Source organism: Monodelphis domestica, chromosome 2 (genome assembly GCF_027887165.1).
Source record: "Monodelphis domestica isolate mMonDom1 chromosome 2, mMonDom1.pri, whole genome shotgun sequence".
Lineage (NCBI taxonomy): Eukaryota > Metazoa > Chordata > Mammalia > Didelphimorphia > Didelphidae > Monodelphis > Monodelphis domestica.
Genome location: NC_077228.1, coordinates 232,711,614 through 232,765,879, shown reverse-complemented (window position 1 = coordinate 232,765,879; position 54,266 = coordinate 232,711,614). Strand labels below are relative to the sequence as shown.

Sequence of the window (54,266 nt, the reverse complement as noted above, 5' to 3'; positions counted from 1 at the left end):
ATCAGGAGATAGCTAAATCCAATCTTCACATATATTAGCTAAAAACCACTAATAAATGGGATATGAATCACTCTCCACTTAGTCATTCATCTTTTGTTAATAAGAATAATCACTACTAACATTTATAGAGTGATTTAAGAGGAAGACTGTATTCTTTAACCTTAACAGCATGACCCTTCACATATACACATTCACACTATATGGGAATTTAAGTGCCATTAGAATGGTATTAGATATTGTAGTCATATTATTTGTATGATTGGTGTTAGTTAATTTTGCATGTCTTGTCTACCTAGCTTATCTTTCTTTATACACAGCCCCCACTCTCCACCCCACCATTTTCAGCACCTAGAATAGTTCATATACTCAATAAATGTGCCTTGACTAATAAATATAACCCTTCTTCTCAAGGAACTAACAGTTAAATGCAAAAAATCTCTCTGGTTTCCATGGCCATCCAAGGTCTGGTTCCACTCTTCCATAGAAAATAATGTAGTGAAGTGGAGGAAGCAATGGAGTAAAAATCAGGAAACTTGTTTTCTTTTAATTCAAATTTATTTCATTGTGTTAGTTGTAGATTCTCTCCTTTTCTCCACTCCCTCCCACTTATGATATCACAGAGAACCATCAATTCTAGAAGAGGCATGAAAATTCTTAATGTTAAATATTTCAAATATGAGGGTCAAGGTAGTTGGAGGGAGAGTAGCAGATAGAAGTTGGGGGTATGTCTAAAGTAGAGAAAAGGCTAAATCCCCAAAAACCATTAGGATTTTTTTTTAGCAGCTACTATTAAGGTTGCATTTATGGGGTATTGAACATTGTGTTCCCTTGCTTCTAGGTTTTGTTTATCAAGTCTGCTCCACTGATCTCTGCCCAAGATTCATTTTGAGAAAGATTGATTAAAAAGATTAAACACTGACTAAACTGCTGTTTAACTGAAAAGCAGCTCTACTGTAGGAAGGAAAGATCTACCTGTCCAAAAGGTTTCCTTTAAGAAAGGGTAAATTTAGTAGCCTAGTGGAAAGAATGTTGGATCTGAAGTCAGATGATCTGGGCTCAAATATGGAGGTTTATGATACTTGTGTAACCTAAGTTCAGTCACTCAAACCTCCCTGCACCTCTGTTTCAATATCTATAAAATGTTAACTAAGAAGTACTCGAGAATAAAATTTTAATGTTGTAAACCCAAATTATGATGACCAGGGTGAAAAGGGGAAGTTTCTTACAAGACACTGATATGGACATAAAGAGAATATATTGTTCAACTTAGATTTTTTAAAAAAGACAAATAGAGAAGATGGAAGCAAGGACAAATAGTGGAAGATGAATGCAAAAGTCCTCTCAGAATAATGTCAAGAGTACTGATGCGTAGAATGAGCTGTAGCCGGAAATGAGTGCTAAGCACAGCTTTTAAAAATGGCTCCTTTAGCTGTGTTGGAGGCAAGAGGAAATTCACAGAAAGGATAGGGCTGCTCAGGGCAGATAGGATAATTATAATAGAAGAAAGAGAGAAAACAGAACTGCTCTCATTGTCTTCTGTTTCCTCTACAAAGGATAATGAATTTTAGACCAAGAAAGATAGCAAAAGTAGCTAGAAGGGAGCTGAAATGTAATATCTCTGAGGCTCAGTTTCTTGACCTGTAAAATGAGAGAGTTGGATTAGATATCTTCTAACACCCCTTCCAACTCTAAATCTCTGATCTATGTAAATGCTAATTGATATTAGAATTTAATTGTAGGATCAAGAGAGTGATCCAAGACAATTCCAAAGAACCCATAGAGAGAGAACTGATGAACTCTGAGTGAAGACTGAAAGATGCTTTTAAAAACTTTATTTTTATTGTTTTATTTTGTTTATGTCACCCCTTGCAACATGGCTAATATGGAAAGATGTTTTGAATGGATTCGTATGTATAATCTAAATCAAATTACTTACCTTCTCAAGGAAAGGAGAGTGGTGGGAAGGAAGGAGAGAATCTGGAACACAAAAAAAATTTTTTTAATGGTTGTTTAAAACAATTTTATATATATTTAGTGATAAACATTTTTAAAAATCTAATTGTAAAAATATGCAGCAATATACCTCATTTTGCACAATCCTATCCAATTCATTTGAATAATTACCTTTTAAGCACTTATAATGACAGTGCTACCTTCAGGGAGCTTATATTCTAGTGGGAATATGGAATATGTACTCAGAGAAGAAAATACAAAATGTACATAAAATAAATACAAAATTGAGTGGCAGATAGATATTTATGAGGTAGAATGCAAGTATTTGATTTTCTGGACAATTTCTTTAATTCATTATACATACACATACATGCATCTGTATACACACATACTTATATACACACATATAGATAGATAGATAGATAGATAGATAGATAGATAGATAGATAGATAGAGAATTCATTTGCACAAAACTCCTCTCATTAATGGAGAAATAATTACTCAGGGCAAAGCTGATGAGAGGCTGGAAGAGGAGAGATCCTCCTGATTCTAGTTTCTAGCTTTGAGAGCTTGGTTTCAGGCTCTCTTCAGGGAGAAATCCCTGGAGGAGGAGAAAGGTCTGGGAAGCAGTCAGCATGTAAAAACCAGCACCCATACATATACAGAGATAGATTTCCATGTTTCCCAATAAAGGGATTTAGTTCTAATATGGGCATACTGACAATTCAGGTCACTCTTCCTCTACCTGATGCATCACATGGTGAGAGATGACTCCTAGGAATCTTAAGCCAAGCCTAGAGACAGGAGGTCCTAGGTTCAAATCAGGTCTCAGACACTTCCTCGCTGTGTGACCCTGGGCAAGTCACTTAACTCTCGTTGCCCGCCCTTATTGCTCTTCTGCCTTGGAACCAATGCACAGTATTGATTCTAAGACAGAAGGTTAAAAAAAAAAAAAGAATGGACCATAGAGACCTGGACAAGAACAGATAATTAAATATTTCAAAATAAAGAGTTCAAGTCTTGTGCCTTATTTTGCCATTTTTCACCACCATTGTCAGTTCTTTCTGATACTATTTGTAACTTATTTTGCTCCTCTAGATAATTATTTTAACCCCTTGTTATTCCTATAGTACTGGGGGCCATATTCATGATCCTTTTGCCCCAAGAAATTGACACTGCCTGGAGCACCCTTTCCCCTTTCTTTAGAAAGCTGGGTTCTAGAGTTCTTCTCCTTGGGTCTAGAGAAGGCAGCAAGTCTGATGCTGCTTAGAAGCTTTCCCTTTTCTCTAAAACGAATGGGGTTTTTCCAAACTCTTCAGAAATTCTATACACTTCTCCAGAAAGCTAATGTTTAGAAATTCTCACTTGGAATACATGCATGAGGCTACATGTAGTGAACCATGTACTTTTATCTCAAGACTGGGAGGAGAATGGAGTGGAGATGCCGTGCACTTGCCTTTCCCTCTCATCATTCCCTCTCCCATCTCCCACCTCCAGACTCTGCAGACCTCCAGTTCCAAAAAAGGGAAGCAAAGTGAAAAGGCAAAAAGGAGAGGGAAAGTGCACTGGAAGAGCACTTTCCCTCTCCTTTTCAGAGTGATCCAAAGGTTGTTCATCATGTGATAGGGGAGGGGAGGACATCTTTAATTAAACTCTGCATGTTTTTCTTTTGGTGCATAGTAAATCACTTAATAAATGCTTTACCCATTTATTTGTCTGGGGCAGCTAAATGACTCAGTGGATAGACCACTAACAGTCAGGATGTCCTGGAGACCGGAAGACATCTTCCTGGTTTCAAATTTCCCTTCAGACACTTACTAACTGTGTAACCTTGGGCAAGTCAATCAACCCTGCCTGTTTGCCTAACTTTTCTCATCTATGAAATGAACTGGAAAAGGAAATGGCAGACCACTCCAGTGTTTTTGTCAATAAAACTCAAAATGGGGTCATTAAGAATCAGATGCAACTTAAAATTACTGAACAATAACAAATATATATATATATATATATATGTATGTATATGAGTTCCAAAAAATAACAGGCATAAAGAATGTTATCAAGGAATTATTTGATAGGGCAGAAGGTAAGTTGGTTACATGATAAGAGCAAGATGACAGGTGAGCAGCCAGAATGTTTTACTGGTACCCTCAACAATGTCAAGAGAAAGCCAAGGAGTCTTCTTGCATGTTGGACCCTTTGTGGTAAACTTTTGGTTGGATATGGACAAGAATTGTACAAGATGATCAAAGAAATAATGAACTGAAGGAATTCCATGTGAACTGGAACAACCTCCAGGAACTGATGAATAGTGAAAGGAGTAGAATCAGGGGAACATTGCACATAGAGACTGATACACTGTGGTACAATTAAATGTAATGGACTTCTCTACTAGCAGCAATGCAACAATCCAGGACAATCCAGAGAAACATGAGAAAGAATGCTATCCACATTCAGAGGAAGAACTGTGGGAGTAGAAACACAGAAGAAAAACAACTGCTTGATCACATGGTTCATGATTGGGGATGTAGACTCTACACAATCACCCCAGTGTAATTATCAATAATAAAGAAATAGATCTTGATCAATGATACATGTAAAACCCAGTGGAATTGCGTGTCAGCTATGGGGAGGGTGGGAGGAGGGGAAGGAAAGAACATGAATCATGTAACCATGGATAAATATTCTAAATTAATTAATTAAATAAAAAATTTCAATTAAAAAAAAAAGAATTGCACAAGATGGCCAGGCATGAATAGGTTCCAATCTACACTGTTGGGGAGCATTTCCAAATTGATTGGATCACAGACCCATTAGATTATTTGATTGTCTAACACAGTGGTTCTCAACCTGTGGGTCGTGACCCAGGCGGGGGTCGAACAACCAAAACACAGGGGTTGCCTAAAGCCATCGGAAAATACATATTTCCGATGGCTTTGGTCGCTGAGAAATCGCGCTACTTTACAGCAAGATCTCAGAAAGAACAGGGACCCTGCTGCCCGAATATTGTACTAATATTAGTTACTTATCAGCAGCCCTCCCCTTATGAGGGGTGATGGATTTACCCTGTTGCCTGGAGACTGGACTCAAACAAAGACCCAGAGAGAGCACCTGGGCGCTGGCTCCGGAGGGGTTAATAAGGAGTCCTGGAGCAGATAACTCCTGGAGTGGATAACGGAGCCGAGTAACCCCAGCAAAGTGAAGCCTCAGCTCGAGCTGGAGGGAGACGACAGGAAGAAGAAGGCAGCGTCTGCAGACCCCCTCCCCAGGCTGGACTTACCTCCCACCCCAGCGCTCAGGCTGCCTCCTGCTGGATTAATATTTCTCAACATATAATTAAATATTGTTTTTGTGATTAATCACTATGTTTAAATTATGTTTGATTTGTAGCAATGAGAATACATAATGCATATCAGGTATTTACATTCCGAATCATAACTGTAGCAAAATTACAGTTTTGAAGTAGCCACCAAAACAGTTTTTTGGTTTGGGGTCACTGCAACATGAGGAACTGTATTGCAGGGTCACGGCATTAGAAAGGTTGAGAACCACTGGTCTAACAGCATCTGGAGTCCCCAGGGAGTGCTCAACTACCCAAATGCTCTTGTCAGACTTTGAACTCATTGTTAAGAACATTATCTCCTTCAATACAGATCACCACAAATCCATACATGCTTATCCTGTGCCATTCTTCCCCATGTCCTCCCAAAACATGGTTACAGGGGTTCTACTAAACATGCTAGTGGCTTTCCTCCAGACATCGCAAGATCCAGTGGAGTTCTTAGGCTTTCCAAATGTCAATTCCCCCCTTTGCCACATGTTGTTGTCATTCAGTTGTTTCAGTCACGTTTGATTCTTCATGACCCCACATGGGATTTTCTTGGCCAAGATGCCAGAGTGGTTTGTTATTTCCTTCCCTGGTTCATTTTTCAGTTGAAGAAACTGTGGCAAATGGGATTACGTGATTTGCTGGGAGTCACACAGCTATTAAGTGATTTATTCAACTTATAAAGAGGGGTCTTCTTGACTCCAGTCCTAGTGCTCTATCCTTCATGTGACTACTCTCTATACTCTCAACTCTTTTCTACCATACACTTCCCAAATGATATTCTTTATTCATGTTCTTGGAAGTTTCTCACTTGTCAATATGTTGTATGTAGGAAAACTTGGTTTCAGATTCCTTTTCTGGCTCATGCTGGCTGTATGACCCCAGGCAAAGCACTTGCTCCTTCTGTTCCAGGACCAAACGCTGTGGAGAAGATGCTGGCCTATAGCAATAGGGTAGCGAGTTTCCACATCAATTCCCTGCACCACTGAAGTCACTCCATCTCTAATCTTTTATGTTGAAACCTGCCCATACCCACAATGCACCCCTCCATCGCCCTCTGTGTAACATTCATTTCCATTTCTTCAAAGACTGTCAGGTTTCATGTCTCACAAGCTCCAGGTCACTGGAAATACTAGTTGATGATGACAGAGGTGACTTAGGGTTCTGACTCTGCCTTCCCCACTGACTGGGGGCTCCCTGGCTATAGGAAGAAGTGGTCTTACACAGTTTCTCATTAGATTGTAATATAACCCTGAATGGACCAGTCCAGGAGTCTAGCTCTTTATACTCTAATTGCAGGGACTCCTTCCCAGGGGGAGGCAATATCAAGCTGGATGGCTTCGACTTATTACTGCCAGCTTCTCAGAGATGCCCTGGAGAAGGGCAGACTCAGACAGGTGCACCTGTCTAGAAATAGCACAAGCTTGGAGCACAGAGAATATAAAAGCCTGGGACTCAGAACAGCTTCTTAGGTCTCCCCCTCTCCTTTCTCCCACCCCCAAGGACACAGCACAGACACAAGGAACTCGAGGCTACTCACTGGTAAGTACCAAATGGAGAGGAGCTGCTCCAAGTCCCCATTGTGCTGAACTGTAAAAATCAGGGATTGAGACAGAATGAGCTGGGCACTGGAGTTCTTTTTCATGGAAAGGAGATGGGCAGCTTCCGGCAGACCCCGTCTGCAATTAAGCTGAGAATTCCCACTTTGACTTGGTTTCTCCATCAGCCCTAGATGAGTGAGGAAGTCAAGACAAGTGGAAGCTGTCTAAAGAAACCCTCCCACTGGTGACCAGATTCTGGGCTGTCTGACTTCCAGGGTCTTGGTTTCTAAGGGTCGGTTTGACTGGGTCTATGTTTACAGGAAATAGACTAAACCTTGGAGTTGAACACTCACGCTCCTCTGCTCTGATGGGGGGAATCATTTGGATTTGGTTCTATTTGAGAAGAGGGAGGTGAGTGTGAATATGAAAGTGTGCCTCCAAGCATATGAATCCATTCTTTAGCTCATACAGATATGTCTGTGAAGGTATATAAAGATATTCTGAGTATATATGAAGGTGAGATTAAAAATATATACTATATTATGCTAATATCATATGTAATATAAATAATTTAACAGATTATTCAATTATATAATATAAACAATACATTATGTTAATAAATAAGTAAATGTTATTTATTTCCATAATTTATATTTTTGTGACTAATTTATATATAATATTTATATGAGTAATGTCCTATGTGTTTGTGATATTAAATAATAAATGAATATGATACAAACCTGTAGTATTAACGTATATGTGCTTGCAGGGAGGAGACAATGTTGAATTGAGAATTTTTTTTTAATCAAACTTTCCATCTCTTGGAAAGATGGGACAGGACATGGAGATAGAGAAAAGGAGAGAAAACTCCAATTAACTCTTTTATGTTCATCTTTCAGCTGAATTCAATTCAACAAATATTTGTGAAATGCTAATGTTCAAGGGACATAGGTGAAGGGCAGCATGAGGGTCGGGAATTTGGTGATTCAAGGTCTGCCTTTCCATAGTCTGGCCCTGTGATCCTGGGCAAGTCATTTCTCCTGTCTCTAAGGTACCAAATTGCTGATCTACATTAGGATTTTCCTCTCCAGGATATTTCCTCTTCTAAGGAGACCACAGGCCTGGAGTTTCAAAAAAGATTTGGAAAACACTCTCTGCCCTCCAGTAGTTCATATTCTGTTGTTCAGTTGTTCTTAGGTATGTCTGAGTCTTTATGAACCAATTTGGGGTTTTCTTGGTGAAGATACTGGAGTGGTTTGCCTTTTCCTTCTCCAGCTAGTTTTTTAGATGAGAAAACGGAGGCAAACAGGGTTAAGTAACTTGCACAGCTACCAAGTGTCTGAAGCCAGATTTGAACTTGGGAAGATGAGTCTTCCTGAGTCCAGGTCTGGCGATTTATTCACTGGGCCACCTAACTGCCCAGCTCATCTCTGGCTGGAATTTAGAACCCATCCACAGATAAATATAAAGAAATCTTAGTTGGAAAAAACAAAAACATTAACAATGGTTGGAGGGGGACCAGGAGAGGATGCTTTGAAGGAAGAGAAAGGGAGAAGGAAGTGCTTTCCAGATGTGGGAAACCACGTGTCCAAAGGCAGGAGAGATGGAAGGTGGTTTCTGAGGAACCGTCAGCAGGTCAGTTTTGGCTGACTTGAGTTCTCCTTGTTCTAGGAGGAGACACAGAATATCCCTGGAGAGAAAGAGGGAAGAGAGGAGAGGGAGGGAGGGAGACAGAGACAGAGACAGAGAAAGAAGAGCGAGATACCAAGGGAAAGAAAGAGACAAAGATGAGGGGAGGGAGAAGGGGAGAGGGAGAGATTTCACCTGTGGTGGATACTGAATTGCAGAATAGCTGCTGATCTACATGATTCCATGACAAGGAGTTTCCTCTTCTAAAGAGCTCACAGGCCTGGAGTTTACAAAGGAATCCTTGGAAACTGATCTCTGCCCTCCAGTAGCTCCTATTCCATTGGTCAGTCATGTCTGGCTCTCTTTATGATCCCATTTTGGGTTTTCTTGGCAGAGAGGCTGGAGTGGAGAGATAAGGAGGAGGGAGACAGAGAACATGCTTGTTAAGCTCTTAGTATGAGCCAGCACCAGCCAGCCTAAACAGCTGGACACTGGATATACCAAGAAAGTCCAAAATAGGCCCCACCTTCAAGCAGTTTCCGACATAATAGAGCTTCAGGACAACACTTTTAATAACTGTCACTAGTTATTAATTTCTATTAATTTTTTATTTTATATATATGTATATTCATATAAATATATGATATAATTTATATAATATTTTATATTTATTATAAATTATGTATAATTTATATATGCTTATATATAATTATTAATTATTATCAAGGGGCTCAAAATCTCTTAAGCTACATGGAATGATGAGTTTTCAAAATGTAGAGAGACCCAGGAGGGCAGCTAGGTAGTTCAGTGGATAGAGAGCCAGGCCTAGTGATGGGAGGTCCTGGGTTCAAATCTGATCTCAGACACTTCCTAGCTATGTGACCCTGGGTAAGTCCCTTAACCCCAACTCCCTGGCCCTTACCGCTCTTCAGCCTTGAAATGAATATTGTGTATTGATTCTAAGATAGAAGGGAAGGGTTTTGTTGTTTTTTAAATAGAGAAACACAGAAGAAGAAATCTGAATCAGGTGGGGAAGGGATGAGGTGGATGACATCCCTATTGTCCTGTCTGCTGTGGGAGCTGGACTGAGGAGGCTTTCATTGAGTCTCCAGAGGATGAATTCACATCTTAATGCCTTTATTCATCTTTGAAAAGTAGCTTTTTTATCCTACTGTGGAAAAGTCCAGAGAATACTAAGTGGAAAAGAATAATAAAGATTTGTCTTTGTTCCATTTCTGTCTGAACTCCTTAAAAATGTGAGGAAATGAAATTATATCATTTGGTAATAATAATGATAATGATAGTTGCTTGCAAAGTAAGCTGATTAACTAGTAGGACTGCAACAACCTCACAGCTGGACATAACACTGATCCATAAACATGTCTTAAACTCTTATTTTTTGTATTAGTATTAATTCTAAAACAAAAGAATGGCAAGGGCTAAGCAACTAGGGTTAAGTGACTTGCCCAGGGTCATACAGTTAGGCGGTATCTGAGGTCACATTTGAACCCAGATCTTCCCAACTCTAGACCTGGTACTCTTTCTACTGTGCTGATTTGTAGTTTATAATTGTCCTTGGGAAGGACAATTAACAATTAAAATAAGCAACTTTATTAAAACTAAAAAAAATTTAGAAACCATTGGCCCAATAAGCTATAAAGACATTCAATAAAAAAGAAGAAAAAGACGGGAGGTCCTAGGTTCAAATCTGGCCTCAGACACTTCCCAGTTGTGTGACCCTGGGCAAGTCACTTGACCCTCATTGCCTAGCCCTTACCACTCTTTCTGCCTTGGAGCCAATACACAGTATTGACTCCAAGACGGAAGGTAAGGGTTCAAAAAAAAAAGAAAAAAAATAGCAGTGATGTGTCATAGAACCATTTAGATCTATTTTAAAATTCCATAAAAAATTTTAATTTAAAAAATCCATTAAAAATAAGGATGAGATGAGTGATAATGATAATAATAAAACTAAAATTTAGACCTTCTGGATACTTTGCAAAATAACCTGGTGGACACAATTCATAATTGTGCCCATAATCTTTCATAACCTAACAAGCAACAAATCCCCATGTTACCAACACAGAGCTCAAGCTCACCTTCAGAATTCAGCAATTAAACTGTATTAGGACCAGACAGAGTATTATCAAAGAAAGAAGAATCAAAATTTCCCCACAAGGTTTCACAGATCCATAAAAATTTATGGATCATGTTTTTTTATTTGAAAATTTTCATTTAATTAATTGATTTAGAATATTCTCCCGTGGTTACATGATTTATGTTCTTTCCCTTCCACCCCCTCCTGCAGTCAACGAGCAGTTCCACTGGGTTTTACATGTGTCATTATGGATCATGTTTTTCATAGATGTAGCTGGTGGACAGAGTGGGACAGCTAGGTGGTATAATGGTTAGAGTGCTGGGCCTGGAGTCAGGAAGACACCTATCCCTGGGTTCAATTCCAGTCTCAGATACTTACTAGCTGTGTGACCCTGGAAAGGTCACTTAACCTTGGTCCACTCCAGTTTCCTTCTCTGTAAAATGGGAAAGATAACACCTACCTGGCAGGATTATTTTGAGGATCAAAAGAGATTGGCAAAATGCTTTTAAAATATAAATGTGGCTCTATAAATGCTTTGATGATGATGTCACCATACCAAATATTCCTAATCTCTAAAATATCTGGCATGAAAATCTTCTAAAAACATAGAGACTCGGTAGAAGAAATTAAGACCTTGTGGGAACAAGGAGGAAGTACATATTATCTCCATCCTCTGCTACTTGAGTTGTCCCGAGGAACTTTCAGGGAGGCTACATGTATCTCAGTACTTCTGTTTGATTTTGGAAACATTTATTTTGTCCACTTACACAATGGTTAGAAATCTAGGTGGTCTGCTGGGTCTGTACCCCAAAGAGATAATGGACACAAAGACTTGTACAAAAATATTCATAGCTGCGCTCTTTGTGGTGGCCCAAAACTGGAAAACGAGGGGATGCCCATCAATTGGGGAATGGCTGAGCAAACTGTGGTATATGTTGGTGATGGAATACTATTGTGCTCAAAGGAATAATAAAGTGGAGAAGTTCCATGGAGACTGGAACAACCTCCAGGAAGTGATGCAGAGCGAGAGGAGCAGAACCAGGAGAACATTGTACACAGAGACTAATACACTGTGGTATAATCGAACGTAATGGACTTCTCCATTAGGGGCGGTGTAATGTCCCTGAACAACTTTCAGGGATCCAGGAGAAAAAAAACACCATTCATAAGCAAAGGATAAACTATGGGAGTGGAAACACCGAGGAAAAGCAACTGCCTGAATACAGAGGTTGAGGGGACATGACAGAGGACAGACTTTAAATGAACACTCTAATGCAAATACTATCAACAAAGCAATGGGTTCAAATCAAGAAAACATCTAATGCCCAGTGGACTTACGCGTCGGCTATGGGGGGTAGGGGGGAGGAAAAGAAAATGATCTATGTCTTTAACGAATAATGCTTGGAAATGATCAAATAAAATATATTTAAAAAAAAAAAAAAAGAAATCTAGGTGGTGCAGAGGATAGAGCACCAGCTCTAAAATTAGGAAGACTCCTCAACTTGAGTTTAAATGAAGCCTCAGACACTTACCAGCTGTGTGTCTCTGGGCAAGTCACTTAACCTTGTTTGCCTCAGTTTCTTCATCTATAAAATGATCTAGAAAAGGAAATGGCAAACTGTTCCAATATCTTTGCCAAGAAAACACCAAGTGGAGTCACAAAGGGCTGGGCAGGATGAGAGGACTGAACAACAATAAAAACAGCAGTACCGACCCAATAGTTATCAGGCCAGAAAAGAATAGAAGAATAAAACCAGGATAGTTTCTTGTCCCAGGACTGGGTCTGTCTGAACTGCATCAAACTCAGAGGAAAAGAACAAGATAATGATATTGATAATAACTATAAAACAGCACATAACTCAGATTTGGGAAGGGTTTTAAGGCTTATAATGTACTTTCCTCCTAAAATTCTTGTGAGTTGGGTAGTGAAAGCCAAAGTCCCAAAACTAGTAACTGACAGAGCTGGGATTCAACGTTGGGCTGCTTGAGTCCAAATTCAATGTTCTTGCTAACATGCCACAGTGACCTTGAACCCTTTCTATGAAAAAGCAGTGAATGTCCCTTTAATATTTAGTCATTTCAGTAGTATCTGACTCTTTGTGATCCCGTTGGGATTTTCTTGGCAAAAAAGATTGAAGTAGTTTGCCATTTCCTTCTCCAGGTTATTTTACAGATGGGGAAATTGAGGCAAACAGGATTAATTGACTTACTTGGAGTCACACAAATAATAAGTGTCTGAAGCCAGATTTGAACTCAGTTCTTCCTGACTCCAGTCCTGGCACTCTATCCACCACCCTACCTAGCTGCCCTTTGTCAGTGCCTTTACAACCCACTAGCACAGAAGGTGAGCAAAAGGTGGATTCCAAAGAAATATGCAAGATTTTTTTCACATGTGCTTATTGGCACATACAATATTTCTAATAAATTCTAAATTATTTTGTTTGGCATTCAAGGTCTTCTGTAATATCACCCCAACTTATCTTTCTAATCGTATTTCCACTCCCAACACGAGTTGTAGGCTTTTAAAAGCCTTGAGCCTTGGTAGATTCTGTGAGCTTGTAAACTTGTAAAATGGAGTTATTCATACTTGTCCTATCAAACTGACAAGGTAGACTTAGGGAACCTCAAATAATTACTGAAATCAAGACTTTGATTAAAAATTATGGCCCAGTCAAATCTGTCTTTCATTGTTCTCCTCCATTTTTGTTTGGGAACATCCAGAACTTCCTTCCTCTTGCTCCCCAGCTGATATCCCCTTTTATAGCTTGGGCTATCTTCACATCCTCTTGAAAGAATTCTTTTTTTGTTTGTTTGTTTCTGTGTTTCTCCTGACGTGAGAGAACTAAAAGGACTGGGATGATGTTGTTTTCTATTTTTGTATCTACCCAGGATCTAGCCCACACAATAATAATAATGATAGTTAGCATTTATATAGCATCTACTATGTGCCTGGATAAATATTATCTCTTTTGATCCTCCTAACAAACCTGCAATGTAGGTGCTATTATTATTTCCACATTGCAATTGGGGAAAGAGACAAACAGAGGTTAAGTAGCTTGTCCAGGGTCCCACAGTCAGTAAGTGTCTGAAGCTGAATTTGAACTCAGGTCTTCCTTATTCCAGGCCCAGCTCTATATCTGCTGCTCCATTTATTTGCCTAAAGGCTAGAACTACTAATAGTATAAACTACTTTCCTATGGCAAATAGAATACCCTTATTTGGAGGGAAGGAGAGTGAGAAGGAGCTCACTCCAAGTCACCACCAAGTTGCTTCTTGTTTTTAACTAATTATTCTTACTAACTAGGCGATAAGTTCTGTTGTTTCTAGATGTTGGAAAACTACAAATACTATCAATGCTTTCTTCAGTCTGCACCAAGGGCAAAGCCAGAGGACTTTTCTCCTAATACTATTTTGAAAACTTGCTACAGTTGTGCCTGAGCACAACTGATTGGAATTTAACTCGCCCACCCTGAGAGAGAGATTTGCTAAGAGGCTTTAGGATAGAGGAACAGAAACTGGGGAAGAATTTCCATACATTTGACAAACATGTAATTTCTACTTACTTAAAAAAAATCCTTACCTTCTGTCTTAAGATTGATACTAAGTATTATTCTCAGGCAGAAAAGTAGTAAGGACCAGGCAATTAGGGATAGGTGACTTGCCCAGGGTGATACAGCCAGGAAGTGTCTGAGGCCATATTTGAATCCAGGACCTCTTGACTCCAGGCATGGCATTCTATCCATTGTGTTACCCAGCTTCTCCCTGAATTTCTATTTACTTTTGAATAATCAGTTTGGGTGAGTAGTTAGGTCTCATGAATGAAGTAGCATTTTCTTCAAATTTATTCCCCATAGTGTTAACCAAGGTAATCTTTTGTACAATTCTCCTCCTGAATCTTCTCAGGGAAGGCTGATTGTGGTTTCCCTCCATCTTGTATACCCTTCTTGTCCCTAGCCTGATAATTAATCAAAGCATTTAAACCCAGATTTCTGGGAGTTCTTGGGGTTTGAGTAAAAGAGAGTAGGAGGAGTTACTATGGAAATGGATGGAAAGGATATGTCAAGAATTATAAGCCTTGTGAACATCTATTTCCTGGAAGAAAAGCTTGGACCAGAGCAGGTAGGATTGAGGGGAAAAGGAGGTCTCTCTGTCTCTGTCTCTGTCTCTGCCTCTGTCTCTGTCTCTGTCTGTCTGTCTGTCTCTCTCTTCCCTCTCCAACCTGGAACCTCTGAGATAGAAAAGGTCATAAGATCTGGTTAGAATTGAAAGTCTACTTGTGTGAACTTTGGCAAGCTGCTTCCCTATTATGGTCCTCAGTTCCCTCTCTCTAAAATGAGGTTTGAAGTTAAGTTCTTCTCTGAGGATTACCAAATTTACATATTTTAATACTGTATTTTAACATAATTGGTTTCCTTTGTCATCCCCCATATTTTATTTTATGCATTTAAAACATCATCCAAGAAGGAAACCATAGGTTTCAGTTGACTTTCAATAGGGTTCATGACTCAAAAAGTTAAGAACCCATGGCCTGGGAGGCCTGGAGAAGACTCTGAGGTCTCTTCCAGCTCTATATTGATTATCGAATTTAGATGTCTCCTTGGATCCCTGTGATTATGAAGAACATTTTTCTGTAAACCTTGAAGCTCATAAACCTGTGAAGAGTTATAGTTACCTCACCTTAGAGGGAAGGAGAAGATAGAGAGGAGGAAGAGAAAGGGAGAATTAAGAGGAAATGAACTGGAGCCATGATTGACTGGTCAGTTTAAATGGCAGAGTTATTCAGGGATTCTCAATTGAGAAGGAATTCTCCTGGTCCAATGGAAGTATATGTTTGTTGTTCTAAGTTATGTCAAACTCTTTGGGACCCCATGGACGATAGCCCTTGAATACTGGCCATGGAATTTTCTCAGAAAAGAATACTGAATTGATTTGCCATTTCTTTCTCTAATGGGTTAAGGCAAACAGAGAGGCTCAGTTTGCTCAAATTGAGGCTTACTAAGTGACTTGTCCAGGGTCACACAGCTAGTAAGTATCTGAGGTCAGACTTGAACTCATGTTTTCCTTACTCTAGACCCAGTACTCTCTGCACTGAACCACTTAGTTACCTCCAGAAGTATCTTTACTATTCTCCAATCAAATCCAAAGCTAGTGTTGATGAGTTTCCCTTCCTCTCCTATCCACTCACGATTATCTTTTGAGTCTACTTCTTATCAAGCCATGATGATAGCTCCCATTTGTACAGCATTTTAACTGTTCAACAACCACTTGAAGTAGGTATTGCAGGTAGTGTCATTCCCATTTTACAAATGAAAAAACGGAGTCTCTGAAAGATAAAATGCTTTGTACAAGTAAGATTAGCAGGATAGGTTACCCAGTTAGCAAATGAAAGAACAGAGAATGGAAGTTGGGTCTCCTGGCTCCAAGCCTACCACAGCCTCCTGCTTCCCAGCAGTGATGGCAAATTTAAAAGAATGCATGCCATCATCTGCCCCATCCCCGGGTTCTGTATGTCTCATCTGTTTTCAGTGTGAAAGCAAACCAAATATTTATTAAAATGGCTTTTCTGAGTATTGCAGAGAATGATAAAGACTCAATTCCTGCCCTCTAGGAGTTTATAATCTAGTTGGTAAAAATAAGATGTTTATGTGAAGAAAAAAAAGATTTAATGAACAGTTTACGACAATGAGCCAATATCTAAGTCAGGAATGATTTCTGCCAAGGAAGTGAACCTTCCTTGCCATTTAAGTGAACTTAAATGCCATAGGAAGTCTGTTCTAGCCTTTGTTCTGTTTTTGTTGTTTTTTCTTAATAGCTCTGATCCTAGGCAAAGCATTTCATCTCTTTTGGCATGTTTCCTCATCTGTAAAATGGGAGCTAGTAATACTTTGCCTACCTCACAGGGTATTTTAAGATTAACTGAAAAATAACTGACATCTGCATAATGCTTTTACCTGCATTAACCCATTTGAGCCTTGCAATAACCCTTTGAGAAAGGCATTACAGGGATCATATTTTACACTTTATTCATGAAGAAGCTTAAAAAAAGTTTGAGAGCTTATGGTAGAATGTAAACTCCTTGAAGACAGGCAGTATGGTGGAATAGAACGAATGTTGCCCTTCTAGACAAGATGACCCAATTTCAAATCCTATAAGAAATTCTGACTAGCTGTGTGACCCTGGACAAGTCACTTAGTGAGCCTCAAATTGAACAAACTGAGCCTTAGTTTGCTTTTCTATCAAATGGAAATAATAATTGTATTTACCTCTCAGGGGAGTCTTAAGGATCAAAAGAGATAAAGTCTGAGAAACATTTTGCAAACCTTAAAGTGTTATATATTGTTGTTGTTCAGTCATGTCCAACTCTTTGTGACCCTGTAGGTCATGCTGTCCATGAGATTATCTTGGCAAAGATATTGGGATGGTTTGCTATTTCCTCATCCAGTGGATGAAGGCAAACAGAAATTGTCATTTGCCCAGGGTCAGATTCAAACTCAACTCTTCCTGACTCCAAACCCATCACTCTCTCCAGTGTATCATTTAGATGGCCAAAGTGTAATATACACGTGCGCTTTGATTATTTTATCTTGCTATACCAACTGTCCACTGTTGTTGAGTCATTTTCAGCCATGTCCAATCGTTCAGTGACAACTTTTGGGTTTTCTTGGCAAAGATGAGCTGGAGTAGTTTGCCATTTCCTTCTCCAGCTCATTTTACAGAGGAAGAAACTGAAGCAGACAGGGCTAAGTGATTTTCCCCGAGTCATACGGCCAGCAAGTGTCTGAGGTCATATTTGAACTTTGGTCTTTCCGATTCCAGTCCTGGCAATCTTTCCACTTAGCCACCTCGCTGCCCTATACCAAGGGTCTACCAAAACTTACTAAATGCTTGATGGACTTATTTAGATTGAATTGAATCCTTTTGTCAATAACATTTATAGCAGGTGCTCTGAACCTTTTGGTGTCGAGTCTCTTTGGCAGTCTGATGAAGCCCAGGACCACCCCACTTTTCTCTCTGTCTCTGTCTGTCTGTCTGTCTGTCTCTGTCTCTTAAAACCTTACCTTCCATCTTAGAATCATTACTGTATATTTGTTCCAAGGCAGAAGAGGGGTAAGGGCTAGGCAATGGGGGTCAAGTGATTTGCTAGCTAGGCACCTAGTTGCCCCCTCAATGCATTTTTAAACAAATAAAGCAAAATCCATAGCAACAGGGGGCATCTGGGTGGATCAGTGGATTGAGAGCCAGGCCTAGAGATGGAAAGTCCTGGGTTCAAATTTGGCCTCAGATACTTCCCAGCGGTGTGACCCTGGGCAAGTCACTTTGCCTAGCCCTGACCATTCTTCTGCCTTGGAATCATAGTATGCATAATATTGATTCCAAGACAGAAGGTAAGGGTTTAAAAAAATCCATAGCATTATAAAGAAAACTAAAAGTTAGTCATGATAAAGATGTAGTTTTTTCCCACCCTAGTTCAGGGACTCCCTGAAATCTATCCATAGAACTCTCAGAGCTCCATGGATCCTGGGTTAAGCACCCCCTGGTTTATGGTGATGGGAGCTATGATGAAAAGTGAGGATTTATTTTCAATCTCTCCCTCCTCAGTTTCTACGTGGTTATGGATAAATGGACGCTCCATCTTTTCTCTGCCGTCCTGGGTATCCAGGGATCTGGGCCCGTTGGTTGAAGGCCTGGCATTTAATATGGAGTTTGGCCTTTATCCTGCAGCCCATGGAGAAGGAAGAAAATGAAGACTTCGTCCCAGTGTTTTCCAGATTTTCTTTCCTAACTCTCCCCTGTGCCACCCCGCACCCCCCATCCTACTCAGCCTGTCTCCTTTGGGCTTGACCCAAAAGTCACTGCATTCTCACTGAACTTTGAGTGCTAATGCTGAGCTGAGGAAATATGGCAAACCTCGGCCTCTTCCTTTTATGCCCTGACTCCCACTGGCCCCAGGGATACATACACCTCCGAAATAGCCTCTGTGCTGGTGAGCCCCCGAACCTGATCTCCCCCTGGGATGTGTCAAGTCTCGTAACCTGAGAGACCCAGCTCATCACAAGATGTTTCTCTTACCACCTGGCCCCCCTCTGGAGCGGGGAGGGAGGAGGCATCCATTTCCCTCCTTTACTCTAAAGCGCCCACAAGACTTCATGCTCCCTAGTGGTCCACAATCAGACCTGGCAAGGGGAATGGGGGACCCTGGAGATTGATGGGAAGAACTAAGGACCAGGGTCGTTGAGGAGAAAAAGGAGCAGAGCCACATCATTAGATTATTAACTGGATTGCTTAGCCTGCCGACTAATACATATTATCTCACCAGATGGAGACTCCTCATGGGATGTCCAGGCAGAAAAAGGAAAATGAAAGTCTAAACTTCACAGTACTCACATCACTACATTTGATGACAAAAGCCTAGAGTTCAAATTCTAGCTCTAGCCAAATTCGGGTGATCTTAGATAAATCACTTCCCCTCTGGGTTTCATCTTTTAAAATTAGGCGATCAAACTAAATAAAGAGTTCATGAACTAGTTTGTTTTTTTTTAATGATTTATTTATTTATTTGGTTACATGTAGAAACAATGTTTGACAATTGTTTTCTGATATTTTAGGATTCAGATTCCTCCCCACTCCCGAAGGCAATTAATAGTCTGATATAAGTTATAACAATACTTTCATGCAATATATATAGTTGCACATTCCTTATATTGTGACAGAAGACCCATATCACACATACAATAAAATTCTCATAAAGAAACTAAAGTAGAAGATGGCGTGTTTTCATCTGTGATCAGGCTCCAACACTTCCTTCTTTGGCTGTGGGTAGCATTTTTCATCCTGGGTCCCTTCAGGATATCCTGGGACCTTGTTTTGCCTTCACAGTTGATCATAATCTAAAATTTTTGTTACTGTATACATTGTTCTCTTGGTTCTGCTCATTCCACTTTGCATCATGAACTTGTTTTTGTAAAAGTTTGAAGACTGTATTTCAATAGAATTGGTTTCCTTTGGGATCCTGTATATTTTATTTTATGTATTGAAAAACATTATTTCAAGAAAGGGTTCATAGACTTCTCCAGATTACCTGAGAGGTTCACGACACACTGTCTCCAAGGATGATTCCGGTTCTCTCAGGTCTAGAGATCTGAGACTTGCGGAACCACTTGACTCTAGAAGCATCTTCTAGGATGGAATTCCCTCCTCCTGCTGCACTAGGTGCTGGGGTCACGGTTCTGCGGACAGAAAGAATCTCAGACAATAACCTGATTGCTATGCTGAGAGAAAACCCCTTAAAGGACAGTGAAAAGAGTCCCTGCCTGTGAGATATTGGTGATTTGCCAATAAATTGCTTTGTAACCTTGGGCAACAACAAGAACAATACTAACACATGTTTCTATAGCAGCATGATATGGGTGGGAAAAGGGCAGCTAGGCGCCATAGTGGAGAAAGTGCCAGGTCTGAAGTCAAGAAGACTCATCCCCTTGATTCAACCTCAGACACTGGCTGGGTGACTCTGGGCAAGTCACTTAACCCTGTTTGTCTCAGTTTCCCCATATGTAAAATGAGTTGGAGAAGGAAATGGCAAACCACTCCATTATTTTTGAGAAGAGAACTGGGTCCAAACTGGGTCATGAAGAGCTAGACAGGACTACACACAAATGAACAAAAAAGGGGTGGAAAAAACACTGGTCTTAGAGTCAGGAGAGGTATGGGTTCAAATTCATCTGAGGCCCTGGCCAATTGAATTGACTTCTCTGAAAATTACCTCCTCTGAAAAGCTGAGGATAGTAATAGCACCTACCTTATGATGTTGTTGTGGGGATCAAATAATTTCATTTATGTAAAGTGTTTTTTCAACTTTAAAGGGCTATAGAATAGTAGTTACATCGAACTTTGAAATTTATAGAGTACTTTTCTTACAACTCTGTGAGTTAAATTGTGCAAATGTTATTAGTTGTGCAAAAGTGGAGTTGGACCTTTAAAGTCTCTTCTTCCTCCAGCTATGGAGGTAAGTTTCAGAGAGATTAAATGAGTTGACCAGAGTCTGGACATAACTAGCTCAGGGAAAACCAGGATTCAAACCCAGGTTTACTAACTATAAATCGATATGACATTACAAATATTATTTTTGTGTATGATTTGGATTAGATGGCCAGGTCTGGAGTCAGGAAGGTCCATCTTTCTGAGTTTGAATCTGGTCTTGGACACTAGCTGTGTGACTCTGGGCAAATCACTTAATCTCTGTCTTGGAGGCAGCCAGGTGGCAGAGTGGATAGAGCTCTATGCCTGGAGTCAGTGAGAGTTGAGTTCAAATCTAACACTAGCTGTGTGATCTTGGGCAAGTTCTTTAACTCTGCCTTAGTTTCCTCATCTGTAAAATAATCTAGAGAAGAAAATGGCAAAGCACTCCAGTATCTCTGCCAAGAAAACCTTAAATAGATCATGAAGAGTCAGACATGACTGAAACAACTGATTCCAAAATTAAGTGAAATAATTTTTCCTTCTTCTTTTAAGGTTAACAAATCTGTGAGATAGATAGTGTAGCTTCCCACACTAGGAAAACTAAGGTTAAAAGAGTTTTGAGTCCTATAGGTAGCTTTACTTTCCTCTTCCACGAAATATGAGAGTCTGGTGAGATGATTTCCATGATGTTGTGATTGTAGGGCTGGCCAGAGGCTTTTAAAAGTAGCTATTTCACCTTGGGGGTCCTGCAGATTGGCTCTTAATGTCCCCAAGATCATAACTGAGGTTTCTGTGTGTTATGAAATAAAAGAAGTCACCATTTCTCATTTCTATTTTGGGTCCTTTATAAGCCACTAACCACCATCACTCAGGAATAAAATTTGTGTCTTGGGTATCAGCATTCCTCCTTTCTTCTTCTTCTTAAATAGTGCCCTTTGTTTTACACAGTCAGGAATAATCTTTGGTCATATGCTGCTAATTAGCTTAGCATAACTTTAGTTAGTTAGATTACTGTAAAATGAGGGCATTGGCTCGGTGATCTCTAAAATCGTTTCCAGAAGAGGATGCAGTATAGAGGAAAGAGTCCTAGAGTTGTAAAATCTGGATTTGAATCCTGGTTCAGCTGGCTACTCACTGCATGAACTTGGACCAGTCACTTCATCTCTCTGAGACTTAAGAGACTACATTTTAAGACAGATGAAATAGATGATCTTTGCCATCTCTTTCACACCTAATCTTCTGAACTCCTCCTGACTTATACTTGGCCTTGTTTCCCAGGTTGGCAGTTGCATCTTTTGGCTATACCTTCTACAAAAGTAGACAGACAGACAGTTAGATAGATAGATAGATAGATAGATAGATAGATAGATAGATAGATAGATGTATGAATAGATGGATGGATAGATAGAAAGACAGATGGACAAATGGACAGACAGGTAGGTAGATAGATAGAAAGAAAGAAAGAAAGAAAGAAAGAAAGAAAGAAAGAAAGAAAGAAAGAAAGAAAGAAAGAAAGAAAGATAGATAGATAGATAGATAGATAGATAGATAGATAGATAGATAGATAGATATTTGGATGGATAGATAGAAAGACAGATGGACAGATGGACAGACATATATATATAGAGAGAGATAGATAAATAGATACATGGGTGGATAGATGAATGATAGAAAGACAGATGGACAGACAGACAGATACATGGATGGATAGATGGAGGATAGAAAGACAGACACAGACGGACAGACAGATAGATAGATAGATAGATAGATAGATAGATAGATAGATAGATAGATAGATAGATAGATAGATAGATGGATGGATGGATGGATAGATGGATGGATAGATAGATGGATATGATATAGATAATTTATTTCACCTTTACTATGAGCCAGGCACTGTGCTAAGTGTTAGGGCTATAAATTCAAGCAAACAAAGTAGTCCCTCCCTCCAAAGAACTTACATTCTAGGAGAAAGATAACACATGAAGGGGAGCTAGAAAGTGAGGGAAGAAGGATATTCTAGTTAGAGGAAGGTTTCTGGTCAAAAGGTAGCTAAGTCTAGAGAGAGTGGAGCTCGGAATGAAGTGGCCATGGCTCGGTGGTGGTTATTTGGTTGTTTCAGTCACATTCAACTTTTTGTGACCCATTTGGAGTTTTCTTAGCAAAGATACTAGAGAGGTTTGTGATTTCCTTCTTTAGCTCATTTTACAGATGGGGAACTGAGGCAAATAAAGTTAAGTGACTTGTACGGGGTCACCCAGCTAGTAAGTGTCTGAGGCTGGATTTGAACTCAGGAAGATGTGTCTTCCTCCAGGCCCAGTACTCTATCTGTTGCACCACCTAGCTGGCCATGACCTGTGATCCTCATGAAATAGTTGTCTGAGCTAGAGACTCACCGATCAGAAGAGGGGACCTTTGGGGCCCAATTATCTCCAGTGTGGGAAGGTTGCTAGCAAGGTCCCCTTTGGAGGATAAAATGGAGCCAGGAGTGTGGCCAGCTCTTCCCCCCATGCAACTGGAACCACCCAGCTTGGTCAGACCCAGGAATAGGAAAGGTGATATTCCAGAACAAGATAGCCCCAAATCCGGAGCATCATTTGCAATGGTGCCATCATCACAGTTCACATGGCATTTTAAGGTGAGGTTGGTAGTGTATTATTATTCCCATCAAGGGAAACTAAGGTTGAGAGAGTTTGAGGCTAGTAACCCTTGGATCTAAGAATGAAAGCCAAATTCCCTTTCTTCAAGTCCAGACTCTTTTTAATACTTTATGTTACAGTCATAAGATCAACTTTTGGTGAAGCAAGAAGTTTCAGCCAACAATGTAATCCTAGATATAAGAGACAAAGTAGAGAACAGAGAATGTCTTCTGATAGGGAGTGAAGCAGGAGAAGCAGCCTAGAACGATGGTTTGGAAGTTCAAGTCCTGCCTCTGTCACAAACTAGCTGTGTGACTTGGACAAATCACTTCTCTCTATGCCTCAGTTTCCTTATCTATAAAATAAAGAAGGACAAATGAATTAGATGACTTCCAAGGTCTCTTCTAGCTCACATCTTGTAGTTCTAAAGTGAAGGATATTGTTTCTGAGTTCTTTGGGAAAAGAGACTACGAGCATATGTCTCTTTGTCCATAGCCATAGAGAGAAGATCACAATCTGTGTCAGTGTCATTCAGAAAAAAAGAACAGGGATAAAGTAAAAGATTCTGATCCTCCAGAGGAAATTCCTCCAGAGAGGAGGCTGCTAAGGAGGGAGTTTGGGATAGTGGAAAGAGCATTGGTCATGGAGTCAAAATACTGAGATTCGAGTTCCCAGCTTCATCATTGGCTAGCTGGATACCCTTTCTCTGGGCCACATCTGCAAAATGAGGAAGTTGGATTGAATAGTCTCTTGAAGATCCCTTCCAGTTCAGACTTCCTGTTTGCTACTCGATTTTCATGAAGCTTTTGGGTCTGGTCCAAAGGTAGGCATTTGGATGGAACTAGCTATTCAGAAAGCCTGGCTTTGGGCATTCATTCTGGGTGGGATACCCACTCCAGGCAAGCTATGTCTATAGTTGTTTCCAGGCTTTCAGGCAGCAGGGAATTCAACCAATGCCCCCTTCCTCTCTGGAAATGAGAAAACCCACTAAGTATCAGCAGCAGATATCAATGTCCTATTCCTTCCTGGGGACTTTCCTCTTCCCCTCCCTAATCAGGTCTAGACTCTTTAAGAATGGGGATTGGGCCAGACTTCTAGGCCTCAGGTGGAGCTGTGATGGCTCTGGATTTCTGAGACTTCCTTTATGTGTGCTTTGAGAACAGCGTCAAGGCCAGTGGGCAATCTGCAAGGGACAGACATATGTGAATAGGCCTTGTATGTATCAGGCCCAGGAAGGAGTCTGCTCAAGTTTGAAGCACTGTTATATGGAAATAGCTAAATACTCAGAGGACTCAATGGCAAAATTAAAAGCAGAAATTCTAGCATTTGGAGCAAATTCGTTTGAATAGGGGTATTTTAGCAGGCTACATCAAAGTTGTTCCTGAGGAAGCTGAGTGTGTCCTGAGAATCTGTGTGGCAAGGTGGCAAGAGAGGGGCAATTTGCCTCAGTTGGGCAAAGTCTTGATAGCAGTGGAGAAAGGCAAGTCTCAGGAGATGAACAGAACACTACAGGGGTGGGTGGGAGTAGGGAAAGTAGAAGGGAGGGAGGTAAGGCAGAGGGAGGAATTACACCCACCCCTACCAATGCTGGCACCCTGGGGACAAAGTCCTTCTCTCCCCTTATTAGTTATAGCTCTACTATCCATTTTCCTTTGTGGGGAAGGCAATCCACAGGGAGTGGTTTAAGGTGAGGCTAAAGTAGCAAGGGTTGGGGAGCAGCTGGGTGACTCAGTGGATTGAGAGCCAGGCCCATAAGTGGGAGGTCCTGGGTTCAAATATGACCTCAGATGCTTTCCTAGCTAAGTTCATGGACCAGAGAGCCAGAATTTCCTGGACCCTCACTAGGTTCCCAATTCTTTTTCCAGTGGTCAAGATGGATGAAGATTTCTCCTCCCAAGTGAAGAAGATTGGTCTAGCCATGGGGACATCCCTATCAGACAAAGACATTGACATGTTGCCATCAGACATGAGGCACCATGGTAAGGCACAGGGGTTAAAAAAGATGAAGCAGCCTCTCTAGCTGTGTCTCATGCAGAAATGGGGGAAGAGCAGAGCCTGGACAAGGCATCTCTATCTGCACACCCTGAGCAAGGTTTTAAAATTGCCTCACTTCTTTGGGTGACTGTCCATCTGATACATAGGACTCGATTCATCACAAAATACATACCAGTGTGGGGCAGAGAGAAAAATTTTTTAGCATTAAAGAATTGTGCATGGGGTAGCTAGGTGGTGCAGTGGTCTATAGTCAGAAGGACCTGGGTTCAAATCTAGATGCAAAAACTTCCTAGTTGTGTGATCCTAGGCAAGTCACTTAACCCAAATTGCCTAGCCCTTACCCTTCTGTCTTAGAATTGTTACAAAGACAGAAAGTAAGAGCTTTCAAAAATAATTTTTTATTTTATTAAAGTTATATATGTAAACAAATATGTATTTATAAATAATATTATTATATTAAATTATTATTAAAATTTATTATTTATGGGGAAAACAAAGGTATCCCTTTCTGGATCCCTCTAATGTGGTGGCCTAAGGAGCTACCTCTAGATCTAGCTCTTCAAGAGAACTCTGAGGACCTCATCCCATCCCCCAGCACAAACAGACAAGGAATAGCACAGCCCCCAGAGTGGGGGAGAGGGGAGAAACTAGAATCCCATTTTTTACCCCATTGGTTGGCCAGGATGGACTGATTTGCTAGACCACAGGTCCTGTATACCTGGTGCTAATAACCTTTTTTTCTGGCCCTTGGCAATAACTGGTATCTGCCCTTACTTCCGTTCTCCTAGGCCTCCAATGCCCTTCTCTGTCTTCCTCTCTTGGGTTTCTATTTACCAGGAAGGGATCTTAAACTTGAGCTTATTTTCTGGATCTCTTTCCTTGCCTTTTCAAGGCTGATGCCTCAGTTGGGTCAAGCATGAGCATACATACAACTGAAGCTCTAAGATAGCCTACCATGTCCACTAGAGCCTGGGAGCATTAGACCTTCTCTAACAGCCACCACGATAATCCACCTGAACACACCCTCCCCTGTGGAATCCCCTCTCTGTGCCCTGAAAGAAAGCACAGCACATTAGAGGGGTTCCAGGACAACTGAGTACCAATCAGCCTCCAAATCTTGAGTCCTTGGGCAAATCACATAACCTCTTTGATCCTATTTCTTCATATGTAAAATGCGAAGGAAGGAAAAAAACAAGCATATATTAAGGCCAAGTCTGTTACCTTATTTGATCCTTACATCTATCACAGGCATACCTTGGAGACATTGTAGGTTTGGTTCCAGACCATTGTACTTAAATAAAGTAAATGTCACAATAAAGCAGGCCACATGAATTTTTTGTTTTTTCAATGCATATAAAAGTTATATTTATACTTATAGTCTATTAAGTATATAATAACATTGTCTTAAAATTATGTGCATGCCTTAATTTAAAAATATTTTATTGGGGAAAGCTGAGTGGTTTAGGAATTGAGAGTCAGAACTAGAGATCCTGGGTTCAAAGGTGACCTCAGACACCTCCCAGCTGTATGACCCTGACCAAGCCACTTGACCCCCATTGACTAGCCCTTACCACTCTTCTGCCTTAGAACCATTACATAGTACTGATTCTAAGTTGGAAGGTAAGAGTTAAAAGCACAACATTATTGCTAAAAATGTTCATAGTAATATATTGAATAATATGTAGAATATAAAAATGATAATAACCAGAATCTGAGCCTTTAGTAAGTAGTAACTTTTTTTTCTGGTGGAAGTCTTGCCTCCAGGTTCATGGCTACTGACTACATCAGGGTGATGGGTGCTGGAGGCTGGAGTGGCTGTAGCAATTTCTGAAAATAAGACAATGAAGTTTGTTGAATTGACTCTTGCTTTCATTCGAATACTTAGAGGTCATTGAAGAGTCTCTAATTGGCATAATTTTAATATGATTGTGTTGTAGGGAATGAGGAGGTCAGAGAAGAGAGAGGGGGGAAACTGCTGGTTGGGGGAGCAGTCAGAACTCACCCAACATTTATTAAGTGTACCTCTTACATGGGCACAGTTCTTGGCACCCCAAACAATTACAATAGTAGCATCAAAGATCACTATAATATATATAATGATATGAAAAAGTTTGAAATATTGTGAGAATTACCAAAGTATGATACAGAGACATGATGTAAACACGGGTTATTGGGAAAATGTCGCCAAGAGACTTGCCTAAAGCAAGATCAGCACAAATTTTCAATTTGTAAAAAATGCAATATCTGTAAAAGTGCAATAAAACGAAGTATAATAATAGCCTGTATTATTATCCCCATTTGATTGTTGGGGAAACTAAAGTAGACAGGGGTTAAGTGATTTGCCTAGACTCATAAAGCTAGTCTGAATTCAGATTTGAACTCGGATCTTCCTGAATCCAAGACCTGACCCTTTATTTATTCGTTGTGCCACCTAGCTTCCTCTAATGAGCACACTAATATTTGTTCTGCCTAACATATATGCACCATTATTATTCTAGGCTCGTTCAACTACAGTAGATTCTTTGAATACATGCAGAAGTTCCAGACCTCAGGCCAGCAGGAGGAGATCATCCGGAAATCCTTCCAGATGCTGGACAAAGACAAGAGTGGCTTCATTGAGTGGAATGAGATCAAGTAAAGGGCAGAGAGAGGCCCTCGGTCCCATCCCTCCTTACCCTCCACTCGTAGGAACCCTCCCCCTCTTTCTCTAATCATAGAATCTTAGAACATCTAAGCCAGAAGGGAGTTGAGCTGTCATCCAGGACAACTTCTTCATTTTTCCAAGGTCATATTTGAGTGAGCAGTCAGTGTTGGAATTGGGACTAAAATAGGTCTTCAGGGTCTTTCTATTGTACCACACTGTCCTTGCCAAGGTCCCGTGCTAGGTGACACCTCCTTCCGCAAATTGCACAGCTCTAGTCCTCTCCCTTTGGGAGCTTATAGACACTGGGATTCACGGGTAATGAGAAGAAAATGTCTAATTAGATGGGAATGCATATATTTACCTCCCTTTTTGTTGAATTCGATCTGTTCTTCCTACCCAGATAATCTCCCTTCTCCTGCCCCCTATCTGCCTCTTTTATTCCCAGGAGCACAGGGCAGAAAAAAAAAACAAAACAGACATTGCTTCATTCTAGGCTCTTCTCATTTGATCACACACCATACCCAAATGCCCTTGGCTGTGTCCACTGCCCTCTCTGGGATTGGTAACGCCAATAGATAACCTGGACCCAAGCTCTAAAAATATCCCCTACTTCTATAATATAGCTCTTCCCAAGCTTCCCATTCTCTGAGGCCCAGAGTTCTCTGCTTCACAGATACATCCTGTCCACGATCCCCAGCACTGGTCCTGCAGCTCCCCTGACAGATGAAGAGGCTGAGGCTATGATCCAGGCGGCTGACACCGATGGAGATGGACGGATTGACTTTGAAGGTGGGGAGTTTAGGGACTGAGGGGAGAGAGGTGGGAGCGATACCAGGAGTGATGGTGAATAAGGGAAAGAGGAAACAAACTAATTCCCAGTTCCTCAGTGAAGGACCTGACTACTGGGAAATCCACTGCTCAGGTCCCAGGGTCCTTCCATCCCAGCCTATACACCACTCTGTGACCTGCATATTCCTGGAGCACATTTGTGTAGCTGTTACAGAACTGTAGAACTGGGAGATATCTTGGAGGTTACTTAGACAAATTTCTGCCCAAAGTATAAATCTTATTTACGATGTCAAAAAATCATTTGGCCTCCACTCGATGGCCTCTAGAAAAAGGGAGTAAAGGAAGCAGAATAATTCTTAGACTCCATGCACAAACAGAGGAAATGGCAAATTTATACTTGACTGAGGAAGTTTTTTCTCCTGTAAGGGCCGACAGAGTGAAGGATAAAGTTAGGTGTTTTGGATTTCATCTCAGTCAGTGTAGACATTTGTCTCATTGGCTACATGGTCAGGCTCTTACCTGAGTTTGGAGACATCTTGCAGACACTCCCAGAAGGTACTTTTTTTCCCCTTCTCCATTGACCCATGGTTTAGTTGATTTGGATCTCCAGCTACTGTTTTTATTTATTTATTTATTTATTTATTTTTTTGCTCTGGTGGCATTTTTTTAAAACCTCCTCAGTGTAGGTGTCCCCACCTTAAGAATTCAAGAATACTTACCTAATAATGCCAGTGCTTTTCACCCAGACATATAAATACAATCTCTAAGGAAATTTCTTCCAATGATCAAATGTTCTCTGAGTTTCATGGAGAAAGAAGTCTTGGAGACATGCCTAAGCTTATTTCTTTTTTAACATGTTGGGTTGGTGTGCTGGTGGGACATCCTGAAGGCATTTAGAGATATGTGTCTGGAGCTCAGAAGACAATTCATGACTGGAAGCATAGATATGGGAATTGTCTGCATAGAGTTTGATGTATTAGAAGAAGGACATTTGCCAAAAGAGAAAGTTGAGAGAGAGAAAAAAGGCAAGAGATAGAATGTTCAAGGCTCTAGAAGAGGATGAAGAACCACAGAAGATAAGAAAGAGCAGTAAGGGGTAAGAAGAGAACCAAGAGAATATGGTATCTCTGGAGCCAGGAGAGGGAAAAATAGGTATTCAGTAAGAGAGGGGGTCAAATACTGCAAAAATGATGAAGACTGAACAATTTTAAAAGAACAATGGTGGCAGCTAGGTGACTAAGTGGAATGAGAGCCAGGCCTAGAGATAGGAGGTCCTAAGTTCAAATCTGGCCTCAGATACTTCCCCAGCTGTGTGACCCTGGGCAAGTCATTTAACCCCAATTGCCTAGGCCTTACCACTCTTCTGGCCTTGGAACCAATACACAGTATTGATTCTAAGACAGAAAGTAAGACAGAAGGAAAGGGGAATAATAATGGATGTGGCAATTAGGTCATCACTGGTTACCTTAGAGAGTAGCTTCAATATTGTCAAGATTGGAGTGAGTGGTAGAAAGAATTAAGGCGAGGCAATAATAAGTAATGAGGAAGTTGAGTCATAAAATGAAGACAGTTTTCTAAAGTTAAGCAGTGAAAGAAGAAAGCTAGCAAGGTCGAGGGAAGATATTTTGAAGGCTGAGCCTATTGGTCGGCAAATGTGGAAGAAGCCAGAGGCAAGGAAAAGATGGCTTGAAAGATACATGAAAGAAGAGGAATGATGGATGGAGAAAGAAGTCCCAGATCAAAAAATTACCCTTATTTTACAGAGAAGTCAGAGAAAGTAGGTAATGCTAAGTAGTTTGAGAAACAGGGCATTGAGGGAGCTGTTGTCTAATGGTTTCAATCTTCACTGTGAAACAGGGAGCCAAGTCAGCTGTTTAAAGTGGTGGTAAGAGTGCCAGAGAAGAGAGAGAAAAGCTTGGAACAATTGCTGTGGGCAATAAGATAAAGAGCTGATAAAACAGGATTTTTAAAGCAGCAGAGAGGACCCAACTGAGCTTATGTACCATAAATTTGAAGTGGATGAAATTAGCTCAATCTTGTGACTTTTCTCCACTCACAGATACTCAAAAGCCCTGTAGCAGGATGAGAGAGATTCGATGGTTGCATTTTCTTAGGGGTGAGGATTCACAGGACAAGCCTTCAAGTTTTTTTCATTTGATTAGACTCAATGAATACATATTAAGCCTCTGCTCTGAGAGAGACCTTTTTGATAGTTATCATATACTGCTAGTCTTCTTGGCTAAACATCCCTATTTCCTTTCAACCACATCCTCCTATGTTTGGGTTTTTGGTCCCCTCATCATCCCAATGACCTGTCTGGATGTACTCCAGTTTATCTCTTTGAAAATATAGAGCCCAAGACTGAATGCAATACTCCTGACGTCCTTAACCAGAAGAAAGTATTCTGTGTTGGTCGGCTGAGAAATTCTTGTCCCTGATGGACAGATTCCCTGAATAGCTCCAAAGCACTGAAGAGTCACCTCCTGAGATTCTCCATTGGGAGAATCCTCTATCTTCCTACAATCCTAGCCTTGATCTTTCTTGTACTGTTCTCTGAGTGTGGTTGATAAAGAAGACAAGCTACTATGTTTGGGATCCTGGAGGTAGCCATGAGAGCAGCAACAAAGATATATCCTACCTGAGGATGCTATCTCCTTGGATGCTGGGAGGATAAGCAGCTGCCTCCTGATCTTGATCAAAGCCCTTTTATTCTGTTCTCTCTATTTCTGCCAAGTCCTGCTATCCCACACTAGGGGTTTTCATGTATTTACAAGATGTACTGTTGTTGAGTTCACTTTATCCTAAAACCAAACAAGGTGAGAACTATGCTGTGAAGATCATGAAATAATAATGTCTCTCCTCTGTTGAAAGTTGAGGTAGGACTGTTGTATAGGGATTCCACAAAATTACACACAAGCTCTTTATCAATAAGAGAGCAAAAGAAACTCTCAGGTTTTATTTATGCTTTAGGGAAACAACTGAATTCATCTTTGGGCAGCACTACAGTGGTCACTGTGACAAAATGAAAAACAGAAATGATTCCATAGTGCAAAGATAAATTTGTCTACTTGAATCAGAGGGATTACTCCTCCCCTCAGATTTATGGTCTAGATCCATGTTGGTAAACCTATGGTACACATGCTAAAGTGTGCTTGTGGGGGCTTCTCCCTTTCCCCTCTCCACATGTGCATGACAATATTTCTGATATCACCTGCCCCTCTGCCCAACAATCCAATGGGATTGTTTCCTCCTTTGGGGCTCACATGTGGTGTGAAGGTTACAGTTTGGACACTTGGTCTCTAAAAGGCTGTTCTAGACTATCATAATATTTTGGTTTTCAAATATTTAAAATTTATTAAAATGACTGTAGTCAAGATGCATCATACACATTATGGACAGTTGCAAAAAATCAGCTTATTTAATCTTGAAATTCAAAATTTGCAACTAATAAAAGTATTTTTAAATGTCATTTAAAACATAAAGAAAAATAATTTGTCAATAAAATAGATTATAAATACTTCTCAGGAAGTGTAACTGAACAAAAAAGACTATAAGTACTTCTCAGGAAGGGTAAATGATGCCCACTGAAATTTGTAAACAATCTGAAAAAATTATCATTAAGTCACAGACTCAAGTGAGGACATCATTGTGCAATTTGAAATGGGGATATTAAGACCATTGAATGATTTTTAGGTTAAAATTAAAATTAAAACAAAAAATAGATGTGGCAAATTGATATAAAATAAATAATTTCAGTGTACAGGCACCACATTTTTGTAAGTTCCTTTATAAGATCATGATCCCTAGAGAAAGCAATTTTAACAATGTAAACAATATATAAAAATATAACATACTATTTAAGTTTTATATAGGGATTTAATTCATACCACAAAAACTGCTTTTAAATACACTATGATCTCTAATTATGATAGTAACTTCTGGTGATCATCTTAGCTTATGAGCTGAATGATGATATGCTGTGTAGTTTTCATTAAAATGGGCTCTAGTTAAATTTTCTTAAACATAAATCATGCAATTATTGCTCACCAAAAGATATAACCAATATAATCATCAATCATCAATATATGCTAGGGAAGTGAGGTGGTTCAGTGGATAGAGTGCCATGCCTGTGGTCAGGAAACATCTTCCTGAGTTCAAATAAGGCCTTGGACACTTACTAACCATGTGACCCTGGGTTTGCCTCAGTTTCCTCATCTGCCAAATGGTTTGGAAAAGGAAATTACAAACCCCTTCTAATATCTTTGCTAAAAAAACACCATATGGGTAAAGAAGAATCAGATAGGACTCAAAAACAACTGAACAATGTATCCCAAAGCATCCTAGATAATCTTCTGAATAAATTCTTATAGTGTGCATGAATTAGCATAATTTTCTTGAAGAAGAGAAGTGGTAGTTTCAGTCGGGTCAGTGGCATACCATGACTATTGAAATCAATAACTGTAGACATAATTATTTGCCAAAATATCTTCATTACTTGACATAATTCAGATTGTAATTTCAGTCCATTTTTAAACTTGGGGTTGGAAGGTACTGCACTTTTCTTTTGTGACCATTGGTCAAGCACATTCTACGGAATTGTCTATAAGAATAGGCCATGTTCTTTTTCCATGACAGTTAAAAATATCATCTGCAATCATATTTCCAAAATCTAAGAAAAGGTTCCAAGTATCCTTTGGGATTGATCTTTTATGAAGTTCCAATAAAAACTTATTCTCTAATGATCTAAAAATTTAAACAGTCATTTCTAAATCTAAACCTTTTTGTTCAGGATTCTTAGTAAAGTTAAACTGACATAAATCTTTGAATTTCATTGCATCCTTTAGTTCTTGTTCTATTCTTGGCAAAAGAGTTTTTAATTTTTCTGTAGTATCATATCTTTATAGCTGTTATACAATTCTAATTTCTTTTTTCCTACTGAATTGTTCATTGATCCTTTGTAGTATAAATCTGGGTTCTGGAAATGGTTGCCAGTTGCCACTTCTAATTTCCATTCATTCTGCATGAAACAGTATATAGCAGAGGGTAGCTAGGTAGCCCAGTGCATTGAGAGCCAGGCTCAGAAATGGGAGGTCCTGGATTCAAATGTGGCCTCAGACACTTCCCATCTGTGTGACCCTGGGCAAGTCACTTAATCCCCATACCTAGCACTTACTACTCTTCTGCCTTGGAACCAATACACAGTATTGATTCTAAGATAGAAAGTAAGAGTTTAAAAAAAAGACTTAAAAGACCTGGAGATCCTGCCGCTGCTACCTACTCACTAAATATCTTTGAGCCATCACTCTGAGCCTTTAATTCCCCAAATATAAAACAGGTGCCATGACCCTTTTCCACCTCTCTTTCAATGGGTTTTTACAAGGATCAATAAGGTGAAATGGGGCTTTGAGACACAGGGGTATATAACATGAAGTATTCATGACTTTTTCATTCCCCCTTCAGAATTCTCTGACATGATCAAAAAAGAGAAGATGCCAAAGAAGAAATAGAAAGAAGACAGACCCCCAGCCGCTCTTCACTCATGTGCATCTAACCCTACTTACCTACAGCTTTGAGAAAGTTACTGGGTTGTATCTGCACGTACAGTGGGCCAGCAAACCCAGGATGGAGTAAGATACCCACTGGTGATCAGCACCAAGGCAGGCACAACTTTTATCCTGGAAAACAGAATGTGAGCTCCTTGAGGGCAAGGATTGTGTTATGTTTTGGCTTTTGTCTCCCCAGCACCAATCAGTGCCTTGCACACAGGAAGCACTTAATAAATGTTTAATCGAATGGAACTGAACAAAGGAGAAAAGATTAAGTGGGCAATTTAAGTAAAATTGTCCATGGGCTCTGTATATACCCACAGCTTTCCTTGGGGCTAGGTCCAAACCTACCATCACATTTATACCAAAAGCATTCATGCCACTGAGGGACAAAAACTTTTTACTGCCCTATTTTTGCTTTTTCTTCTCTATCCTTATCTTCCATCCTGCCTCTAACTTAACACAAGGGAAGGAACGTATTAATCAGGATTAACCAGACTTCTTGGTACCCCAGAGGAATGTTGGGAAGTTTTGACTAAAAATTTCCTTTTAAACTCATCCAAATCTACTGCAAGCCAGAGGAGACTGGGATGGGTACAGGAAAGAGGCAGAATCTCTCCTGTGGACCCTGGGCACAAGCCACAAATGTTGGACTGTCCTGGGCTTGCTGGCTCTGAGTGAGCAGCCTGGGTGGTACTTTTCACTGAGACACCCCTTTCCTTTCACTTGAGGTAGGATGGATGGTCTACCAGGGGGGAAAGGAGGGGAGGCTTCTCCCTTACACAAATCCATCTTACTCTGCAATTATCTCCTAAACAAATCTCCACACTGGAGAACAAGATCAAGGCCACTGTCTCATTGTAAACCTATCGTGATGAAGGTTACTTCAATTTTTGACAACCCCCCTCCATACCCAGCCTGCTAAACTGATTTGTCTGATCTGATAAATTAGAGCAGAAGAGAAGGAAGGAAGGTAGCTAGAAAGACCAGACTGCTAAAGATCTGCCTATGGATGCCCTTGAAATTCAAGGTGAAGCTTGCTCCCAAAGACCCCACTGGTGGGGAGAGTGCAGTGTAGTACCTCTCTCAACCATGTCTCCCCTTGGCACATGATATTTGCCCAGTCAAAGTGATTTCCCCAGTGAACAGAGTTAGGGTCTCATCAAATAGGGTAGAGAATGGAGAATACAGTTGGATTTAGGCCCAGGACAGAGATACATTTCAGATGGTCTGGAGTAGAGACCAAATAGGTGGTAGCCTTGGCTATGGTGGCCCCAGAGAATCAGCAGGGGCAAATAGAGGGTTGTGATCCTTAAAATGAGGCAATGGCTCTAGAATTCACAAGGTGGCCTAATGGCATCATAGAGAATGACTAGCCCTAGAAAGATTCAGAAATCCTTTATCTTCTTCAGCCCTTCTAAAAACATTTCCTAGAAGCAGGATGTCCTGAGAATTTGTCCACCAAATGGACAGTTTTCCAACCTTGAACAGCAGGGACAGGCTGTCCTCTATAGATGAATGTCCTATAAAACAACAGGAATACTTCTGCTAAGCAACAAGAATTCTACTGTTAAGCAGTTTTTCTATTAAATAGTTTCAAGCAATAGGAATACTACTGCATAGATTTTCTATACTTCTCAGAGTGGAATTCAAACACAAAAGGGAACTCCCTTAGAGATTCCAGAAAGCGCCACATGTCCTGAGCAGATAGTAAGGACCAATGACCCAAGGAACTGAGGTGCTATTCCCTTGGCTTTCACAGAGGAAGAGAGGGACCCAAGGCGTGCAGGAATCAATGGGTTAAGAATAGAAGAGTTGGCACTACAGGCAGAAAAAGCAAAAAGAGAAAATGTACAGAAGCCAAAGTGTGAAAAATTAGCCTTATATAGAAAGGTCTACACCAGTACAAGAAACATTCTACGGGGCCCATGAGAAGCCCCAAGCCCCAACCTTGGAGAGCCACACTGGTAGGGGCATGTTCAGGGTTTCTCAAGCCTTCCTTAAAGAGGCAGATCCCTCTTAGAACTCACTCAGGAATGTCCCATCAGTGGCTTCAGTTCAAGTGTCGCTGAAGCTTTTTGTGTTGGCTTCCTGTTTAATTTGTATACTGACAGGTTTATTTTTATTAGTGAATAGCAGCAGCTGAAAGCCAATTAGGATTGTTAATAATAGCGTTAAGGTGACTCAGCAGGGGAAAAGGTACTCTTTCTCATGAAAGGGCTCTAGCTTTTGTTCATGTGGACTGGATTTGTGTCCTGAGTAAGCCAGGCTCTAGGGACAGGAGTCAAACTCTTTCCATACTCTGGCTCATTATACCACCCATCCAGAGCTTTGGAGAAAATCTCTTAAAGCTTTTGTTTGGCTCCCCAAAAGGAATTAAAAGAGTTCTTTCCAAAAAGATTCTCAACATGCAGAGTAGATAAGCTATGGTACATATTTTTTTCCTCTATCATAGACAAAAGGGAAGGGAACAGGGAATAAGCATTTTTTGAGCCTGTACTATGTGCCAGACATTGTGCCAAGTGCTTTATAAATATTATCTCATTTTATGCTCACAACTATTATATCTCCATTTTACATTTGAGGAAACTGAGGCAGACAACAGTCAAATAACTTTCCCAGGGTCATAGGGCTAGTTAAGTGTCTGAGGCTGTTTTTGAACTTTCTTCCTGGCTCTTCTATCTATTGCACCATCTACCTAACTAAAGAAAGGCTTACAACATTGAGAAGTGCACAATGCTAAGTATGATAGGGTAAGCCATCACATATTATATACTCCCAGAAAACATGAAACAATCAATGGGATGCCTGAACAGGCATTTCCTTTTCCCTTCCAATCTGCACTGTCTCAGCTATCCATTCAAGGTCTATACCTTCTAGTCAGCCAGGTCATGGTGGTGGTCATTGTCTCCCAGAAGCTGTTTTTGGAAGCATCCTGCTGGGAAACCAGAACCCAAACCAAGGAGCTCTTGGCCTGTGGAACTCACATGGTTTCTGCCAAAGCTAGAAATGTCCACCTCAGAGATGCTGTTTGGTCCTGTACTTAGGGAAAGAAACACAGAACAAGGCCTTTGAATCTAATCTCAGCCTTCCTGCCACTGCCAGGGATTAAGAGAAAGGAAGAATTATCCCCTCTCCTCTTTGATGTATGTCTGAGGGAGAGAGGAAGCCTAGAAGAAATTGTCTCCTTTTAAAATCGACTGAGGGGGAAGCTTTTGCTGGCCAGCCCTCTGGCTGGCTTCCCATACCCATTGCATGGAGAACAAGGGACTAATCAGGAGCCTCTATCCACGTGTCCTTCAAAAGTGACAGAGACGCGTTGTTGATGGGGCTAGTGCTCCAGCTAGTCTAGATGTGGGAGGAGGGGCTCCTCTGATTACTGTCATTACCCTCTTCTTCTCCCCCCCCACTCCAGATAAGTAACTGCTATAGTCAAGAAATCAGTTGAGGGGCACATCTGTTCTTATCACTAATTCTAGAAAGTTCTCCAAGATCTGGAATAGCTTAAGCATCATCCTCTTTAGGGCTTTCCACCAGTGCTACTGTTGAGACTAAAAAATGTCTCAAAGGAGTCCATATGAGAAATTCAATGGCACACCAAACCACAACAAGATTATTTTGTGGAACTAGAAAAAATGATAATAAAATAAAGTTTATCTGGAGAAACAAAAGGTCAAGAATGCCAAGGGAAATAATGAAAGAAAGTGGGAAGGAAAGGTGCCTAGCATTATCCAATCTTGAACTATACTGTAGGAATCATATATAAAGGAAAAAATATAGTATATAGTTTAAAAAGAAAGGTTGTTCAGTGGAATAGATTAGGTACACAAGATCTAAAAGCAATGGAAAATAGTTAGTGTTCACTAAACCCAACAACACCACCTTCTGGTGTATGGACTCATTATTACAAAACCTCCTTGGAAAATTGGAAAGTAGTTTGGGAGAAGTTAAGTTTAGAAAACATCTTATACTACAGATAATAATCAGCACCAAAAGGATACATGACCTACATATGAAAGGACATTTTTTTAAGTAGAAAAGAAGAAAATGGAATTTCTTCCACAACTATGGACAGGGGAGATTTCTTGACCAAAGGAAAGAAACATAAAAGATAAAATAAAAAATTCTGATAACATAAAATTAAAAAGGTTTTGAACAGACAAAATCAATACAATTTGACTTAGAAGGAAAATAATGAAATAGGAAAAAATTTTCTGAGCAAGTTTTTTCTGTCAAAGTTTTGATATCCTATACACAATGTAAATTATATATCAATGGAATTGATTCAAACATATGAGATCAAGAGCCATCTCTCAATAAATAAGTGATCAAAGGATGTGATCGGGAAGTTTCCAAAGGAAAGCAAGCTATCAACACCCACATGAAAACATGCCCCAAATCATTAATGATTAAAGAAATTAAAATTAAAACTCTGACTTTCCATCTTAGACCCATCTAATTGTCAAAGCTGGGAAAAAAAGGAAAATGGCAATTATTGGAGGGAATGTAGGAGAAGTGCACATTAATGCACTATTGATGGAGCTGTGAATGGTTCAACTATCCTGGAAAGCATTTTGAAACTATACCCCAAGAGACATTAAATTGTGCAGAGCTTTCAACCCAGAGATACCACTCTATGGCATACACTCTAAAGGGATCAAAGACAGAGACAAGGGACCCATGTGCACAAAAATATCAATAGCATTTTTTTGTTGTTGTAGCAAAGAACTAGAAATAAAGTATGTGCCTATCAATTGAAGAATGGATGAACAAAAGTACAAGTATATGAATATGATGAAATATTCTTTTCTAGGAAGAAATGACAGAATGAAGTGACATGGAGAAGTCTGGGGAGACTTCTATAAACTGATACAAGGTCAAGTGAACAGGACCATACTATAGCTTCTTCATATTTTTCATATGATGGATCCCTTTGATAGCTCCCTATGGACCTCTTTTCAGGAGTCTTTAAATGCATAAAAGAAAAATTACATTGAAATAGTTATCAAAAACTTTTTAAAAGACCACAGACCCCAGGTTGAGAATCTCTGGTTATATGCCTATTACGTTTTCTTTTTCAAATTAGATTGAAAATCAATTTTGAAAATTCATTTAAAAAATTTTTTGAGTCTAAATTCTCTCCCCCATCATTGAGAAGGCAAGCAATTTTATATAGGTTATACATGTGTAGTTATGCAAAACATCTTTCCATATTAGTCATATTGTGAAAGAAAACATAGTAAAAAAAATAAGAAAAACAAAGAAAAAATTTAAAAGTATGCTTTGATCTACCTTCAAGCTCCATTAGTTCTTTCTCTGGAAATGGATAGCAATTTTCCTTTGGAATTGTCTCAGATCAGAATAGCTAAATAGTTAATCATCTTACAGTATTACTGTCTCCCTTCTTCCCTCCCCACTTCCAGAGTTGATAAGCAATTCAATATGGGTTATACATGTATTATCACACAAAATATATTTCCATATTATTCATTTTTGTAAGTGAATAATCTCATAAAACCAAAATCCAAAGTCACATACTCAAATAAACAAGTGATAAATAATTTCTTCTGCATTCTGACTCCAACAGTTCTTTATCTGGAGGTGGATAGCATTCTTTTTCATGAGTCCCTCAGAAATGTCCTGGACTATTGAATTGCTGTTAGTAGCAAAGTCTATCACATTTGATCATTCTACAATATTGCAGTTACTGTGTATAATATTCTCCTAGTTCTGCTTATTTCACTCTGCATCAGTTCATGTAGATCTTTCCAGTTCTTTCTGAAATCTTGTTCATCATAGCACAATAGTATTCCATCACCATCATATACAATTTTGTTCAGCCATTCGCCAGTTAAGGGTCATCCCTTTAGTCCAGTTCTTTGACACCATAAAAAATGCAGTAATAAATATTTTTGTATGAACAGGTGCTTTCCTATTTCTTCAGTGAATTTTTGCACATTTTTTACATTTGGCCAATTCTGCTCTTCAGTAGATTTTGCACCTCTTTTAATAAGCGATTAACTCTTTTTTTTCCCCATGATTTTCCTACATCACTGATTTCTTTCCTCTACTTCTCTTTTACTTTCACTTTTTTTTAGCTCTTCCAGAAATTACTTTTGAGGCTTTTGTAGTTGTTTTGATATTGTTGTCTTTTTCTGAGTTTGTTTTTAATCTTCCCTATCACCAAAGTAACTTTCTTATGATCAAGTTCTTTTTTAAAAAAATTATTTGCTTATTTTTCTAGACTATTTCTTGACTTTTAATTTTATGTTAAAGTTGAACTATGTTCATTGTATGTGTGTGATGGGGAAACTCTCAAGTTTTAGGGTTTTCATGCTTCTGTTTTCAGAACTAGTTCTGGGGGTCTGTAAGTTTTTAGTTCTTTCAAAGTGTCATAAGCTAAGGTGACTTATGGTCACTGCTGTCCTGATTGGTGCTCTGGTCTGAGAGCAAACCACAAGTACTCTTTTCCATTCTAGAACTTTGACCAGGCTCCCAATTCCTGCTAATGTTCCTCCTCATCCTGGGACTATGACTCAGAACCATGTATGGACAGTGCAACAGAATCCTCCTCCTAGTATCAACACAAGGTCCTCTGTGATCTCCTTCTGACCAATTGTATGGCACCCTTTCCATCTCTGGGATGAGAGAGTTCCCTGCTAATTTAGTCATCCTTAGGACCTGTTGCTGGCTTGCTTGGTATAGCCTTCACTGATGCTGCCTGTGCTAGACTGTATTCCATTGTCACTCCAGTGAGACAGACCTTTCCTGCTGAACTTCTAGGTTGTCTTAGAAAAGTGTTTCATTTGATCCTTTTGTTGGTTCTATCACTTTAGAATTCATTCTGAGGCATTATTTTAACATTGTTTGGATGTGAATTTGGGAGACCTCAGATGAGTTCTTGCCTTTAGCCTGTAACTCCCACACAACTACTACATTTTAAAAGAAAACAACTTTGAATGACTTAATAGCTATGATAAATGCAGCAGCAATTCATAATTCTAGCAGAATTCTGAAGGTGAAGTATGTTTCCCATTTCTTGGCAGAAAGGTGATGGATATAAATCTTTAAACATAATTCATATGTGAATTTGTTTTGCATTCCAAAATTTTTACAAGGAGTGTATTTTTTAGAAGGGGAAAGTTATGGGGAAAAGTGGAGAGTAGTGATAGGGGTACAATAAGAATGTCAAGAAGAAATTCCTAACATAAAAAAGAGAGCAAAAGGAAGGTTAGAGAAGACAGAGACAGAGTTGTGTTGGTACTATTGTGCTAAATTTAATATATACTTGTGGGGAAAGTTATATTTGGTATTGATTTATAATTTTTTAAATTCTTTTTTAAATTTGGAAATATTCCACTTTTTGATGCTTATGAAATTCATAATTAAAATGGAATTTTAAAATATCTAGCAAAGTCCACATGACACTATTTTTAATGGCCTCTGGATGCCATGGAAAGAGTTCCAGCAATCTATTCTGCAAAGTCCTTGGACTATTTCATAATTGACTGTCTTTTGAGGATCCCTTCTACTATAGACAGTGGGTTTGAAAATTAGAATCACCACCAAAAACAAAGTTGTGCAAATTTAACAAGTAGTATTTCATAAAGTTTTCATAGTTATTGGCTGCCCAATATTTATAAAGTCCTATCCCAACTCAAAACAAATAGAAAAAAAAGCAAAAATTAAAAATATATAAACAAAACAAACTTCTCTTAGAGGGGAATTCTCCCTGAATAATGTTTCCCCAACAGAAAGTGTGAACTTAAGGTTGACTGGAAGTTTTCTGCTTACTTTGGGTGAGAAATCAAACTGCCACAAGAGAAAATTCCTTTATAAATCTGTATAGCACTTAGGGAAATGCATACATTTCCCCACTGAATCTCCAAACAATGGATAAAGCAATCCAGATGAAGACCTGGACAAAAGTACCTCACTTTTTTCAAATGGAGTCCAGCAATATTAAAAATTATTATGCCCATTCCAGGGTTATTTGGACTTATAAAATAGTTTTACCTACTTTGGGATGATTGGAGTCAGCTCCTGAGATATTGGATGAACCTTCATTTATAGTCAACAGGTGGCATATGAGAGCAAACAGGATGAGCTGCCAGTCTTCCAAAGAACCAGTAGATCTATTATGTATGCTCCGATGACTTGCTCCCCAATCTCTGCCCTTTGTGTGGGAGGAACTTCCTTAGCAACTCACTCAGTTTCTACATCTGACCCAAGCTCAGGGTCAGCTGTACGCTCAATAGGCTGCCTTCAGGTCAATGTGAAAAACCCCTTGAAGTTTAGGGCACCCTGGGAAGACTGATGACCAACAGATAGTTGCTACCCATCTTCTCTTGCTTCTCTTTTCTAATCTTTAACATGAGGATAATAATAGCAACTACGTTAATGGTTGTTGTCAGGATCAAATTATCTATCTATCTATCTATCTATCTATCTATCTATCTGTCTGTCTGTCTATCTATCCCTCTCTCTTCATCTATCTATCTATCTATCTATCTATCTATCTATCTATCTATCTATCTATGTACCTATCTATCTACTTATCTATCTACATACCTATCCATCCATCCATCCATCCATCTATCTATCCATCTGTCCATCTATCTATCTATCTATCTATCTATCTATCTATCTATCTATCTATCATCTATCTACTTATCTATGTACCTATCTATCTACATATCTATCTATCTACTTATCTATGTACCTATCTATCTACTTATCTATCTACATACCTATCCATCTATCTATCCATCTGTCCATCTATCTGTCTTTCTATCTATCTATCTATCTATCTATCTATCATCTATCTACTTATCTATGTACCTATCTACTTATCTATCTACATACCTATCCATCCATCTATCCATCCATCTATCTATCATCTATCTACTTATCTATGTACCTATCTATCTACTTATCTATCTATCTATCTATCATCTATCTACTTATCTATGTACCTATCTACTTATCTATCTACATACCTATCCATCCATCTATCCATCCATCTATCTATCATCTATCTACTTATCTATGTACCTATCTATCTACTTATCTATCTATCTATCTATCTATCTATCTATCTATCTATCTATCTATCATCTATCTACTTATCTATGTACCTATCTATCTACTTATCTATCTATCTACATACCTATCCATCCATCTATCCATCTATCTATCCATCTATCTATCTATCTATCTATCTATCTATCTATCATCTATCTACTTATCTATGTACCTATTTACTTATCTATCTACATAACTATCCATCCATCTATCCATCCATCTATCTATCATCTATCTACTTATCTATGTACCTATCTATCTACTTATCTATCTATCTACATACCTATCCATCCATCTATCCATCTATCCATCTATCTATCCATCTATCTATTTATCTATCTATCTATCTATCTATCTATCTATCTATCTATCTATCTATCATCTATCTACTTATCTATGTACCTATCTATCTACTTATCTATCTATCTATCTATCATCTATCTACTTATCTATGTACCTATCTATCTACATATCTATCATCTATCTACTTATCTATCTACATACCTATCTATCTACATATCTATCTATTTATCTATCTATCTACTTATCTATCTACGTACCTATCTTTATCTATCTATCTATCTATCTATCTATCTATCTATCTATCTATCTATCTATCTATCATCTATATATCTATGTGTCTGTCTGTCTGTCTGTCTATCTACTTATCTATCTACGTACCTATCTATCTATCATGTTTTTCAAACCATAAAGTATCATATACATGCTATTAGGAGCTAGATTTTTGCAGACTGAAGTGACACTACATGATTTCCACCCATATTTTTCATTTGTTTTAATCGATAAGTCTGGGGTCCTTAAAGCTAACTGTTCCATAATTTCTTCTGGCAATAAATTGCCATCAGACATCCCTTCTCCTCTATAAAAAGATCCATATGACTCCATTGTTTACTTCTTTTCTGATATTGTTGGATGAGTTCATGGAGCTGTTGCCCATGCCTTTTGATTCCTCTTTTTGGGTCTTAGCCATTTCACAGGCTTCATCTGAAAGTGAATAACTTTTGATTACATTTGACAAATCCAATGATGTGTACACATAGCCACTCCTTACTATGGCTCTGGGATGCCTATTTGTTTCAAAGATCTCTCTGTAAGTTTTAAATTTTGCATGTATACTGAGAATGACTGGTAATCCTTTCTCCTTCATGCCAAGAGAAATGCTCTGCCTTAGGTGATGGGCTCTGGGTTCATTAATGTGGCACTGGCGTCTGTTAGAATGTTTTCCAAATTTGTACGTCCATTCTATAGTTCTAAAAATATACATTATGACTGGCATTGTGTGGATATTAACTTCTTTAAATACATTCATCCCAGTCAGACTTTGGGAAGTCTTTTGACATGCACAGCTACAAGTTTCTCCTTCATAACTTTATTCTCAGAGTGTCGAGTATCTGTAAGTATCACCTTTGTTCATTGGACCAATTTGACCTCCCGATTCAAGGACAAAGATTTCATTCAGCTTTGGTTTTGTTTAGTAATACACTTAAGAATTTAATACTTGAGTTCAAATAACATTTTGATATAATTTGCAAAAGATTCCATAAGATAAATTATCTATTTTAATATGCTATTCAGTGAAGTCACAATTGATACATCAAGAAATTAATAAGGTGTTTTGTTACGACTGCCTCTTTAATTTGGGAGCCAATCTTAGCCCAAATGGGCTTAAACTGTCTCATCAGAAAGATGACATATTGTATACTTTAACATTGCTGTAGTGGCAACATTTTTAAAAAGAGAATATTTTTCATGTGGCCATCAAATGCTAATTCTTCTAGTGTTCTTACTTGGGTCTATTTTATATGTTTGCAATATATGAACAAGTCATCAGTGCAGATTTGAATCAAAAGGATTGAGATAATCAAAATAAGAGGTATAAATATTATACAATGGTAGGCTTATAACTGTTTAACAACTGGATCTCTGGGAAAAAATGTGCACCCAACACACTTTTTTAAGTCTAGACAATCAACAAACAACAAATCAAGCCCTTATTTGTAATGTTTGCTAATAACTGAGATGTAAATGCTCACACCGACAATTTAAAGATCAGCTATCATAAGCTGGTTCAAGCTGGCTTACATTATTAGGGTATTTTTTGGGCAGTCTGTTTAATAATTACCAAATGGATTTTACACACACGGGGACATTTTGACATGCCTTAAGGTGATCTATAGAACAAAGATAAGTTCAAATCCCGACTTAGCCACTTACTGTGTGTCTCTAAATAAGTCATTTAACCTCTTCTTGACTATTACTTCATCTATAAAATGGAGATAATAGGACCTGCCTCAAAGAGCTGCTGAGAGGCTCAAATGAGAACATATATAAGTGCAAAGTTGTTGTTCAGTCACATATGACTCTTTGTGAGCTTGGGGTTTTCTTGGCAAAAATACTGGAGTGGTTTGCCATTTCCTTCTCCGTCTCCTTTTACAGGGGAAGAAACAAAGGCAGATAGGCTTGATTGGCTTGTTCAGGGTCACACAGCTAGTAAATGTCTGAGGCTGGATTTGAAGTCATGAAGAAAGGTCTTCCTGATTCCAAGCCCAGTGTTCTACGTTGTTCCACCTAGCTGCCTTTTGCAAAACTTAGGGCACTATATAATAGATTAGCTCTTCTTACTACTACCACCTCTTCTTGATTCTTAGCTAAAATAGTAAAGGTTTTTGGTTTTTGAAAATCGAGTACTAAGCAATGGGGGTTAAGTGACTTGGCCAGGGTCATATAGCTAGGAAATGTCTGATGTCAGATATAAATCAGGACCTCCTTTCTTCAGGTCTGGCTCTCAACCCACTGAGCCACCTAGTTACTTCTGCCAAATTCCATTTTAAGAGTGTATAGATTTCGTGAATACGAATTATGAATGCCTTACATAAGATACACAAACACAAATTGGTCTGTTTAGAGGAATTATTGGTGTTTTGTTTTGGTAGTGCATAGAGGATACCTTCTATTAAGAAATGTGAATAGGCATTTTCAGTCAAAGAAATCAAAACCATTAATAAGCACATGAAGAAGTGTTCTAAATCTCTGATAATCAGAGAGATGCAAATCAAAACAACTCTGAGGTATCACCTCACACCTAGCAGATTGACTAACATGACAGCAAAGGAAAGTAATGAATGCTGGAGGGGATGTGGCAAAGTAGGGACATTAATTCATTGCTGGTGGAGTTGTGAACTGATCCAACCATTCTGGAGGGCAATTTGGAACTATGCCCAAAGGGTGCTAAAAGACTGTCTGCTCTTTGATCCAGCCATAGCACTGCTGGGTTTGTGCCCCAAAGAGATAATAAGGAAAAAGACATGTACAAAAATATTCATAGCTGCACTCTTTGTGGTGGCAAAAAATTGGAAAACGAGGGGATGCCCATCAATTGGAGAATGGCTGAGCAAATTGTGGTGTATGTTGGTGATGGAATACTATTGTGCTAAAAGGAATAATAAAGTGGAGGAATTCCATGGAGACTGGAACAACCTCCAGGAAGTGATGCAGAGTGAGAGGAGCAGAAGCAGGAGAACATTGTACACAGAGACTGATACGCTGTGGTACAATCGAACGTAATGGACTTCTCCATTAGTGTCAATGCAATGTCCCTGAACAATCTGCAGCGATTTAGGAGAAAAAACCCTAACCACAAGCAGAGGACAAACTGTGGGAGTGAAAACACCGAGGAAAAGCAACTGCTTGACTACAGGGGTTGAGGGGATATGACTGAGGAGAGACTCTAAATGAACACTCTAATGCAAATACCAACAACATGGCAATGGGTTCGAATCAAGAAACATGTGATACCCAGTGGAATCGCGCATTGGCTAAGGGATAGGTAGGGGAGGGGGAGGAAAAGAAAATAATCTTTGTCTCCAATGAATAATGTTTGTAAATTACTAAATAAAATAATGTTTATTAAAAAGAAATGTGGGGTGAGCTTGTGTCTGATAGCTGTTTTTGCTAGAAATCCATATGCCTCTGATACGTTAAACGCCAATTATCATAGCTCCAACCTAGCTTTGCCACTTTCTACTATAGTAGAGAAGCTCGAGTTTCAGTCAATAATCTTGACATTTATATCATGGGTGTTTATATTATAGCCTTCTATTTTGCACTGGACACACTCACATTTTTGTTGTGTTGGACTCAAAGTCTTCCTGATTTAAAGATTCCCTCCCTCTCTCCAATGTCTCTGCTTCTCAAGCTTGGGGGAAGAGTTTTGACCGACATTTTTCTTTTGTGGCTGTTCATTATGTTGCTTTGATTCTTAACTTTTTGACTTGTGACTTAATTCAGACTTTCTGATGGACTTCGCTGCCCAGATTCAATGTCCTGTGTATTAGGGGATCTTGTTTTCTCCCTACAGTATGAAGTAACTATTGGTTCAGACATTTTGAGTGTCTTTCTGTAGGTTTCCCAAAGCTTTCTCGAATTGCCCTTGTGGAGGTGGTATTTGGTCTGGGAGAATTCATTCGATTTTTCTACTAAGCTGCATCCTATTATGTCCTGATATGGTTCTCTTTTGTCAAATTTGAGAGAATGCATTCTTCCATTATGACATTAGCAAATCACACCTTCTTTGAATTACTGGGTTTTGGTAAAAGTGGTCTACTATTTGTATCCATGTCATTAAACTCAAAAGGCCAAGGTGGATGGGTGGTAGAGTGCTGGGTTTGAGAATAAGGAAGAGTCAAGTTCAAATCTAACCTCAGACACTTATTAGCTGTGTGACTCTGGGAAAGTCATTTAACTGAACCTCTGTCTGCTTCAGTTTCATCATCTGTAAAATGGGAATAATAACAGTACATACTTTGCTGGGTTGTGAAGATGAAATGAGAAAATAATTTTAAATTGCTTAGTACAATGTCTGGCACATAGGTGATAGCTAAAGTTAACTATTATTATTATTATTATTATTATTATTTTAAATGAACATTTGGGTGTAGGTAGGTGGCTTAGTGGATAGAGAGCTAGGCCTGGAGACAGGAGGAACTGGGTTCAAATCTAGCCTCTGACACTTTCTACCTATGAGACCCTGAGCATTTCACTTGACCCTAATTGCCTAGTCTTTACCATTCATTTGCCTTGAAACCAATACTTAGTGTTGATTCTAAGATAGAAGGGAAGGTTTGTTGGTTTTTTAAAAAGCATTTCAATCAGTGGATTGCGAGCTGGGAAGTCCTGGGTTCAAATTTGGCCTCAGATACTTCTTAGCTATGTGACCCTGGGTAAATCACTTAACCCCATTGCCTAATTCTTAGGGCTCTTCTGATTCTATGGTGGAAGGTGAGGGTTTTTTTTTTTTAAAGGCATTTCAAAATCCTATTCTCCTCTGCAAAGACATTTGAGACATGTTGTTTTTGGCATGTTTCATCACTAGGCAGATTTTCTGGAGTTTGCCTCGAGGGAGCAACATATCCAATGACCTCACATTAACTTAAAAAAAAAAGATTTTATTAATTTTTTGATTTAAGCTCTTATTTCATCAACTCTATGTTTAGGGCTTGTTATTACCTCCAGATAACATGTAATTATTTAAATAATTTATTTTTCAAAATATGTGTAAACACAATTTTGTTTTTTTTAATTTTGAGTTCAAAATTCTCCTCTTTCCACTTATCTATCTCCCTTCTGTTCTCCCCTATATCAAGCAACTTGATATAGATTACACAAGTGCCGTAATACAAAACATTTTCCCATATTAGTCAGAAGAGGCATGAAAGAAAATGCAGACCAAAAAAACCACAAAATAATAGTAAAAAATAATCTGCTTCAAACTGCATTCAGACTGCCTTCTCTGGGGGTGGATTGTCTGGAATTTATAGTTTTCTGCAAGGTTTACAAAAATCTCAGTGCATTATTCTTTTTTATCTTTACAATAACCAGATAAGGTAGGTGTTATTATTCCTATTTTGCAAATGGGGAAATTGAGGGTCACACAGATGGATTTGAACTCAGGTCTTATTAATTCCATCCTATGTATTTGTCAGTGTCCTATACTTGATGCTTATTCTTGCAGGGAAGCTGGAGTTCTTTTTGGGAAAGGAAAATGAATCCAATAGGGATGTCCCCAGAGCTTCCTAGAGTTAGAAGATGAGCCAGAGATTATATAAAAGGTCTTCTAAGACTGTACCTGGATTCTCATGTTTTGGGTCGAGGGTCTAAGATGCTCCAAAAAGGGGTTACACATTACTGGACCAGGGATTTCACTAGTGCAGATACTCCCTCCAATGGAGGGAGGCAAGAGCCTGGTCATTATAATGAGTGTCTAGATGCACTTTCCTATCCTTCTAGTCACACTAGCCATTGAGAACTCTATGCCCTTCTCTTGGCTTGGATAGGACAGTGTGCCTGGCTTTAGGGATTATATCTCCTCTGAATTTAAAGCTGAATATACAAAAATAAGCAGGAGTATTCGTCCTATCAGAGGTGGCATGGTACAGGAGACAACTGCAGGATGACTTGGATTTAGTGTTTACCTCTGACATATACTGTGTAACCATGGGCAAATCAGTACTTCAAGTAACTGTCTCTGATTAAAATTTAAAGATGCTTTGTGATATGCATTGGTGGCAAAAGTTTCTACAAAAGGAATTCTCCATACTGAAGAAACACAGGTCCAAGAAGCAGCTAGGTAGCACAGTGAATAGAGCTCCAAGCCTGGAGACAGAAGGACCTTTGTGTTATAGGTTCTACAAACTAAGATATAAAATACTACTAAATCAAGATGATCTCTTCTAACATTTTGAAAAATAAAAATACCAAAATTTAGACTTCATAGTATTTCTATTTTTTCTTTCTTGTACTATCTTCATTTATTAAACATCTACTATTTGTATGAGACTATGGCAAAAGTGAGACAGTCTCTACCCTTAAGGGCATTACACTTTGATAATGTAGAATAAATGATGTTGGCAGTACTCAAAGCTCCTCTTTCAGAATTGCCTTTGGGGTCTGTAGTATGTTATTTTAATATACTATATATATTAATCTAGATGTACATATATATGTATATATATACTATATATTATACTTAGTGGTATCAGATCTTCATCCCATGGGGATAATTTTTTCCCCCTTGGAAATAGTCAGAAGTCATTCAGAGTGAAGTCTGATGAATAAGGTAGGTGATTGAGTTTATTTAATGAAATTTTGTGTCCAAAACAAGCTGAGGCTATAAAGCAGTATAACATCTAAAATCTGAAAGCATTTCCTGGAAAAGAAACAACCTTGTGTAGTGGGAAGAGTCCTGGATTTGAGGACCTGGCTTTAAAAATCTGCTTTATCAACTGTGCATACCTTTTGATCCTGTGACACTGGTTCTGTATCCTCAAGAGATAATAAAAAAGGAGAAAGGACCTACTTGTACAAAAATATTTATAGCAGCTCTTTTTGTAAGGGCAAAAATTGGAAATTGAGGGGATGTCCATCAATTGGGGAGCAGATTGTGGTATATGTTTACATGTTGGTAATGGAATACTATTGTGCTATAAGAAATGATAAGCAAGATGATTTCACAAAAAGCTGGAAAGATCTACATGAACTGATGCAGAGTGAAATAAGCAGAGCCAGGAGAACACTGTACACAGTAACAACAATATCATACATTGATCAACTGTGAAAACTTGGCTACTCCCAACAATGCAATGATCTGGAACAATTCTGAAAAACTTAGGACAGGGAATGTTATTCACCTCTAGAGAAAGAACTTTTGAGTCAAATGGATGCAGATCAAAGCATACTATCTCACATCAGTATATTTACGGTTTTATTTGGGGGTTTTGGTTTGTATGAGTGTGCTTTACAATGACCAATGTGTGAAGATTGGATTTGGCTCTCCCCTGATTGCAATAATGAAGGTACTTAGCTGTTCTCAGATTGTGAAGATTTAAATTGTAACTCGTGTCTATTTTTAGATTTTAATCCCCATAATCCCATAGGGTGTAAACACCCTACTTAAAAGTTAAGTGTGGAGACCTGCCTATTTTTAGATTCAATTACAAAAAGTGCAAAACAGTACTTAAAAGTTAAGATCTGCCCATATATCCCACTTAATCATGAAGTGGGAGGTCTGTGACCCATGTGTGCGATAGTAGGTAATGAATCAGAATCAACTAACTGCCTTCTGGGCAGTCCTAGAGTAGAGCATCAGCTGTGATTGGTAGATGTGAAATTAGGGGAAGTGATGCAAGTGAAAATGCCTTTAAAAGAGAGAATGCTTCAGAGTTGGGGATTCTTGGAGCAGAGTTCAACTTGGACTTCCACTTCTACTGGAGTTCAATTCTTCATGCTTTCGAGTTGAGTCTGGTAAAGAGGGGCATAAGGATCTGCTGACTGGACTGACACGTGGTGAGTGAAAAATCTGACTCTTCCTGGATATTTTTCTGAAGAGACTAGCCTCAGGAGAGACTTCCCCAGGTTCTCAGCTTCGCTGAGACCAGCTAAGGACCAACTCTCCTGGTCCTGGTTTCGAGCCAGGGCCCTAGAGTAAATTACTTAGTGTTTAGGCTAAGATATCTTACCTTATCCTCTCTCTGATTTCTCATTTCACTCTTTTTACATTTTGTAAATAAATTGTAAATAAAATCTCTTTGGAATTAAATTCCTGGTGACCAAACTCCTAAATGATCAAGTCCAACCCTTTTCCCCCTTACATATGGAAATGTGTTTTGCTTACAAGTATGATCCAGATCAAATTGCTTACCATCAAGTAGGGGCATGGAAAGGAGAGATGGTTTGGATCTCATAAATTTGTAAAACAAATGTTAAAAATTATTACTACATATAATTGGGAAAATAAAAATATCTTTTAATCTAACTTGACCTTCATGTTCTTCCTTTCTCTGTAAATATTCTGGGTGATAGCAGTCTTGCTGAAGTGTTCTTTCATTCACAAAAAGTCCAATGAATGGGGGGGGGCAGCTGGGTAGCTCAGTGGATAGAGAGCCAGGCCTAGAGATGGTAGGTCCTAGGTTCAAATCTGGCCTCAGACACTTCCCAGCTGTGTTGCCCTGGGCAAGTCACTTAACCCCCATTGCCTTACACAATACACAGTATTGATTCCAAGATGGAAGGTAAGGGTTTTATCTAGATAAGTCAATCTCATTATTTTAGTCACATCTGGCATTTTTATGTTTACATACATAATTTTAAAATTTTAAGGAGTCTAACTAATTCTTTTAATGTGTTTTATTCAAAGAAGAATGGAGAGATGGATGACACTTTTATGTAGGTATGGCATGGGGGAATCATATAGAACAATCCATTTAGAATAATAACAGATGGCATGTCACCACAAATAGTCAGGAAAACCAGACCTCAATTTCTACCTCTGACATATACTCTCTGTAAAATGGGTTTTCTTCAGGTAACTCCAGCTGTTTATGATTTAAAGATGATTTGTGATATGCACTGGTAGTAAAAGTTTCCACAGCAGGAAATAATGACTGAGGATTAGTTGACCATGCTGTATATGTGAGTGAAATATTACTGTATAAAATGATAAATGAAGGAATTCAAAGAAACACGAGAAGTCTTGTATGTAGACTTAATGCAGAATGAAGTAAGAATCAGAAAAGTAATCAATCAGAAAGTAAAGAATCAGAAAAGTAAAATAGTGCATACTCCTTGACCTAGACAAAAGAGATCAAAGAAAAGCCAAAGAGATCAAAGAAAAGGGAAAAGGACCTATAGGTACAAAAATATTTTTAGCAGCATTTTTTTGTGGAGGCAAAGAACTGGAGATTGAGGGGATGTAACTAGGGAATGGCTGAATAAGTTGTGGTAAATGATTGTGATGGAATGCAACTGTGCTATAAGAAATGACATGCAGGACGGTTTCAGAAAAAAATGGGAAGACTTATGTGAATGGATGCACAGTGAAGAAAGCAGAAGAACATTACATATTAATAGCAATATTGTGAAATCTGTGAAAGAATCTGAATCTGTGAAAGTCTTAGCTTCTCTGATCAATACAATGATCCAAGACAATTCCAAAGGACCATGATAACTGGACTGGGAACCAATGAACTGAGTGCAGACTGAAGTACATATTTTTGGTACTTTATTTTTATTTTATTTTGTGTTTTCTTTTGTAACATGGCTAATATGGCAGAGAAGTTTTTACTCAAAAGTTAAAAAAACTGTTAAAATTTTACATGTAATTGGGAAATACTTAAAAAAATAAATAAAAACAACTTTAAAAAATATCTTCTGGTAGAGAAGTAGGGGGCTGTGGGCATGCATGGAATGTTGGGACAAGTTATCAGACATAGTTGTTTTCTTGGTTGGGTTTGCTTAACTTTTTTATTATTGCAAGTGAGGTAAAAGAACAAAAGGCATCAATAAAAATTTTTAAATAAAATAATTACCCAGGAGGCATTTGACTGGAAAGAAAGCTGGGTACCCAATGCCAGCAAAGGATCCTCTGGCATCTCTTTCTGATCTCTGGGCTGAGAGCACCTGAAGATGCTGCTGCTGTGGCCATCAAATGATATGTGGACTTGGAACAAGCCTTCACATTGTAAAAATGGAGATTTGAACCCCAGGCTTCAATCCCCAGAAGTCCTTGGTACTTCCCAGAATTCCCTATAATCTCACCTGAGTCTCCACCTGGGCGAGATAACAATTTAGTATTTAATGGGCTCTCTGCCTCCCAAGAAGCTCTTCCTCTACTCGGACATTGCAAGATCTAGTAAGTTAAGTGTGGGAGTTCTGAACTGGCTAATCAGCCATGGGCACAAATGTGGTTTATTATTTTGTATCCTTGATTTCTAATAATCTTAATAAACCTCATAAAATATAATACTTTTATTACTAGAAACTAATTTAATTTTTACAACATAGATTTCACAGAGTTCTGCCAATCTCTTAAGGTTTTTTAGGCCGAAAAACACCTCACCCTGACCCTTTTGTTGGCTCTGTCACTCCCCAAATGAGTTTTGAGGTATTACACTAAAGTCGAGAGTTCAGCTAGGTGTTGCCTTTAATCCACCATCTTCCCTCCTCATTCTTTAATGAGCAATCTAGCTTCTGATCTTACCACCCTATTGAAA

At 39.0% G+C, this 54,266-nt stretch overlaps 1 protein-coding gene and 1 pseudogene across 1 annotated transcript; one reads left to right on the top strand and one right to left on the bottom strand.

The window, feature by feature from the left end:
* Positions 1–6,695: 6,695 nt before the first annotated feature.
* On the top strand, positions 6,696–34,397 carry PVALEF (parvalbumin like EF-hand containing). The gene is made up of 5 exons (XM_007482880.2): positions 6,696–6,820; positions 25,008–25,121; positions 27,636–27,771; positions 28,455–28,570; positions 34,031–34,397. Exons 2-5 carry the CDS (start codon positions 25,016–25,018, stop codon positions 34,075–34,077), a joined length of 405 nt encoding a protein of 134 aa, XP_007482942.1. The 5' UTR covers positions 6,696–6,820; positions 25,008–25,015; the 3' UTR covers positions 34,078–34,397.
* On the bottom strand, positions 33,100–33,870 carry LOC130457595 (DCN1-like protein 1; annotated as a pseudogene).
* Positions 34,398–54,266: the final 19,869 nt, after the last annotated feature.

Bases quoted from the DNA above. Each gene is read 5' to 3' on its own strand.
- PVALEF (XM_007482880.2), top strand. From the start codon at position 25,016: ATGGATGAAGATTTCTCCTCCCAAGTGAAGAAGATTGGTCTAGCCATG. The intron at 25,122-27,635 runs GTAAGGCACAGG...TTATTATTCTAG, and splicing joins ATCAGACATGAGGCACCATG to GCTCGTTCAACTACAGTAGA. The intron at 27,772-28,454 runs GTAAAGGGCAGA...TCTGCTTCACAG, and splicing joins ATTGAGTGGAATGAGATCAA to ATACATCCTGTCCACGATCC.